Source organism: Heptranchias perlo, chromosome 11 (genome assembly GCF_035084215.1).
Source record: "Heptranchias perlo isolate sHepPer1 chromosome 11, sHepPer1.hap1, whole genome shotgun sequence".
Taxonomy (NCBI): Eukaryota; Metazoa; Chordata; class Chondrichthyes; order Hexanchiformes; family Hexanchidae; genus Heptranchias; species Heptranchias perlo.
The window spans coordinates 10,435,094-10,507,182 of record NC_090335.1 but is presented as its reverse complement, the minus strand read 5'-3'; the positions used below and the strand labels follow the sequence as shown (position 1 = coordinate 10,507,182).

Below are 72,089 nucleotides of genomic sequence, written 5' to 3'. Positions count from 1 at the left end.
GGCATAGGTGGGCATGGGGGTTAGTCATGGGGGGTGGGATCGGGGGTCATCGCGGGGGTCCGCGATTGTTGAGGGGGAGGGTCGGGGTTGGGGTCAGAGGATCGGGGTCGGGGTCAGAGGGGGAGGATCGGGGTTGGGGGTTCGGAGTCAAAGGATTGGGGTTGGAGGGGAGGATCGGGGTTGGAGGATCGGGGGTCGGAGGGAGAGGATCGGGGTTGGGGGGTCGGGGGTCGGTGTCGGGTCCGTGATCGGGGGGGGGGGTCCACGATCGGGGTGGGGTCCACGATCGGGGTGGGGTCCGCGATCGGGGGTTCTGTGATCGGGCGGGGAGGGGCTGCGATCGGAGGTTGGGTGAGGGGGTTCGGTGCAGGTAGGCTTGTTGGACCTGGGGGAAGCACTCCTGCTCTTCCGGGCCCACAAGCTGTGCCTTTCAAGGCACCTCCCTACAGTCTCGGGCCTTCTCTCCTCTTTTCACGAGGCATAAAACAGAAGGCCCGGGAATCCCGGCCCCCCGGGGTTGAAATCGGGAATTGGTTAAAAATGGAGGCCTGAAGCCTCCTTGAAAGTTTTTAAGGCCCGACCCGCCTCCTGGGAGCGGGTTGGCCGCCCGTTCCTCATCCCGCCCCAGTGAAAACTGGAAATGGGTTGGTTGGAGGCGGGTTGGGGGCATGTCTGAAATGGTGGCAAATTTCAATGCCCCCCTGCCCACAACCCACCTGTTTTTTACTTTTAAAATCAAGCCCATTGACTTTGTGGCACTGGCTGTTTGACTTTGTCTCGGATACTCTGCTTCACCATGGGATGCCTAAGGCAAGTCGCCATTTGCCATTGTTGTCTTCTTTCTTCGGTCTTCTTCTCACCCTGGCTTAGTTAACCTTGTACCTGCACGTTCCTCCTTATTGCTATACTGCCTATATGGTCTAATACTGTGACATGGGCTGTTTAATACAATAATGATGGACTTTACAACTTTACTCAGCTGGGTTAAACCTTTAATGTTTATTATTCATAAAACCTCATTCTGAGGACTGCCTTAGAACCTTCACACTTCCCTCATCGCCCTGCCTTTGTGCTTTAGGTATGGGGAATAGCATGGCTTTATACCGTAAACTCTGCTGGCATAAAACTCTAGTCGATAGGTTAAAAATGATTATCTCTGTATCATGGATCCTTTTCAATCTGTTAAACAACTGAACAGGGATATATCAGAAACTATGGCCTCGATATTAACCCCCCTACGATGGGTGGGAGGAGGTCGGGGAGGGGGGGTTTAAATCCTTAAAAAGGCAAAACGCGACCCCAATCCAACGCATACGCGCCTGCCACCATTTTTACAGCGGCGGGTAGTGTGACGTCCAAGTGTCCTGTCTTGGAGAGGCGGGGCACTGCATTAACATATTTAAATTAGGCTCCCACAGTGCAATTGGGAGCCTGATTTAAATTTAACAGTTGCCGTGCGGGTTTCCCAGGGTTCGGGAAACTCGGCAGTTAAAGGGAGGCGGGAGCCACCAGCTCAAGAAGATAAGTGCCTTTTACAGCAATCCTCGTTGACCAGGAGGAGCAGGAGTGCTCCCCACCGGACCCTTCAACCTCATCTCTGCCGTAATCGGCAACCTCCCACCCCCCGCAACCCCCAATCTGTAGCCTGCCCCACGATCGATGATCCCCACCCCCCCAACCCCCAATCTGCAGCCTGCTCCCCTCCCGATTGCCTGCTACCACCCCCAAGGGTCCCCAACTGTGGCCTCCAGCTGCTGCTTTTCCCACCCGGCAGTGGGCCAGCCTGTCAATTTGATCGGCTGCCAGGTGGGAAACGGAAGAAAAAATTTATAATTATGTCCTGCCATTAAATTTGAGAGGACCTCCGCGTCCCCGGTCTTGCCGGGTTTTACCACAAGCTCCCCTGTACCCTCCCCGCCTCCCCGCCTCCCCATAAATATCGGGGCCTATGATTTCAGACCTCTTGACAAAGACCAGGCTTTTTGGTCAGTTTACTCCTCTAACTTTCCCAGCAATTAGAGTACAGCCAGCAGGTCATCATCCTGACTTTAATGTCTTCTTAAAAGCTTCTCTATTCATTCCATACCTGTTTATACGAACACATTGACCCATCAATTAGTCTCTTAGGTTGTCATTTTGACAGGTGTATCACACTCCAGCTCACAGGCCAGGCTCGAGAACCAATTAGACATCTGCTTCCCGTTTGGGTGTGTGAATCCCTTTTTCCTGAGCCTTCCTGGAGACTTTGCTCTCCCAGCATTCCAGTATTGACCCTTCAGTCTTTCCCAGAGCTCAGTAGGTTGGTTCAGGGAGTACTTTCCCACAGCCTGATCGGAGGCCCCAGACGAATATTGGGGCAAAGACGTCATCATTGAGCTCTCCGTTCTTTATCCAGGACATTGTTCCATGATCTCATGTGATTCTTTGAAGCTGGGTTGAAAAAGTACACTTGATTATGCCAATTGGCACATGAATATTCAGCTCCATGAACCTAATTATATAACCACAAATTTAAACTGTTTTTAAATACTCTCTATCAGAATATTCAGAATCCTGTACTCACAGCTTAAATTAGTGCACAATATAGAGTCAAATGGAAAAGAAATGCCAGTTGGATAGAAATTTATATAAATTGGCACTTGTTTAAAAGTAACTGGATTCAACTTGAGGAATTTATTTAAATGGAGTTTAGATCATTCATTTCATCAGAAAGTTTTTCTGAGTGTTCAATCTCCGAATCAGAGGTCTGGCTAAATTTAACTACCATCAGCATTTTTGAAGCCATAGAAAGAAATAACCATCTATTTTTATGCTGCTCTGTTTGTGTTCCAAATCTCAGTTATATAATGGGGCCGATTATAAAATGGAATTGCGGGTGTGTTGGGGGCAGGGAGGGGCTGCGAAAATCGGGAAACAACTCCCGAGCGGGTTCGGAAGCCGGCTCCAACCCGCAGACTTCCGGGGTTGCCACAGACGCACCTGTGTGTGCGCATCACGAATCCGGAATTCCCACGGCAATTAAAACCGGCGGGACGATAGTTAAACCACTCATTGACATCATTGATGTTGTTTAAATTGATAATTCTGTGCAGATTGAGGCGGGGTGTGATTTTAATTCAGCCTCAACGTGTTTCCCGTGTTGTGGGAAACACTCCATGTTCAAGGAGACGGGTTTCAGGCAGCAGCCAGTTGGACATTGAAATACCTGTTTCACAGACGGGGATAAAAGGTGAGTTATTGCAGCAGGGCACGCAGGTGTCTCAGACAAACTTTTGGCTGGGAGATCTTTGTGTTTAGACTGAAAATTCTTGGTTTACTCTCAGAATTCTTGGTTTACTCTCAGAATTCTTCTGTTTACACATATTTACAAACTTTACAGACCCCCTCAAACTGACGCCATTAGGATGGGGGGGGGAAACGCATGGCTGCATTCACCAGTGCATCCGAGGATGGGGAACATCACCAGGCACGGCGTGCACCTCCGCCATGTGTAGCTCCACAACACAGTGCTGCGCCACAGGGACCTGCACAATATCACAGAGGGCAACAACAGAGTGAGCATCGTCACAGGAGACACTACGCTCGCCACAGGGTCAAAAGACCAAGGCTCTGCTTCCTGGACCTCTCTGAGGAGCAGTGCATACGGAGGCTCAGAGTGAGTTGCCAGGTGGACGCAGACATCTGCAGCCTCCTTCATGCCGAGCTGCTCCCGGCTGGGCCTGGCGGCATCTCATTACCCGTCACAGTTAAAGTCACCACTGCCCTCAACTTCTTTGCCTCTGGATCATTCCAAGGTGGCACCGATCACATCGCTGGGGTCTCTCAGTCATCTGCACACAAGTGCATAAGGCAGGTCACCGACGGCTTGTTTCACAGGGCCTCGCACTACATTAACTTCCCCATGGACGACCTCAGTCAGACGGAGAGGGCAGTGGGATTCCACTCTGGCTGGCTTCCCATGGGTTCAGGGTGTAATCGATTGCACCCATATAGCAATCTGAGCACCTCCACACAAGTCAGGACTGTTCATCAACAGGAAGGGTTATCACTCCATCAACATTCAGCTCGTTTGTGACCACCGCAAAAGATTCCTTCACATGTGCGCCAGATTCCCTGGCAGCTGCCATGATTCCTTCATTCTGAGGGAATCCAAACTAGAGTCAAAGAAAATGTACGGCACAGAAGGAGGCCTTTCAGCCCATCGTGTCCGCGCCGGCCACCCAGCCTAATCCCACTTTCCCGAATTTGGTCCGTAGCCCTGCAGGTCACGGCTCTTCAGGTGCACATCCAGGTACTTTTTAAATGAGTTGAGGGTTTCTGCCTCTACCACCCTCTCAGGCAGTAAGTTCCAGACCCCCACCACCCTCTGGGTGAAAACATTTTCCTCATTTCCGCTCTAATCCTTCTACCAATCACTTTAAATCTATGCCCCCTGGTTATTAACCCATCTGTTAAGGGAAATAGGTCCTCCCTATCCACTCTATCCAGGCCCCTCATTATTTTGTACACCTCAATCAAATCACCCCACAGCCTCCTCTGTTCCAAGGAAAACAACCCCAGCCTATCCAATTTTTCCTCATAGCTAAAATTCTCCAGTCCTGGCAACATCCTCGTAAATCTCCTCTGCACCCTCTCTAGTGCAATCACATATTTCCTGTAATGTGGTGACCAGAACTGTACACAGTAGTCAAAGCTGTGGCCTAACTAGTGTTTTATACAGTTCCAGCATAACATCCCTGCTTTTATATTTATGCCTCGGCTAATAAAGGAAAGCATTCCATATGCCTTCTTAACCACCTTATCTACCTTATCCCCTTCATGCTCACAACACGTTTGCCTTACGCTGCCCACTGCACATATGTGATGCATGCCCTGTGGCTGCAGCACAGGTAGTGGCAGGTTGAGTGAGGCTGACCGTGAAAGAGATGCACGAGAGAGTGAGTATGAGATAGAGCCATGAGATTGTATGAGGATTGGGTTGAGTGGTAGTGGCGGGATGAGTACTGGCGAGGTGAGTAGGTGCAGGTAAGATGAGGATGAGGTTTGAGTGGGTGTGAGGGGTGATGTGACAGAGTAGTGTTGGCTGTGCAGAAGGAGATGTGGGGTGGGGGCAGTGATGTGGCAGACGGAGTGTAGGGGAATGAGTAAGTGTACTCACTTTGTCTGACCTACTGAGGTCATTGGAGCGCCTCCTGCACTGTATGCAGGTGGGCGATATGTTGGTGGTGCAGGTGACCTCCTCTGCCACCTCGAGCCAGGCCTTCCTGGTGGCAGAGGCAGGCCGCGTCCTCCCGCCCGCCCGCCGGGGGGAAGATCTCTGTCCTTCCCCTCCTCCTCACCCCATCTAATGATACCTGGAGTGAGGCATCATTAAACCTGGGAGCAGCCTTCCCCCTGGGCTGCTCCATGCTGTATTTTTTCCTATTTGTTGCAGCATCTGTCAGTGGAGAACTGCCCCTTTAAAAAGAGCTCCTCCAGCTGACAGATCTTACTGCGCATGCGCAGTCTGCCCGATGCGCAGATCAGCAGTGGGGAACCCGGAGGAGCAGGTAAGTGGATCCAATTAGGCTGCGATCGCGCGGGGGGGAGACTGATTTCACCGGGCGCGTTACCCACGTGCCCAATAGCCCCCCCGCCGAGAACCCGCAGCCCTCCTAATATTGAGCCCATTGAGTTCCCAGTGCCTATCATAGGCTTTCTTTTTCTGCCTGATCTTACCCTGACTGCTTCTTGACATCCAGGGGGCTCTAGATTTGGCAGCCCCTCCCTTTTTCTTTGTGGGAACATGTTCACTCTGAACCCCTTGAATCACCCCTTTGAATGTCTCCCACTGCCCTGACACTGATTTACCTTCAAGTAGCTGTTTCCAGTTTACTTTTGCTAAATCACTTCTCAGTTTAGTAAAATTGGCTTTTCACCAATTGAAAGCATTAACTCCTGATCTGTCATTATCCTTTTCCATAACCATGCTAAAACCAACTGTATTATGATCACTACCTCCAAAATGCTCTCCCACTGCTACTTCTACCACCTGCCCCTCTTCATTTCCTAGAACTATATATTGGTTAAATAAATTCTCCTGTATGCAATTTAAGAACTCTGCGCTCTCTGTACCATTCACACTGTTTGTGTCCAGTTAATATTCAGGTAGTTGAAATCCCCTACTATTACTGCCCTATTGTTTTTGCTTTTCTCAGAAATTTGCCTACATGTTTGCTCTTCTATCTCCCTCTGACTCTTTGGGGGTCTATAGTACGCTCCCAGTAGTGTGACTGCCCCTTTTTGTTCTTTAGCTCAACCCATAAGGCCTCATTTGATGATCCTTCTAAAATATCATCCCTCCTCACAACTGTAATTGTTTCTTTAACCAAAATTGTCACCCACCCTCCTTTTTTATCCCTCTCTCTATCGAGTTTAAAAACCCTGTAACCAGGAACGTTGAGCTGCCAGTCCTGCCCCTCTTCAAGCCATGTTTCTGTAATAGTTAAGATATCGTACTGCCGCTTTTCTATCTGTGCCCTCAGCTCATCCCCCTTATTTCCTATACTCCTTGCATTGAGGTAAATACATTTAAGGACTGCCAAACTCCTCTGTTGTTTATTTTCTAAGTTCATTCCCTCTGCCTTCCAGACTCACTCACTAATTTTCGGCCTTCCATTTCCAGTTCTGACTTCTGGATCCACACTCAGGTTCCCTTGCCCCTGCCAAGCTAATTTACACCCTTCCCGACAGCACTAGCAAACCTCCCCGCAAGGATATTGGTCCCGGCCCTGTTGAGGTGCAACCCATCCGGCTTGTACAGGTCCCACCTCCCCCAGAACCGGTCCCAATGCCCCAGGAATCTAAAGCCCTCCCCCTTGCACTATCTTTGCAGCCACGCATTCATCCACTCTATCCTCCTATTTCTATTCTCACTAACGCATGGCACTGGGAGTAATCCGGAGATTACTACCTTTGAGGTCCTGCTTTTTAATCTCTTTCCTAACTCCTTAAACTCTGCCTGCAGGACTTCATCCCTCTTTCTACCTATGTCATTGGTACCAATATGAACCATGACCTCTGGCTGTTCACCCTTCCCCCCCAGAATGTTCTGCAGCCGCTCAGTGACATCCATGACCCTCGCACCAGGGAGGCAACATACCATCCTGGAATCACGCCTGCGGCCAAAGAAACGCCTATCTGCTCCCCTAACTATGGAATCTCCTACCACTATTGGTCTCCTGACCAGTCTCCTCTCCCCCATACAGCTGAGCCACCCATGGTGCACTGGTCTTGGCTGTGGCTGCACTCCCCAGGGGAACCCTCTCCCCCACCAGTATCCCGGGGCTCTTTCACGCATTGAACACCCTGAAGAGCTGGCTCCTCGGGGACAAGGGATACCCCCTGCACACATGGCTGATGACACCTCTGAGGAACCCCATCGCCGAGCAACAGCTTCGATGCAACGACAGCCACATCGCTACCAGGTCTACAATTGAGCATGCTACAGGGCTGCTCAAGATGCGATTTAGGTGCCTTGATCATTCTGGGGGAGTGCTTCAGTACGCACCAGACAGAGTGGGACGCATTATAGTCATGTGTTGTGTCCTGCACAACAAGGCACAACAGAGAGGGGTGCCAGTGGAGGAGCCACCATCCACATCTGCCAACCACATCTGCCAACCACATTGAGAAGGAAGAGGAGGAGGACAAACGCATGGGAAGAGCAGTGGCTCACCTGTCTGCTTGTGAGGCCAGGGAGTCACTGATATGTGAATGGTTCTCCTAACATACGACAGTATGAAGAGTCCAGTCCTCAGACCACCTGGAAAGACCAGTGCCAACACCAGCCCCGCCACCCCCCCCACCCCTCCCTGTACAAAACAGTCCTACAACTACATATTCACCCATTGTAAAGTGACCCAACGGGTGGCATCAAGTGTTGCCGTTCATGGTGAAGCTCATGAAAGGGCCCTGTCACAAAAAACAGTCAAGAATGGGCAAGACGTGGCAGTAGTGGTGAGAATGATAACATTTAATGTCACTTTAACAAAAACTAAATATAAATGAAAAACATGAGTCTGTCAGACACCCTTGTGCATATCCTTCATGCTCACAAAACCGTAGGCTTTCTCTTCCTACAGCTTCTATGTGGTGCATCCCCTGTGGCTGCAGCAGAGGTAGTAGCAGGTTGCTCACGTTCATGCCCTGACTGCTTAGATGCTTTCGGCCTACGCCCTCTGGGTTTTGGTGGCCGTGAGGGCCCCTCCAAAGACTGCTCCACCTGCACCTGTGCAGGGGCAGACTCGGCCACCTGGAGAGGAGGCAGCATTGCGGGTACTGGTTGAGAGGGGGGCAACGGGTGAGACGTGGGATCGCTTTGAGTGGCGTCCCCACTTCCATGTCCCCTTTCGCTATCATCCCTCTCCTGGGCCAGGCCCACGTGACTCCTACCACCCTGATGGAGAACAATTTGGAGGACATGTATGATGCCTTGGAAGGCCACTTCTAAAGTATCTGTCAGCCTGATTAAGGCAGCAGAATGTTGTTCACCCTGAGTCTGAATGGCCATTGTCAGGGCCCAAATGGACTCATTTATGAGCCGTGCTTGAAGCTCAATGGAGTCTAGCCTTCTCTCCATTACAGATATTCCTACACTTACCTGTGACAGTATCTCAGAGATTCCCTCACGTCCATGTGATAGTGTCTCAGAGATTCCCTCCCGTACCTGTGCCACCATTTGAATCATGCAGGAGTTGGACTCCTCCATCCTCTGCGCTATTGTGGAGAGTGTGCGTGGCACCTGTTCCACCATCTCGCAAATGTGCTGCTGTCCCTCGATCATTATCCTTTTAAAGGATGGCCCCCTGGGGTTCAGCATCTGTGTCCAGCTAAGCCAAGCCTGGAGAGGAGTGCTCCTACCAAAGTGGACTCTCCAGAGCTGCCCCTGCCACCAGTGTCTGCTCGTGCTCACATGTGTGTGGTGACTCATCATGTGCGACCCCAACTAACTGAGGACTAGGACGTATCTGCACTGGTGGATGGCTCGCTAAGATGTGATGGTGCGCCCTCAGAGGCCGGGGGCGCCTCTGAGGAATCGCCCTCCACCGTCACTGCGGTTGTTAAAGGGCCCATAAGAGAACAGAAGACAATATTAAGCATCATCACAGATGTGTCATGTTGCAATGAGCATACTGAAATGTTCAACATGCCAATCATTGTTAACATCAATTCATGTTGTGTGTGATGAATGTTAAAGTTGTGTCACCAGACGTTTGTGGGGTGCCAGTCTCAGCATGCCCGACGGAGAGGCACTCGAGGGTGCGGCTCAGCTCCAGCGCCTCCTCCTCCTACTTGCTGTGGCCCCCCTCCAGTCCTCGCCCTCTCCCATGCATTTTGCGCTGTCTTCTCCTAGAAATGGAGAAAGTACAGACCTTAGAGTGAGTGATGGTGAAGTGGCCAACCGATGAATGCATTGATTTGGGTGAGGCTGACCGTGAAAGAGATGCATCAGAGGGTGAGTCTGAGACAGAGCCATGACATTGTATGAGGATTGGGTTGAGTGGTAGTGGTGGGATGAGTACTGGGGAGGTGAGGAAGTGCAGGTAAGTTGAGGATGAGGTTTGAGTGGGTGTGAGGAGTGATGTGATAGAGTAGTGTTGGCAGTGCAGAATGAGTAGGGGGGTGGGGGCGGTGATGTGGAAGACGGAATGTAGGAGAATCAGTAAGTGTACTCACTTTGGCTGACCTGGTTAGGTCATTGAAGCGTTTCCTGCACTGGATCCAGGTGCGGGAGATGTTGCTGCTGCTGGTGACCTCCTCTGCCACCTCGAGCCAGGCCTCCTTGGTGGCAGAGGCAGGGCACTTTCTTCCGTCCGCGGGGTAAAACATTTCCCTCCTCCTCCTCACCCCGGCCAGTAGCTGCTGCAGTGAGGCATCGTTAAATCTTGGAGCAGCCTTGTCTCTGAGCTGCTCCATGGTGCCTTTTGAGTTTGCTGCAGCAAAAGCCTTTGGAGCAATGGCCCTTTAAATAGGGCTCCTCCAGCTGACAGCCTGTGATGCGGGTGCACATTAATGAATGGCAGAGCAGGCTCGAGGGGCCATGTGGCCGACTTCTGCTCCTATTTCTTATGTTCTTATGTTTGCCGTGTCTCTCAGGAAATCAATAAGCCCAATGGTCACAGAGTTCTGAACAGCCTCCAGAAAACCAAGAGGAGCTAAAAAAAAAAAGACCAATTCACTTCTCTTATATCCCTAATTCCTTTGAAGAGAAAATTGTCAAAGAGTCATAGTCAATGCAACAATGCTACTTAGATGAGTGACAAAGACATTATTGGGATCAAGCTACAGTATCATGATGAAGATCTCACAGAATCCTAATGACAAGCGACCTTAGCTGGCTCTACCTTCAGTGTTTGCAGCCACAGGATTGGTACATCTGCTGACAAAAAAACCTCTCCGGCTCACAATAATCCAAAATGAGCAATTTAATTCCCATCTAAGCCCCTGTAAGGCAGATAAATCATCTCTGAGCAGTCATTTAATTTTAGGAAAGAAAGTGGAATCCATTTTAGATCTGAATTATCACAGTTTTAATTCCTGTGTTTGTCAGGAATTAAACCACTTCAGACCATTTGGTTCATTCGAAAGCTATGGGCAGAATTTTGACTTTGAGCCGGGAAGGGAGCGGGGCGGGAAGCTTCTCCCGTGCGAAACCCGGAAGGTAAGTTGATCGCGACCTTAATCAGGCTGGCTGGCTGTCAGATAGGAAGGCCTATGGTGGCAGGCCGCATCCAGGGATCGGAGGGAGGGAGGGAGGGATCATAGGCCGGGGAAGAGATCAGAGGTCCAGGGAGGAGATCAGAGGGCGAGGGAGGAGACCAGGGGGCCAGGGAGGAGATTGGAGGGCCGGGGAGGAGATCAGAGGGCGAGGGAGGAGATCGGAGGGCCGGGGAAGAGATCGGAGGGCGGGGAGGAGATCGGAGGGCCGGGGAGGAGATTGGAGGGCGGGGGAGGAGATTGGAGGGCGGGGGAGGAGATTGGAGGGCCGGGGAGGAGATCGGAGGGCCGGGGAGGAGATCGGAGGGCCGGGGAGAAGGTAGCAGGGCCGGGGAGAAGATCGCAGGGCCGGGGAGGAGTTTGGAGGGCCGGGGAGAAGGTAGCAGGGCCGGGGAGGAGATCGGAGGGCCGGGGAGAAGGTAGCAGGGCCGGGGAGAAGATCGCAGGGCCGGGGAGGAGTTTGGAGGGCCGGGGAGAAGGTAGCAGGGCCGGGGAGGAGATCGGAGGGCCGGGGAGAAGGTAGCAGGGCCGGGGAGAAGATCGCAGGGCCGGGGAGGAGTTTGGAGGGCCGGGGAGGAGAACACAGGGCCGGGGAGAAGATCGCAGGGCCGGGGAGGAGTTTGGAGGGCCGGGGAGGAGAACACAGGGCCGGGGAGAAGATCGCAGGGCCGGGGAGGAGTTTGGAGGGCCGGGGAGGAGAACACAGGGCCGGGGAGAAGGTCGCAGGGCTGGGGAGGAGAACACAGGGCCGGGGAGAAGGTCGCAGGGCTGGGGAGGAGAACACAGGGCCGGGGAGAAGGTCGCAGGGCTGGGGAGGAGATTGGAGGGCCGGGGAGGAGAACACAGGGCCGGGGAGAAGGTCGCAGGGCCAGGGAGGAGATCAGAGGACTGGGGAGGAAATCGGAGGGCTGGGGAGAGGTTCGCAGGGTTTGGGAGAAGATTGCAGGGCCGGGGAGAAGGTCGCAGGGCCGGGGAGAAGGTCGCAGGGCCGGGGAGAAGGTCGCAGGGCCGGGGAGAAGGTCGCAGGGCCGGGGAGAAGGTCGCAGGGCCGGGGAGGAGATCGGAGAGCTGGGGAGGAGATAGGAGGGCGGGGAGGAGATTGGAGGGCCGGGGAGGAGATCGGAGGGCGGGGAGGAGATCGGAGGGCCGGGGAGGAGATCGGAGGGCGGGGAGGAGATCGGAGGGCCGGGGAGGAGATCGGAGGCCGGGGAGGAGATCGGAGGGCCGGGGAGGAGATCGGAGGCCGGGGAGGAGATCGGAGGGCCGGGGAGGAGATCGGAGGGCCGGGGAGGAGATCGGAGGGCGGGGAGGAGATCGGAGGGCGGGGAGGAGATCGGAGGACCGGGGAGGAGATCGGAGGGCGGGGAGGAGATCGGAGGGCGGGGAGGAGATCGGAGGCCGGGGAGGAGATCGGAGGGCAGGGAGGAGATCGGAGGGCGGGGAGGAGATCGGAGGGCGGGGAGGAGATCGGAGGCCGGGGAGGAGATCGGAGGGCGGGGAGGAGATCGGAGGGCGGGGAGGAGATCGGAGGGCGGGGAGGAGATCGGAGGGCGGGGAGGAGATCGGGGGGCGGGGAGGAGATCGGAGGGCGGGGAGGAGATCGGAGGGCGGGGAGGAGATCGGAGGGCCGGGGAGGAGATCGGAGGGCGGGGAGGAGATCGGAGGGCGGGGAGGAGATCGGAGGGCGGGGAGGAGATCGGAGGGCCGGGGAGGAGATCGGAGGGCGGGGAGGAGATCGGGGGGCCTGGGAGGAGATCGGAGGGCCAGGGAGGAGATCGGAGGGCCGGGGAGGAGATCGGAGGGCCGGGGAGGAGATCGGAGGACCAGGGAGGAGATCGGAGGGCCGGGGAGGAGATCGGAGGCCGGGGAGGAGATTGGAGGGCCGGGGAGGAGATCGGAGGGCCGGGGAGGAGATCGGAGGGCCGGGGAGGAGATCGGAGGACCGGGGAGGAGATCGGAGGGCCGGGGAGGAGATCGGAGGACCGGGGAGGAGATCGGAGGACCGGGGAGGAGATCGGAGGGCCAATACTTGGAGATCGGAGGTCACTGGTGGTGGGGTGAAGAGTCAGAGATAGGTGGGGGTTCACCATGGTAGGGGGTCCATTACTGGTGACGGGGGCGGCGATGACGAGGTTCCCATTGGCCAGGTGAGCTTGTTGGGCCTGGATGAAGCACTCCTGCTCCTCCGGGCCCACAAGCAGTGCAATAAAGGCCCTCACCTCATGGATCCAGCCCTTCCCGCCTGCTTTCACCGGACGTGAATGGGAAGCGCTAGGAAACCCAAACAGGTAAGGTTAAATTTGTTTTAACTTTCCAATACACAAAACACTAAGTACCTCAAGTATTTCAGGAGGTTCATTGCCCTTTTAAGAATCGGCCCCGCTGTCTTTAATTGGGTGCAGCATTCCCTGGTGTCTGCTGTGCACACACAGACAAACCTGCCTGGGTTAAACCCAGAAGTGGAGCCGGGATGTGGCCCTGCTCCAAAAACCTGTTATTTTAGCCTCCCACCAGCCCCCAACCCATCAGTTCTTGGGGGTTAAAATTACCCCCATACTGGGGATGAAATTGTTTTTTACTCCGGTTTCCGACGCCAGATGTGCATAAGGTACGATCCCCATACCCGAAGATGTTGGCCTGAGGCCCGATCGAAATTGGGCCTCCGGCCTCATCTAAACAATTGGGGCGAGCTGCCGGCGCCTGTCACGCCTCGAGAGAGAGTTCGCCCCAATTGGGGCACCTTTCTTGCCGGCGGCGGCCATCGGGTAAGTCTCCGCTGGGGGAAGGCGAACGGGAGGTGGGGGGGGGTAAATGGTCCTCAGAAGAGCTGTGGGCCCTTTTGTTAGGCTGTATCCGCGGCAGGGAATCCTGAGCAGGGCAGGCCTGGACAGCCCAATTTCAGGAAGGGGGCCCTACAACAGGTGCGAGGCCCCTCGTCTACAATGCCTGTTAGAGATAGCCTGAAAAATGCCTGACTCAATATGAGGTCGGACATATTTCAGGCATCTTTGGAGAGCAGAACATAGCCCCACGAAAGTGGTCCTCATTGCCCCTGTTTTCTCCCTAAAATGGGCTCAACAAGGTTCATTTTCTACCCCACTGTGTTTAGTCGCTGTATAAAAGGTTTAGCTAACTTTACCTAACATCAACAGTTTTGAAGCCAGGGAATTAAATAGCCATCTATTTTTATACTGCTGGATTGTGTCCCAAATCCCAGTTGTGTGTTCGATTCATAAGCAGGCACAAGACTAGCATGGATAATGACTTATACTAGGTCTGGAAGAGTAACTGCAGTGCAAGTGATAAAAACACATGGGCAAAGATCCAAAACGATTTGTCTTAATTAAACAAAATCCTTTCCAGGACATGTTTCTTTACATGTTTTGATCAGGTCCCACAGAATAATGTGTTACATGCAGAAAGGACAGACTAACAAGCATTTGACCGTGTAGTATATTTTACTTTTGAAGCTTTGTATAACGTGGATGTTGTATTGTTCAGCTTCATAGTGGGATTGTTTCTCCTTACATTTAAAATGACCAAGATCACGTATTTTTTTAAGAGAAAATACGTGATTCATTAAGGAATGAAAAATAAGGCAGAATTGATATCCTTGCAGAAATGGTAATATGTGTGTCAGACAATGCAGGAGCAAAATGTTGACATTTCTATGATTTTCTCATATAGCTTTGGGACATTCTAGTGAGTCTTCATTTCCTGACAGAAATCACAGAGACTTTGGAAATATTTCAACATAAAAATAACATTTCACAAGCAGTAAATAGCAATAAGATAGGCAGTGCTATAAAGGAAAAATATTTTCTCCATGTGATAGGTGTAGAGAAATTATGAAGAATGGGTTTACATTTCCATTACATAAAATGTACAAAGGAAGTTCTCCCCACTGTCTCTAAAACATTATGTAGAAGTATTGAATTTTATGAGAGAGAAATAATTAATTGATTTACAAATCTCTCTACGACTTACCCCCTCCCTGCCTTTAGAACCTCATCCAACCTTGCATCCCTTCCCATGTTCTCTGGTCCACTGGCCCTGGTCTTTTATGGAACCCCCCCACCCCATCCCACCTCGCCCGCTTCACAAATTATTATAACCAGGAAAATGTAGGGAAATGTACTCCATTATTTGTACAACCTCTAAACCTGAAGAGAATCTTTCTCACTTTACAGGAATGTTTCTTTTATCATTCATTTTCCTTCTTATTTCAGGACTCCTCTTGTATCAGAGAGCTGCTCCAATGTTATAGGTTCTGGAGACATCTCAGAGTGGCTCTATGAACTAAGATGTGACTAGCTTGGATGGACCTGGGCTGGGAAAAGTTGGTGCTGTTTGTGTGCACAACAAGACACAGCCAGTCTTTACTTTTTCCAGCTTGAACGTTTCTGGTTCAGATTACAAGCACCAACATCCAGATTGGTCTAAGGAGCTGATATAAAATGCACCCATATCCCATATTCTCAGAGTGGCTTAATGGCGCAACCTGCTGTGAGAGGACAGTTGGAATGTTACTTATCCATGGGCTGGGAGAAACATTATAGAATCAAGATTGAATCCTACAAGATAGGGTACATTACATTTATAAGGAGCTAGTAATACTAAAAGGCGGCATGAGACTGGCATACCCGAGTTACACAGCTGGCTCTCACTATGTTAATGGGGTGAGTCAGTAAACACTGCCACGCTTGAGATACTATTCCAAGTGATCACGAAGGCCGGGCCCCAGGACGAGTAGAAACAGTTATAACTTGTTTGTAGCTTTACTGATGTAGAGGTGGATCTCAGTGCTGGCCAGGGACCGGTCTAACACCTTTTACCAGTAAGGTGAAGACGGTTTCTTTTTCGCAGCGGACATGGCGACCAGAGGTTCCAGAGCACTGGGGCACGGGGTGTGCAACACCATCAGGCTGACCACAAAGACGGGTGAAGGACCCACATCATGGCAACGGGATGTCTTTGTGAGGAAGGTTCTATTGGGAGCCTGTGGATTTGGACATCTCCTGCCTGCAAGACTTCCCGAGGAGTGGCTGTTTCGACGTGACCTTCAAGACTGTTGAAGGATGCCTGAAGATGTTCCAGGCCTTCAAGGACAAGGGGAAGGAAGCATCGTTGTCGCTCCTCACCGCGTACTGCCCTTCGCGCTCCCGCAGGAGAAGGAATAGGTGCTGATGGTTCACACGTTCAACCCGCTTGTGCCCGTCGTGGATGTGCTGATGCTCCCCAAGCGATACGTAGACAGAGCAGAGCGGAGCATCGACAACGCGGACATGCAAGGGATCTGGAACATCCAGGCGAAGCTGAGAGCCGACGCCAATGGAAACATCATCCACCTACCATCAAGCTTCGCGATTGGGATGAGTCGAGGGTATGTGGTGTACCCGGGGCAGCCCAGAGTGTGCCGATCCTGCGGCAAACCCGGGCGCGAGGCGGCCTCCTGCAAGGCGGTGATCTGCAAGAACTGAAGGAAGGAGGGCCACAAGACACTGAACGGTCAGGAGGCCAAGTGCTGCAAATTGTGTGGAGAGGCTGGCCACCTGTACAAGGCCTGGCCAAACCGCAGACACAGCTACACATGGGCAGCAAGAGGTGAGGTGACGCAGGAGAAGAGAGCAGCAGTCGCGGCTGCCCCAAAGGAGGCCAGACCCCTCTCCCCCACCCCGGCCGTGGACCCCCGTGAAAGAGCCAATGACCAGGAGCAGGACAACGAGCAGGAAGGGAGAGTCAAGGAAAGAAACCAAACCCCAACACCCAGCCCTGCGACCTCCCCTGAGAACGCAGAGTCAATGGAAGGCGAACCAGGGACAGATGAAGGATGAATGACACGAGGAAAGAAAAAGAGAAAGTCCTGTAGGACCAGAGGCACGAACACCAAAGGTCCGGCCAGAAGCAAGAGGGGCTTAGAGTCCCCAACAGACAACAATGACCACTCCGTGGCTGATGAACAAGAAAAAGGGGGGAGTCCCACCTTCATCAAAGGAAAAGGCAAAATGCGACGGTGACCAGTGACACCGACAATGTGCTCTAGCTCCAAGAAGCTGGGAGCAGCAACACTCAGCTCCAGGGCACCGGGAGCAGCGACGTGCCCAGCACACCCCAACTCCAGGACGCCAGGAGCTGCAATGTGAAGAGCAAAGTTCCCCAACTCCAGGCAAACGGGAGTAGCAACGCGGAGAGCGAGGTCCCCCAACTCTGGGCAACCGGGAGTAGCATCACGGAGAGCGAGGTCCCCCAACTCCAGGCAAATGGGAGTAGCAACGCGGAGAGTAAGGTCCCCCAACTCTGGGCAAACGGGAGTAGCAACGCGGAGAGCGAGGTCCCCCAACTCTGGGCAACCGGGAGTAGCAACGCGGAGAGCGAGGTCCCCCAACTCTCGGCAAACGGGAGCAGCACAACGGTCGCAGAGAGCAAAGCACCAGCAACAGCTGAGGAGCTGGACCTGGCCGAGGATCTCACGGACACACACCCCCACGAGACCTCGCCGTTGACCCCCGAGCCCAGATCCTTCCTCAACGGAGATCCTTCCTCAGCCCAAGGACCTTCCAGAAGTTCCTGCACACCTGTGCAGGACCTGGACCGAGGGTCCCAAATGGACGGTAACATAGAACTCGGATTAATACATTTGCAAGAAGTTAATGGTTTGTCCTTTGTATTTTTAAAATGGATTTAAAAATTGCACCCATAAACGTGCGTGATATTAAATCGACTACACGATGTGATGCGACCTTGAACTACCTGTAAAGGGTCAAGATGGACCTGCTGTTCTTGCAGGAGTGCGGGATCCGGCACGTCAGCAACTACCGGCAGTGGTCATGTATGTGGACCCAGGGGCTATCGATCAGGAGGCAATGATAGTTGTTCCTCGAGACTGGGGATCTTGCTGCGAGGAGGCCAATTCACCATCACCGAGGTCAAGGAGGTGGTGGGGGGCCACCTGCTCGTAACAGACGTTCTGTACAAGAACACCCCACTCTGAGTGATCAATGTGTATGTCCCAACCCTCAGGAGCTAGTGGATGGAGGTTTTCCAGCATCTCCCGATGCTGCTGGCAATCTCCAGGCTAGTCGTTCTTGCCAGAGACGTCAACTGCATCATCGATGCGGCTGGACAATCCAGCAGGGGTGAGGGAATACTGGACTCGTCGTCCAAATTCTTCATAGAGGCGGTGAAAGATGCAAAGCTTTGTGACGTCTTCAGCAACCCTGAGATACACCTGGTCCAGGCGGGTCCGTCCGTTTCAGGATAGACTTCCTTTTTGTGTACCCAACGCTCAAGGTCAGATCCACCGATGTTCAGCCAGTGTTCGTCTCTGACCACTGCCTCCTACTGGCCATCTGCCAATTGCTGGAGGACCACAGGGCGGGCAGGGGGATATGGAAGCTGAAAGTGAGACTGTTGACCTTGGGGAACATCGAGGAACTAAAGAGGGATTACACAGGTTGGAGAACCGTGAAACCCCTCTTCGACTCCACGGTGCACTGGTGGGAAGCGATCAAGGCCAACGTCAAGAGGTTCTTCATCCTCGAAGGTGTTCAGAAGGCGAGAGAGAGACAAAGGGAAATGTCAGCTCTCCAGAAAAGCATGCAGGATCTGCTCCAGCTGCAGTCGATGGGGGTCGATGTCAGGGAGGAACTCAAAGAGGTGAAAGGCCAGCGAGCCTCGCTCTTCACCTCCGAGGCCTCAAAGATCATCTTCTGGTCCAGAATCCACCCCGTGGAGCAGGGTGAGAAGTGCTCGTGCTTCTTCCAGAAGCTGCACAAAGACCTCTGTAATCAGCAGCCTGAAAGAGGAAGACAGCTCGCTGACGTCTTCGCAGACCGACATACTGAGGATCAGCAAATCCTTTTATGCTGGGCTGTACGACGCAAAGCCCACAGACAGTATAGAAACATCGAAAATAGGAGCAGGAGTAGGCCATTCGGCCCTTCGAGCCTGCTCTGCCATTCAATATGATCATGGCTGATCCTCTATCTCAATACCATATTCCTGCTCTCTCCCCATACCCCTTGATGCCTTCTGTGTCTGGAAATCTATCTCGCTCCTTCTTAAATATATTCAGTGACTTGGCCTCCACAGCCTTCTGTGGTAGAGAATTCCACAGGTTCACCACCCTCTGAGTAAAGAAATTTCTCCTCATCTCAGTCCTAAATCTCCTACCCCATATCCTGATAGTGTGACCCCTCGTTCTGGAACCCCCCAGCCAGGGGAAACATCCTCCCTGCATCCAGTCTATCTAGCCCTGTCAGAATTTTATATGTTTCAATGAGATCCCCTCTCGTTCTTCTAAACTCGAGTGAATACAGGCCGAGTCGACCCAATCTCTCCTCATGCGACAGTCCTGCCATCCCAGGAATCAGTCTGGTGAACCTTTGCTGCATTCCCTCCATGGCAAGTATATCCTTTCTTAGGTAAGGAGACCAAAACTGCACACAATACTCCAGGTGTGGTCTCACCAAGGCCCTGTATAACTGCAGTAAGACATCCTTGCTCCTGTACTCAAATCCTCTTGCAATGAAGGTCAACATACCATTTGCCTTCCTAACTGCTTGCTGCATCTGCATGTTTGCTTTCAGTGACTGGTGTACAAGAACACCCAGGTCCCTTTGTACATCAACATTTCCCAATCTATCACCATTTAAATAATACTCTGCCTTTCTGTTTTTCCTTCCAAAGTGGATAACTTCACATTTATCCACATTATACTGCATCTGCCATGTATTTGCCCACTCACTCAACTTGTCTAAATCACCTTGAAGCCTCTTTGCAACCTCCTCACAACTCACAATCCCACCTAGGTTTGTGTCATCAGCAAACTTGGAAATATTACATTTGGTTCCCTCACCCAAATCATTGATATATATTGTGAATAGCTGGGGCCCAAGCACTGATCCCTGCGGTACCCCACTAGTCACTGCCTGCCACCCCGAAAAAGACCCATTTATTCCTACTCTCTGTTTCCTGTCTGTTAACCAATTCTCAATCCATGCTAGTATATTACCCCAATCCCATGTGCTTTAATTTTGCACATTAACCTCTTATGTGGGACTTTATTAAAGGCCTTCTGAAAATCCAAATAAACCACATCCACTGGTTCTCCCTTATCTATTCTACCAGTTACATCCTCAAAAAACTTCAGTAGGTTTGTCAAACACGATTTCCCTTTCAAAAATCCATGTTGACTTTGTCTAATCCCATTGATATTTTCTAAGTGTCCTGTTATCACATCCTTTATAATAGACTCTAGCATTTTCCCTACTACTGATATTAGGCTAACCGGTCTGTAATTCCCTGTATTCTCTCTCCCTCCTTTTTAAAATAGTGGGGTTACATTTTCCACCCTCCAATCTGCAGGAACTGTTCTATAATCTATAGAATTTTGGAAGATGACAACCAATGCATCCACTATTTCCATGGCTACCTCTTTTAGTACTCTGGGATGCAGATTATCAGGCCCTGGGAATTTATCGGCTTTCAGTCCCATTAATTTCTCCAGCACTATTTTTTTACTAATACTAATTTCCTTTATTTCCTCTTTCTCACTAGTCCCTTGGTTCCCTAGCATTTCTGGGAAGTTATTTGTGTCCTCTTCCGTGAAGACAGATCCAAAGTATTTGTTAATTGCTCTGCCATTTCCTTGTTCCCCATTATAAATTCTTCTGTTTCTGACTGTAAGGGATCTACATTTGTCTTCACTAATCTTTTTCTTTTTACATACTTGTAGAAGCTTTTACAGTCCACTTTTATGTTCCTTGCAAGTTTACTCTCATATTTTATTTTTCCCCTCTTAATCAATCTCTTGGTCTTTTTTTGCTGAATTCTGAACTGCTCCCAATCCTCAGGCTTGCTACTTTTTCTGGCAACTTTATATGACTCCTCTTTTGATCTAATACTATCCTTAATTTCTTTTGTGAACCATGGTTGGGCTGTTTTTCCTTTTGTATTTTTGTGCCAGAAAGGAATGTATAATTGTTGCAATTCATGCATTCGTTCCTTAAATGTTAGGAATCTTACAACACCAGGTTATAGTCCAACAAATTTATTTTAAAATCACAAGCTTTCGGAGATTATCCCCTTCGTCAGATAAATTTGTTGGACTATAACCTGGTGTTGTAAGATTCTTACATTTGTCCACCCAAGTCCATCACCGGCATCTCCACATTATGGCCTTAAATGTTAGCCATTGCCTATCCACCGTCATGCCTTTTAATGAAGCTTCCCAATCTATCATAACCAACTCACTCCTCATATCTTCATAGTTTCCTTTGTTTAGATTTAGAACCCTTGTTTCGGATTGGACTATTTTACTTTCCATCTTAATGAAGAATTCTCTCATGTTATGGTCACTCTTCCCTAAAGGAGCCCGCACAACAAGATTATTAATTCACCCCTTCTCATTGCACAATACCCAATCTAGTATAGCCTGTTCCGTGGTTGGCTCCTCAATGTACTGGTCTAAAAAACCAACTCGTACACACTCCAGGAATTTATCCTCCACAGTATTATTGCTAATTTGGTTTGGCCAGTCTATATGTAGATTAAAGTCACCCACAATTACTGTAGTACCCTAGTTCCATGGATCTCTAATTTCCTGTTTGATCCCATCCCCTACATTATCACTACTGTTTGGAGGCCTATAGAAACTCCCACCAGTGTTTTCTGCCCCTTGGTGCTTCTTAACTCCACCCAGGCTGATTCTACATCTTGATTTTCTGAGTCAATATCCTTTCTCACTATTGCTCTGATTTCATCCTTTACTAACAACGCCACTCCACCTCCTTTTCCTTTTTGCCTGTCCTTCCTAAATATCGAATACCCTTGGATATTCAGCTCCCAGTTTTGGTCACCCAGCAGCCATGTCTCTGTAATTGCAATTATATCATATCCGTTTACATCTATTTGCGCTGTTAATTCGTCTACCTTATTACGAATGCTTCGTGCATTCAGATACAGTGCGTTTAGATTTGTCTGTTCATCATTTTTAGACATCTTAACATTTTTTTGTACTATGGCCCTATTTGTCTTATTACCATTTTTTCTTACGGACCCTATTTGTTGTCTTTTGTTTGTGCGCTCTGTCCCTTCCTGACACAATCTGGTTATCCTTACCCCAATCACTTTCCTGCACTGCTTCTTTGTCTTTTCTCTTTAGCATTCTAGATTTATCTCCAACGGGACCCTTCCCCCCCCCCTCTTTATTTAGTTTAAAGCCCTATCTACCTCCCTAGTTATTCGATTCACTAGAACTCTAGTCCCAGCATGGTTCAGGTGTAGTCTGTCCCAACGGAACAGCTCTCTCTTTCCCCAGTACTGGTGCCAGTGCCCCACGAATCAAAACCCCCTTCTCCCACACCAATCTTTGAGCCACGCATTCATCTCCCTGATCCTATTGACCCTATGCCAATTTGCTTGTGGCTCAGGTAATAATCCAAAGATTATTACCTTTGTGGTTCTGCTTTTTAATTTAGTCCCTAGCTGCTCAAACTCTCTCAGCAGAACCTTTTTCTTAGTCCTACCTATGTCGTTGGTACCTACATGGACCATGACAACTGGATCCTCCCCCTCCCACTCCAAGTTCTTCTCCAGCCCGGAGGAGATGTCCTTAACCCTGGCACCAGATAGACAACATAGCCTTCGGGACTCATGCTCCTGGCTGCAGAGAACAATATCTGTCCCCCTAACTATACTGTCGCCCACTACAACCACCTTCCCTTTCACTCCCCCCACTTGAACGGCTTCTTGTACCACGATGCCGTGGTCAGTTTGCTTGTCCTCCCCGCAGTCCCCGCACTTGTCCACAAGGGTTGCAAGAACCTCAAATCTCTGGATGGCCTCCCAGTCCTTCCTGTCTCTGTCACAGAAGTCTCGGAGGACAGCGAGCGGGAGAGCGTGGATCGGCCACTGACCTTGGACGAGCTGACAAAGGCCATCCGGTCCTTCGAGAAGAGTAGAACTCCCGGAAGCGACGGTTTACTGATCGAGTTGTACTCGGCTCTGTGGGATTGGATAGGCCCAGGCCTACTGAAGTGTACGGGGGTATGATTCTGGCAGGCAGCATGTCAGAGTCCATGAGGAAAGGCATCATCGCCCTCATCTACAAGCAGAAGGGGGAGAGGGAAGAAATCAGAAATTGGCAACCCATTTCCTTGCTAAATGTCAACCACAAGATTCTGTCCAAGGCTCAAGTCTGCTCTGGAGCGGGTGATTCACCCTGATCAGACCTGTACTCTGTCCGGCAGGAAGATCTCTGATAGCCTTGTGCTGCTCAGGGATACGATCACCTACGTGCAGGACAGGGGGGGGTGAACACCTGTCCCATCAGCCTGGACCAGGAGAAGGCCTTTGACAGAATATCTCACATGTACATGATGGACGTGCTCTCCAAAATGGGTTTTTGAGAGGGAATCCGCGATTGGATCCGACTGCTCTATGCGGACATCTGTAGTGCAGTCCTAATCAACAGGTGGGAATCGCAGAGCTTTCCGATCAGATCTGGAGTCAGGCAGGGCTGTCCTGTCTCTGTGGTCTTGTTCGTATGTTGTATCGAGCCGTTTGCCGCGTCCATCAGGAAAGTTGCAGATATCGGCAGGGGTGATGATCCCAGGCAATGGAGGATCTCAGGTTAAGACCTCCCTGTACATGGACGATGTCACCATCTTCTGCTCTGATCAGCAGTTGGTCCACACACTGATGGGCATCTGTGACCGTTTCAAGCTGGCCTCGAGGCCAGAGTGAACCGAAATAAGAGCGAGGCCATGTTCTTTGGCAGGTGGGAGACCCGATCCTTCGTCCCCTTCACCGTCAGGTCCGACTTCCTGAAGGTGCTGGAGGTCTGGTTCGTGGGGTCCCGGCCTGCACAACAACTGGGAGAAGCGGATCACCAAGGCCAAACAGAAGCTTAGTATGTGGATGGTGCGATCCCTCTCCATAACCAGCAAGAGCCTGGTGATAAGGTGTGAAGTACTCGCAGTGTTGCTCTACACGGCCAGGGTCTGGCCCATTCCGCACAATTCCGCCATCACAGTTACTCGAGCTACCTTCCACTTTGTCTGGAGGTGCAAAGTAGAACGCATCCGCAGGGTCACTGTGTACAAGCCCCCAGATAAAGAGGGAGGGGGGGGAGTGTCCCCAATGCCGCTCTGATCCTGATGGCCACCTTTGTGTGTGGCTGCCTCAGGATGTGTGTAGAGCCTCAGTATGCAAACACCAAGGGCTCGATTTTGAAAGGGTGGTGGGATGGCAGCGATGGTGGGGGGGGGGGGGGGGGTCAATGGGCACGCGGGTAACCCGACTAATAAAATCCTACCATTTCCCACGCGATCGCAAGTTAATTGGTGGCCCTTAACGTGGCTTCCGGGTTTGCCATCCAAAAGCTGCGCAGTGGGCGGACTGCACACCCGCATGACAGACTGTCAACTGGAGCGGTTCTAGTTAAAGGGCCATTGATCCATAGGCTTTTGCTGCAGCAACACCAAAAAGGCACCATGGAGCAGCTCAGAGACAAGGCTGCTCCAAGATTTAATGATGCCTCACTGCAGCAGCTACTGGACGGGGTGAGGAGGAGGAGGGAAGAGCTTTACCCCGCGGACGGGAGGAAGTGCCCTGCCTCTGCCACCAAGAAGACCTGGCTCGGGGTGGCAGACGAGGTCACCAGCAGCAGCAACATCTCCCGCACCTGGATCCAGTGCTCAATATTGCCTTCTGTTCTCTTACAGGCCCTTCAACGACCGTAGTGACGTCCGAGGGCGATTCCTCAGAGGAGCTCCCGGCCTCTGAGGGGACACCATCACATCTTAGTGAGCCATCCACCAGCGCAGATACTCACACCTCGGTGGGTCCTAGTCCTCAGTTAGTTGGGTTGGCACCTGGTGAGTCACCACACACATGAGCACGAGCAGACATTGGTGGCAGGGGCAGCTGCTGAGAGTCTGCGTCGGTGGGAGCACTCCTCTCCAGGCTCTGCTCAGCTGGACGCAGACCCTGGGGGCCGTCCTTTAAAAGGAGAATGATCGAGGGACAGCAGCACATTTGCGACGAACTGGAACAGGTGCCAAGCGCACTCTCCACGATCGCGCAGAGGATGGAGGAGTCCAACTCCTGCACGAGTGGAATGGTGGCACAGGTACAGGAGGGAATCTCTGAGATACTGTCATGGGGACGTAAGCAACTGTCTGAGATAGTGTCGCAGGTAAGTGCAGGAATGTCTGCAGTGGAGGGAAGGCTAGTCTCCATCAAGCTTCAAGCACGGCTCAACAATGAGTCCATTCAGACTCTGACAACAGCCGTTCGGACACAGGGTGAAAAACATTCTGCTGCCTTAAACAGCTGACAGATACTTTAGAAGTGGCCTTCCAAGGCATCACACAAGTCCTCCAAACAGTTGTCTATCAGGGTGGTAGGAGTGATGTGGGCCTGGCCCAGGAGAGGGATGATGGTGAAAAGGGACACGGAAGTGGGGACGCCACTCAAAATGCTCCCATGTCTCACCCGTTGCTCCCCCCCAACCAGTACCCGCAATGCTGACTCCGCTCCAGGTGGCCGAGTCTGCCCCTGCACAGGTACAGGTGGAGCAGTCTTTGGAGGGGCCCTCACGGGCTACAAAACCCAAAGGAAGTAGGCCCAAAGCATCTAAGCAGTCAGGGCATGAACATACGAACATACGAATTAAGAGCAGGAGTAGGCCATTCGGCCCCTCGAGCCTGCTCTGCCATTTGATAAGATCATGGTTGATCTGATTGTGACCTCAACACTACTTTCCGGTCTACTGACTATAACCTTTGACTCCCTTGTTAATCAGGAATCTATCTAACATGAGCAACTTGCTACTACCTCTGCTGCAGCCACAGGGGATGCACCACGTAGGAGTAGTAGGAAGGGAAAGGCTAAGCATTTGTGATCATGAAGGGTATGCACAAGGGTGTCTGACAGACTGTCATGTTTTTCATTTATATTTGGTTTTTGTTATATTCACATTAAATGTTATCATTCTCACCACTACTGCCACGTCTTGCCCATTCTTGACTGGCTTTTGTGATTGGGTCCTTTCATGAGCTTCACCATGAATGGTGACACTTGATGCCACCCATTGGGTCACTTTATAGTGGGTGTATGTGTAGTTGTAGGACTGTTTTGTGCATGGTTTTGGGGGGAGGGGGTGGGGGCTGGTGTGGGCACTGCTCTTTCCAGGTGGTCTGAGGACTGGACTCTTCACACTTTCTGATGTTAGGAGAACCGTTCACATATCAGTGACTCCCTGGTCTCACGAGCAGACAGGTGAGCCGCTGCTCTAGCCATGGGTTCGTACTCCTCCTCCTCCTCCTCCTCCTCCTCCGCCTCAATGTGGATGGCAGATGTGGACAGGGCCTCTTCAAGCAACACCCCTCTCTGTTGTATCATGTTGTGCAGCGCACAACACATGACTATAATGCGTCCCCCAGAACGATCGAGGCACCAGAAGCGCATCTTGAGCAGCCCTATAGCCTGCTCAATTATAGACCTGGTAACGATGTGGCTGTCGTCATATCGACGCTGTTGCTCGGTGATGGGGTTCTTCAGAGGTGTCATCGGCCACATGTGCGGGGGGTATCCCTTGTCCCCGAGGAGCCAGCCCTTAAGGGTGTTTGGTGCGTGGAAGAGCCCCAGGATGTTGGATTCCCTCAGAATGAAGGAATCGTGGCAGCTGCCAGGGAATCTCACGCACATATGAAGGAATCTTTTGCGGTGGTCACAAACGAGCTGAGTGTTGATGGAGTGATAGCCCTTTCTGTTGATGAACAGTCCTGGCTCCTGTGGAGATGCTCGTATTGCTATATGGGTGCAATCGATTGCACCCTGCACCCGTGGGAAGCCAGCCACAGAGTGGAATCCCACTGCCCTCTCCGTCTGTCTGAGGTCGTCCATGGGGAAGTTAAGGCCCTGCAAAACAAGCCGTCGGTGACCTGCCTTATGCACTTGTGTACAGACGACTGAGAGACCCCGGCAATGTCCCCGGTGGCACCCTGGAATGATCGGAGGTGAAGAAGTTGAGGGCAGTGGTGACTTTAACAGCGACGGGTAATGAGATGCCGCCAGGCCCAGCCAGGAGTAGCTCGGCATGAAGGAGTCTGCAGATGCCTGCGTCCACCTGCGACTGACTCTGAGCCTTCGTATGCACTGCTCCTCAGAGAGGTCCAGGAAGCTGAGCCTCGGTCTGTAGACCCTGTGGCGAGGGTAGTGCCTCCTGCGACAGCACTCCCTCTGTTGTTGCCCTCTGTGCTCTTGTGCAGGTGCCTGTGGCACAGCACTGTGTTGTGGAGCTCCAATTGGCGGAAGTGCACACCATGCCTGGTGAGGATGGTGATGTTCCCCGTCCTCGGATGTTCTGGTGAATGCAGCCATCACACCCCCCATCCTGATGGTGTCAGTTTGAGGGGGTCTGTAAAGTTTGTAAATATGTGTAAACAGAACAGTTCTGAGAGTAAACCAAGAATTTTCAGTCTAAACACAAAGATCTTCCAGGCAAAAGTTTGTCTGAGACACCTGAGTATCCTGCTGCAATAACTCACCTTTTATCCCCATCTGTCAAACAGGGATTTAATGCCCAAATGGCTGCTGCCTGAAACCCGTCTCCTTGAACATGGAGTGTTTCCCACAGCACAGGAAACACGTTGAGGCTGAATTAAAATCACACCCCGCCTCAATCTCCACAAAATTATCGACTTAAACAACATCAATGATGTCAATAAGTGGTTTAACTATCGTCCCGCCAGCTTTAATTGCCGCGGGAATTCCGGATCCGTAAAGAACACACAGGTGCGTCTGTGGCAACCCCGGAAGTCTGCGGGTTGGAGCCGGCTTCCGAACCCGCTCAGGATTTTCCCGATTTTCGCAGCCCGGATCGCAACCGCAATTCCATTTTATAATCGGCCACCAAGTGTCACTACGTGCTGAGCTTCTACCTGTCTAACACACTAAGGCGGCTGAGTCTGGCCACGCTGGCCGAACAGGCGCAGGGTGTCTCATTGAGCTGGACCATCCCCCCCCCCCCCCGCCACCTGTCCCAGGTAGAGAAGTTCCTGGGAAGCCCCTTCGACCACAAGGCCGATAGTGGTCGACACAAAACATTCTGAGAATCCTGCAAGGAAAGGAGAGGGTGGACTCGATCTGACTTTTCCCCGACCAGACGGTCGATGCCATTTGGCAGAATGATTCGTCCCCAGAGCTGACAAACAGGCACCAGGCTGTAGCCTGGGTAGTGGTGAGAAAGGCACTCCCAATGCGGTCCTTCCAACATGCACGGAATCTCAGCGTCACTGCGAAGCCCTCGAAGCTGCAGCAGGGAGGAGACCATTGTCCACCTCCTGAGGGGCTGCCCCTTTGTGCAGAGGGTGTGGAGAGAGAGGTGTTAGTATCGGTCCCAGTTCATCCCCAATAGCTTGGTAACACAGGACGCTGAGCTCTACGGGCTGTTCCCCAGGATGCACACCGAGAAGACCATCCACTCAGGGAGGGTTAGTGACCCTGTCTGTTTATTGCGAACAGTTTGCAGCACATCGAACACCAGAAAGCACCACTGGAGCAGCGAGCAGTGAGTGTACTCGGTTAGTGCAAGAACGCAAACGTGCCTGGTAGCCCGGTGAAGGAGACCCTTTGGTCCACCCGAAACCTGCTGGTCTTCCATTTGAAGGAGCTGTTCACGACTGAGTGCTGCCAACTGGCACAGTCCATGGTCCAGGAGAACGTGCTACAGGGCACACTGAAGTGAGGTGCAACCTATGCAAAGGCCCTATGGGGAAAGGCCACTGTATAAAGCCACCCCACCTTGTATTGTACAGAATGTATTAGAAAATATGTATTGTGTTTTTAAAATTGTAATAACGAGATCATAGTGTTTACGATCTGTATTTTGTTGCTTTGAACTGTTGTGCTGCATTTTGTGCCCTCTATTTGAACTGTGTATAAACTGTGCGTATCTTTAAATTTTATGAAATAAAGTATATATTCACACAACCCACTTTGGGTGCACTGCAGCTGTCCAATGCTGGGACAGAAGGGAACCAGGAAAATCAGCTCCTATATTTGCTGAGAAGTCAACTGGAATACAAGCCTGGGTACTAGAAGTTCTGTTTAAATGTGGCTCCCCCAAATATCCATGTTAATGCTCATGGAAACAATAGTGACTGATATCTGTGGTCACCTCTCATAAAAACTGCTGTCTCATCACCAAATTGGCCTCAGAGGAAACGATCATGTGTCATGGCCTCATTCTGCTGTATGATGTGCAGTATTCTAAGAACATAAGACCATAAGAAATAGGAGCAGGAGTTGGCCATACGGCCCCTCAAGCCTGCTCCGCCATTCAATAAGATCATAGCTGATCTTCTACCTCAACTCCATTTTCCAACCCGATCCTCGTATCCCTTGATTCCCTTTGTGTCTAAAAATTTATTTATCTCAGTCTTGAATAGTCTCAACAACTGAGCATCCACAGCCCTCTGGGGCAGAGAATTCCAAAGATTCACAACCCTCTGAGTGAAGAAATTCCTCCTCATCTCAGTCCTAAATGTCTGACGCCTTATCCTGTGACTATGCCCCCTAGTTCCAGCCAGAGGAAACAGCCTCTCAGCATCTACCCTGTCAAGCCCTCTCAGAATCTTATATGTTTCAATGAGATCACCTCTCATTCTTCTAAACTCCGGAGAGTATAGGCCCATTCTACTCAATCTCTCATCATAGGACAACCCTCTCATCCCAGGAATCAATCTAGTGAACCTTTGTTGCACCACCTCTGAGGCAAGTATATCCTTCCTTAGGTAAGGAGACCAAAACTGTACACAGTACTCCAAGTGAGGTTTCACCAAAGCCCGGTACAATTGTAGTAAGACTTCCTTACTCTTGTACTCCAACCCCCTTGCAATAAAGGCCAACATACCATTTGCCTTCCTAATTGCTTGCTGCACCTGCATGTTAACTTTCTGTGTTTTGTGTACAAGGACACCCAAATTCCTCTGAACACCAACATTTAATAGTTTCTCACCATCTGAAAAATATTCTGTTTTTCTATTTTTCCTACCAAAGTGACTCCCCACATTTTACTCCATCTGCCACCTTCTTGCCCACTCACTTAATCTGTTGCTATCCCTTTGCAGACTCTGTGTCCTCCTCACAGCCTACTTTCCCACCTAGCTTTATATCGTCTGAAAACTTGGATACATTACACTCAGTCCCTTCATCTAAGTCATTAATATAGATTGTAAATAGCTGAGGCCCAAGCACTGATCCTTGCGGCACCCCACTAGCTACAACATGCCAACCCGAAAGTGACCCGTTTATTCCTGCTCTCTATTTTCTCTCCATTAACCAATCCCCAATTCCATGAGCCCTAATCTTGTGTAACAACCCCTAATGTGGCACCTTATGCCTTTTGAAAATCTAAATATATGACATCCACTGGTTTTCCCTGATTTACCCTGCGAGTTACACCCTCAAAAAACTTGAATAGATTTGTCAGCACGATTACCCTTTCATAAAACCGTGTTCCCTCTGCCTGATCATATTATGATTTTCTAAGTGCCCTGTTACTACGTCCTTAATAATAGATTCTAGCATTTTCCCTACTCCTGTTGTTAGGCTAACTGGCCTGTAGTTCCCTGTTTTCTCTCTCTTCCTTGAATAGCGCTACCAAGGGTTGTTAATCTTTCTTAATAATAACTTGCACAATGATTCGGGCCCGATTGTGACCGAACACCCAAGCTTTGTTACAGACACAAGAACAATGTTCTAATACAGTTATATCGAATAAACAAAGATGGTACAACCTGTCCCTAGGAAGTTTCAAGCTGATCAGTCCTGGTATTGTAGGGTGTGTGGGCCTCTGTCGCCCCAGAAGCTGTTTCTGACTTTATTGGGACAGTGTCTCAGTTTATATATCTTTCTGAAGCATATTTGCTTCCGGTAGGTTAACGACATTAGTCTCATGATGTCATCTGTCCCGGACATCTCCCCCCACCCCAGGGTTCCAGACATCTTTATCCATTCTATGGTGTTAACTGTTGTCCGTTCTATCTCTAATGGGGGAGGGACATATCCTTATCTTTCTGTGTATTTTGATAGTTCGGATGCAATTAACATAATAGGATTAGTCTGTGTCCAGGTCCTGTGTCTTTAATTATGCCTTGGGACATTTTGTTATCTGTTTCTGACAATTGGTCTTCAATGTGTCTGTTTCACCGTTTAATTGTGTCTGCAATATTCTCAATCACTTTGCCTGATGTCAGGCATATCATTTCCTGTGGGAAATGTAAGGAATCTTACAACATCAGGTTATAGTCCAACAGTTTTATTTGAAAATCACAAGCTTTCGGAGCTTATCTCCTTCGTCAGGTGAGTGAGTGAATGAGAGGTTCTCAAATCGCATATCTTATATAAGGATGGGAATCAAAGGTGTCGTTGGTGTTCAGACAGGTTAGCCATGGAAAACAGTATGCCCCAGTATACTGAATACACAAGGGTCAAATTACACAGACAAGGAGAGAAAGAGACCCGAAAGGCAGAGAGAGAGAGAGAATGTCCCGTTGTATTAAAAACAGATAACTTTTTTTTTCTTTTTTTCCAGCTGGTGGGGTTACGTGTAGCGTGACATGAACCCAAGATCCCGGTTGAGGCCGTCCTCATGGGTGTGGAACTTGGCTATCAATTTCTGCTCGACGATTTTGCGTTGTCGTGTGTCTCGAAGGCCGCCTTTGAGAACGCTGACCCGAAGATCGGTGGCTGAATGTCCTTGACTGCTAAAGTGTTCCCCGACTGGGAGGGAACCCTCCTGTTTGGCGATTGTTGCGCGGTATCCGTTCATCCGTTATCGCAGTGTCTGCATGGTCTCGCCAATGTACCATGCTCCGGGGCATCCTTTCCTGCAACGTATGAGGTAGACAACGTTGGCCGAGTCACAGGAGTATGAACCATGTACCTGGTGGGTGGTGTCCTCTCGTGTGATGGTGGTATCTGTGTCGATGATCTGGCATGTCTTGCAGAGGTTGCCGTGGCAGGGTTGTGTGGTGTCGTGGACGCTGTTCTCCTGAAAGCTGGGTAATTTGCTGCGAACGATGGTCTGTTTGAGGTTGGGTGGCTGTTTGAAGGCGAGTAGTGGAGGCGTGGGGATGGCCTTAGCGAGATGTTCGTCATCATCGATGACATGTTGAAGGCTGCGGAGAACATGGCGCAGTTTCTCCACTCCGGGAAAGTACTGGACGACGAAGGGTACTCTGTTGGTTGCGTCCCGTGTTTGTTTTCTGAGGAGGTCTATGCGATTCTTCGCTGTGGCCCGTCGGAACTGTCGATCGACAAGTCGAGCGTCATATCCCATTCTTACGAGGGCGTCTTTCAGCGTCTGTAGGTGTCCATCGCGTTCCTCCTCGTCTGAGCAGATCCTGTGTATTCACAGGGCCTGTCCATAGGGGATGGCCTCTTTGACGTGGTTAGGGTGGAAGCTGGAAAAGTGGAGCATCGTGAGGTTGTCCGTGGGCTTGCGGTAGAGTGAGGTGCTGAGGTGCCCGTCTTTGATGGAGATTTGTGTGTCCAAGAAAGAAACCGATTCTGAGGAGTAGTCCATGGTGAGTTTGATGGTGGGATGGAACTTGTTGATGTTATCGTGTAGTCTCTTCAGTGATTCTTCGCCGTGGGTCCATAGGATGAAATCCTATGGGATGCTGGCTCCCTTTGTATTCTCACAGACACAAGGTCTGCCCACAGCCTCGCTTTTTGGTCAACGCTTAAAGCTTTGCAGGATGGGATACATGACTATGATTTGGTCTAGAAATCGTATTTCTTGCAGCGGGGTTACATTTGCTACCTTCCAATCCATGGGCACTGTGCTAGAATCTAGGGAATTCTCTTGATGCCCAGCATGAATTTATAACAGCACCCATTCCCAGGACCTATATTAGAGTTTCGCATTCTGGCGTCTTTAAGAAGCTGGAATCCTTTGATACAATAACTGAGAGTTTTGTTTTATTTCTTCTCAGGTTGAGGGCAATGCAAGGCTCATTTATTCCCATCCCTAGTTGTCCTGAGAAGGTGGTGCTGGCCCTTATTGAACCATTGCAGTCCTTGTCAATTTTTATCTGATTACGCTCCTGTGAAGCATCTTGGGACATTTTTCTACGTTAAAGGCGCTAAATAAATGAAGTTGTTGTTGTTGTTGTTGTTCTGATGATGTTAGGTAATGAATTCCAATGTTTTGATGCAGTGACAGTGAAGGAATAGCAATATATGTCCAAGGCAGAATAGTCTGTCACTTGGACAGGAACATGGAGGTGATAGTATTCCCAGGAAATTGCTGCTCTTGTTCTTTTGATGGCAGAGATCACAGGTTGGGAGTTGCTTTCAAAGTAGGTCTCGTGAGTTGCTGCAGTGCGTTGTGTGGATAGTACATACTGCAACCACAGTGCACTGGCGATGGCAGGGATGAATATAGAGTCCAGTAGCAGAAGTGCCAGTCACACAGACTGCTCTGCCCTAGATAGTGCCAAGCTTCTTGAGGATTGCCATCGCTGCACTCTTTCAGGCAAGAGCCTTGTAGATGATAGAGAGGTTTGAGAAGTCAGGATGTGAGACACTCGCCATAGAATGCCAAACCTATGCCCTGCTTTTGAAGCCACAGTGTTGATATTGCTGGTCCAGTTAAACTTCTGGTCGCGGTGACCCTCAATATGTTGATGATTGGAGATTCAGAAATAGGGGTGCCATTGAAGGTCAGGTAGAGGTGGTTGGGTTTTTATTTGTTGGAGATGGCTATTGCCCTGGACTCACATGTCATGAATGTTATTTGCCACTTGTCAGCCCAAGCCTGAATGTTGTCTACACAATGCTGTAGACTGGCACTGGCTGCTTCACTATCGAAGGAGTTGTGAATGGAGCTGAAAACTGTGACATTGCTAGTGAATAGCTCCACTCTTGATCTTATGACAGAGAGAAGGTCATTGGTGAAGCAGCTGAAGATGGTTGGCCTGAGGACGTTGCTCCAGCAGTAATGTCCTGAGGCTGCGATGATTGGCCTCTGACAGCAAAGACCATCATCTTTTTTGTCAGGTATGCCTCCAGTCATAGGAACAGGAATAGGCCATTTAGCCCCTAGAGCCTGTTCTGCCAATCAATGAGATCATGGTTGATCTGTGACCTAACTCCATAGACCCGTCTTAGCCCCATATCCCTTAATACCTTTGGTTAACAAAAACCTATCAATCGCAGATTTAAAATTAACAATTGAGCTAGCTTCAACTGCTGTTTCATAGAATCATAGAATGGTTACAGCACGGAAGGAGGTCATTCGGCCCATCGAGTCCGTGCCGGCTCTCTGCAAGAGCAATCCAGCGAGTCCCACTCCCCCGCCCTTTCCCCGTAGCCCTGCAGATTTTTCCCCTTCGAGTATTTATCCAATTCCCTTTTGAAAGCCACGATTGAATCTGCCTCCACCACCCCCTCAGGCAGTGCGTTCCAGATCTTAGCCACTCGCTGTGTAAAAAAGTATTTCCTCATGTCGCCTTTGGTTCTTTTGCCAATCACTTTAAACCTTTGTCCTCTGGTTCTTGACCCTTCCGCCAATGGAAACAATTTCTCTCTATCTATTCTGTCTAGACCCCTCATAATTTTAAATACCGCTATCAAATCTCCTCTCAACCTTCTCTGCTCTAAGGAGAACAACCCCAGCTTCTCCAGTCTATCCATGTAACTGAAGTCCTTCATCCCTGGAACCATTCTAGTGAATCTCTTCTGCACCCTCTCAGTTTGCGGAAGAGAGTTCCAAACTACCACCACTCTTTGCATGTAGAAGTGTTTCCTAACTCCATTGGAGGGTTTTCCCCTTGTCCCACATTGCTCTGAATTTTTCTAGGGATTCTTGGTGTTGTACTCGGGCTAAAGTTGCCTTGGTGTCGAGGGTAATTACTCGCACCTCTCCTCTGGTATTCAGTTCTTGTGTCCATGTCTGGATCAAGGCTGTAATGAAGTCTGAAGCTAAGTGGCTCTGGCAGAACCCAAAGTGAGCATCAGTGAGCAGGTTATTGGTGAGTAGATACCATCTGGTGGCACTATTGATGATTCTGTTCATCACTGCACTGATGATTGGGAAGAGGCGGACAGGGCAGTAATCTGCCCTGGTGAGATATGTCCTGATTTTGTGGATAGAACATACCTGAGTAATTTTCCACATTAAAGCAAAAAACTACTGCAGATGCTGAAAATCTGAAGTAAAACAAAATGCTGGAAACACTGAACAGGTCAGGCAGCATCAGTGGAGAGAGAAACAGAGTTAAAGGGCTCGATTTTCGGGTGAAGGAGCAGTGCGCTGAGGGTGGGGGGCGGCGGGGGGGGCTCCGAAAATCGCTGAAATCCCAAGTGGATTTGGAGCCCGGCTCCAACCCGCTGACTTCCAGGATCCCCAGTGACGTGTCTGGGTGTGCGCTCATCGCCCGAATGCGGAAGTCCCACCGGCAATTAAAGCCGGCGCGATGATACTTTGCACAGTTTGTCAGGTAGTTGAGGTACTTGAAGTACTTAATCGTCTCGACATTTTGGCAGGGGTGCAATTTTGAAGGATCCTCAGCGTGTTTCCCGTGCTGTGGGAAACACTCCCTGTTGCAACAGACGTGTTTCAGCCAGCAGCCAGTGGGAGATGCAAAGGATTATTTGACAGGTGGGGGGAAAATGTCATTTATTGCACCAGGGCACTCTGTCACTTCAGACAAAGTTTTGGCTGCAAGATCTTTGTGTTTTCACTCAAAGTTCTTACTTTTCACCCAAAACTCTGCTGTGCAAACGTACTTAACTACTTTGCGGACCCCTTCAAACTCACACTGTCAGGATGGGGGGGCGCATGGTTGCATTCATCACTTCATCCGAGCAACATCACCAGCCTTGCCAGGCACGGCGTCCACCTCCGCCACGTGGAGCTCCACCACACAGTGCTGCACCACAGGCACCTGCACAAGAGCACGGAGGGCAACAGCAGAGAGAGCGACGTCGCAGAAGGCACTACCCTCGCCACAGGGTCTACAGACTGAGGCTCAGCTTCCTGGACCTCTCTGAGGAGCAGTGCATAGGGAGGATCAGAGTCAGTTGCTAGATAGTCGCAGATATCTGCAGCCTCCTTCATGCCGAGCTGCTCCCGGCTGGGTCGAGCATCATCTCCTTACCTGTTACTGTCAAAGTCACCACTGCCATCAACTTCTTCACCTCCGGATCATTCCAGGGTGCCACCAGGGACATCGCAGGGGCCTCTCAGTCGTCAGCACACAAGTGCATAAGGCAGGTCACTGACGCCAACTTCCCCATGGACGGCCTCAGCCAGATGGAGAGGGCAGTCGGATTCCACACTGTGGCTGGCTTCCCACGGGTGCAGGGTGTAATCAATTGCACCCATATAACAATACGAGCACCTCCACACGAGCCAGGACTGTTCATCAACAGGAAGCGCTATCATTCCATCAACATTCAGCTCATCTGTGACCACCGCAAAAGATTCCTTCACGTGTGCGCCAGATTCCCTGGCAGCTGCCACGATTCCTTCATCATCCGGGAATCCAACATCCCGCCCATCTTCCACGCACCGAATACCCTTAAGGGCTGGCTCCTCGGGGACAAGGGATACTCCCTGCACACGTGGCTTACGACACCTCTGAGCAACCCCATTACCGAGCAACAGCGTCGATATAACGACAGTCACATCACTACCAGGTCTATAATTGAGCATGCTATAGGGCTGCTCAAGATGCGCTTCAGGTGCCTTGATCGTTCTGGGGGAGCGCTTCAATACGCACCAGACAGAGTCGGTCGCATTATAGTCGTGTGTTGTGCCTGCACAACACGGCACAACAGAGAGGGGTGCAGCTTGAGGAGGCCCCATCCACATCTGCTACCCACATTGAGGCGGAGGAGGAGGAGGAGGCGCAACCCATGGGAAGAACAGCAGCTCACCTGGCTGCTCGTGAGGCCAGAGAGTCACTGATATGTAAACAGTTCTCCTAACATCAGACAGTGTGAAGAGTCCAGTCCTCACACCACCTGGATAGAGCAGCAGCCACACCACCATCCCCCCCACCCCTCCCTGCACAAAACAGCCCTGCAACTACACATACGCCCACTGTAGAGTGACCCAATGGGTGGCATCAAGTGTGGGCGTTCATGGTGAACGTCATGAAAGGGCCCTATTACAGAAGCCAGTCAAGAATGGCCAAGACGTGGCAGTAGTGGTGACAATAATAATATTTAATGTGAGTTTAACAAAAATCAAATATAAATAAAAAATATGACCGACCGTCGAACACCCTTGTGCATCCCCTTCGTGTTTACAAAACCTTCACCTTTCGCTTCCAACTACTCCTACGTGGTGAATCCCCTGTGACTGGAGCAGAGGTAGTGGCAGGTTGCTCTTGTTCATGCCCTGACCGATTAGATGCTTTGGACCTACGCCGTCTGGGTTTCGGTGCCCGTGAGAACCCTCCAAAGACTGCTCCACCTGCACTTGTGCAGGGGCAGACTCGGCCACCTGGAGAGGAGGCAGCATTGTGGGTACTGGTTGAGGGGGGGGGCAACGGGTGAGATGTGGGAGCTCTTTGAGTGGCGTCCCCACTTCCATGTCCCCTTTCACCATCGTCCCTCCCCTGGGCCAAGTCCACACCACTCCTACCACTCTGCTGGACAACAGTTTGGAGGACATGTGTGAAGCCTTGTAAGGCCAGTGCTAGTGTATCTGTCTGCCTGTTTAAGGCGGCAGAATGTTGTTCACTGTGAGTCCAAAGGGCTGTTGTCAGGGCCTGAATGGACTCATTTGTGAGCCATGCTTGAAGCTCAATGGAGGCTAGCCTTCACTCCTTCACAGACATTCCCGCGTCAGTATCTCTGCGATGCCCTCATGTCCCTGTGACAGTATCTCAGAGATTCCCTCCTGTACCTGTGCCACCATTCCTCTCGTGCAGGAGTTGGACTCCTCCATCCTCTGCACGATTGTGGAGAGTGCGCGTGGCACCTGTTCCAGCACCTCACAAATGTGCTGCTGTCTCTCGATCATTCTCCTTTTAAAGGATGGCCCCCAGGGTTCAGCATTTGCATCCAGCTGAGCAGAGCCTGGAGAAGAGTACTCCCACCGACGTGGACTCTCCACAGCTGCCCCTGCCACCAGTGTCTGCTTGTGCTCATGTGTGTGGTGACTCTCCATGTGCGACCCCAACTAACTGAGGACGGGGACCCACCGAGGTGTGTGTATCTGCACTGGTGAATGGCTCGCTCAGATGTAACGGTGCACCTCAGAGGCTGGCAGGTCCTCTGAGGAATTGCTCTCTGCCTCATAGCAGTTGCTAATGGCCCTGTAAGAGAACAGAAGGCAATGTTAAGCATGATCGCAGATGTGTCATGTTGCGATGAGCATACTTAGGTGCTGAAGATGGCAAGGCATTTTAACATCAATTCATATTGTGTGTGCTGAATGTTAAAGTTGTGTTACCCGACCAGTCTCAGCGTTCCCGACGGACAGGCACTCGAGGGTGCGGCTCAGTTCCAGCGCCGCCTGCTCCGCGTCCGTGAGGACGACGATTTGTTGAGGCCCCCCCTCCGGTCCTCGGCCTCTCCCGTGCATTCTGAGCTCTCTTCTCCTATAAGGGGAGAAAGTACAGACGGTGAGTGAGTGATGGTGACGTGGCCAACCGATGAATGCATTGGTTTGGGTGAGGCTGACCGTGAAAGAGACGCATCAGAGGGTGAGTATGAGACAGAGCCATGAGATTAGATGAGGATTGGGGTGAGTGGTAGTGGTGGGGTGAGTAATGGGGAGGTGAGGAAGTGCAGGTAAGTTGAGGATGAGCCTTAAGTGGGGGTGAGGAGTGATGTGATGGAGTAGTGTTGGCCGTGCAGAATGAGTTGTGGGGTGGGAGCGGTGATGTGGAAGACGGAGTGTAGGGGAATGAGTAAGTGTACTCACTTTGGCTGACCTAGTTAGGTCATTGAAGTGCTTCCTGCACTGGATCCATGTGCGGGAGACGTTGCTGCTGCTGGTGACCTCCTCCACCACCTCGAGCCAGGCCTTCTTGGTGGCAGAGGCAGATCACTTCCATCCACCGGGTAGAAGTCATCCCTCCTCATCCTCACCCCATCCAGTTGCACCTGGAGTGAGGCATCACTAAATCTAGGAGCAGCCTTGCCCCTGGGCTGCTCCATTGTGGTGTGTGGGTGTTTGCTCCAGGAGCAGCCATTGGAGGACTGCCCCTTTAAATAGAGCTCCTCCAGCCTGTGATGCGGGTGCGCAGTCCACCGACTTTTTGTTAGAATAATCTGACAAAAGGTCTTTGACCTGAAATGTTAACCCGATGTTTCCCTATCTACAGATGCTGCCTGACCTGCTGAGTGTTCCCAGTTTTTCTAATTTTCCACCTTGTTGGCTAAATGCTGTGTTACAGCTGCACTGCAGCAGCTTGGCTTGCAGTGGTGGTGGGCTGGGGGGGTGGGTGTGGGGGTCGGCCGGCTAGTTCTGTTGTGCAGGTCTTTAGTACTCCAGTCAGAATGTTGATTCGGCCCATAGATTTCATTGTGTCCAGTCCACTCAGGCTCCAATAATCCGATGGGTAAAGACATCTCTCCTAACCTCTCTAGTTGTCTTAGTGACCATTTTAAGTTGATGACCCTTCATTACTGACTCCCCAACCAGGGGAAATACTCTCTCCAATTTCACACTATCAAACCCTTTAAAATGTTAAAAGCTGCTATTGCTCTTGAATCTCCTTTTAGCCTCCCTGCTTCCAAAAAAATAGTCTCAATAGCTCAAGTCTCTCCTCAAAACTATCGTTTCCCAACTCTGCCATCATCTTGGTGAATCTACACTGTTGGTGAATCTCTCTGTGGCTTTAATGATCTTTCTATAATGGGGTGCCCAAAACTACATACAGAACTGTAACTGCCGCCTAACTAATGCTTCGTACAATCCACCATGACCTTTTTGCACTTTTTTACTCTAAGCTCTTATTTATAAAACCACAACGCGATGGTATAAATTGCATTGAAACTCATCATCAGATCACATTTGAGGATATATTTTACAAATGAGCACTCCCAATGCAGAACCTTGCCTGCCAGGAGTTTATATGAAGAAACCATGGACCCGCTCCCCATGATCTTCCATGCAGAATGGATGTGGGCAAGGCTGAGTGCTGGGAGTGCACATTCCTAATCCATTGACATTAATGGACAGAATATCATGCAGCGTGCATCCACCATTTCCTGATATGAACTTCCAGTGGGCCATTCATAACATTTACTCTTGACCTCACTGTCGCAAAATGGCTTGTGGCTCTTCTCAACATCTTTCTTTGCGAAGAAAAATGGTTTGCCAAACACTTTGTCACAAGGAGAGTGACCCTTTTAAAGTTAACATTTCCTCTAACAAATGAAGGATATGTCAGGGACTGTAAAATGGTAACTGTCTCCACAAGTGAGGCTGACTGTGCACTTCCCAGTTACAGAATACTGAATGTGGTCAGCCTCCTGGGCGTGTATATTTATCATGTCTCGCTGCTAACCTTAATTTGTTCTATCACTTGGTGTGGGTTTTGAACTGAGTACCAGAAGAAATTGCCTGGTGAAGTTCTTTTATCATCCATGGTGCTCTTTGATTTCAGGTAATTCAGGCTTGCACACGAGGGATCACAAACACACGCAGACACACTCAAATGAATGTGCACACACATGCATATGAATACTTGTACACACATGCACGCTCACCCACCTTCATGCACAGACACATACACGCACATGCACACCCATCTAAATGCATATACACAAACACGTGCATGGCACACCTACACGTATGAACAGGCACGGACGCACTTCAGTTTGATCTGGTAGGTCACTGTAAGGTTATACCAGCTTTTCTCTTCATTGGTATTTGTCCACACAACTGTTATGAAGCAGATCTTTAGGGCTACATTGTGATTGCTACAAAACCGTGAAGCTATTTCTTTTATTTCATCAATCTTTATTGATTTTGGCACACTGGTACAATAACTGAGAACATTTATTAAATAAAAAAGTTAGAATTGTAATTGTAGTGTTTAAAGCTATTTAATAAATGCTTTCACTGCTCTCTTTTCTGGCAGTGTTACAATGTTACTAATGATTTTCCTGAAGTGTAGCAGCTGAATCACATCATGTGTATGAGATTTTGTCAAAATGTTAAGTATCTGAACCCCTTTAAAATAAATAATTTATATGGTTTTGTATAAATAATTGTGCCAGAAAATGCAACATAGCCATTCCTGAGGTGTTGCATATTATATTTACACACACACACACACACAAATGAGAACACACAGCTTGTATTTTATAGTTGAGTGCGTGCTCCTGATCTTTTTCACAAGTGACTGTATTTATTTTTATGGAATGCATGTTTGGTCTTGCAACTTAATATCACAACCATCACAATATAATACATTGACCCTGTTAAACATAATTGCCAGAAAACTGCACTTCAACAGATCAAGATACACTTTCCATCTAGGGAATCCAAGCCTGTTTTTACGAATTTAGTTCAAAGTTGTGGAAACAAAGCAGTTAACCTATTTTATTACCAATCTGTAGGCAATAGAAACCATGAAGTTTTGACATCGTCTGGCAATAGGAATGGACCTAATAGAAAAAAAAGCCTCGAGTGACCATTGAGAGGAGTTCTAATGGAAGTGAGAGTGTTGATTTTGTCAGCATTGGTGGGATACTGCAGTACCTGCAAACAAGATATAACATTCATTGCAGACGTCTGGGTGAATCATTTAATCAATTCCACTTCATAATACGGTAAAACTGCCGGAGGATATTTGCATTATTGGACGTTAGTCACCACTCGTTTCAAGATTTTCAGGGAGCCGTACAGCGACAGAGTCAGAAGCAAAGGAAATGTTTCAGGCTGTTCTCCGCAGCAATGTACCCTTTTCATTAAACATGCCGTCAGTTGTGGATGAACCCTTATCAAATGCCAGTGTGGCACAGTTACAGTAAGGTACGGGCAGTGGCCTGGCATCAACTGAGGAAAAGTGCCGGAGAAACTTAGCAAGGGGAGAAATTAATTGAAAATATGGGCAGAAATAAAATACTGTAAATCGTTGTAATTTGCAAAGTGCCTGAATAAAAAACATTAACAGATAATACTTCAAGTATTGGGTCAAAAAAATCCACTCTTTAGATCAGAGGTGTCCAAGCTGCTGCCCGTGGCCACTTGCAGCCCCCGAGCCCTGGCAATCTGGTCCTATTTGCACTTAATATATCTTACTTGCTCTTTTTCTTCTGTTTGAATTTTGTGGACTTAGGAGTTTGGAAAGAGCTGATTTTAGAGCTGTTACCTCATTAATAATAAAATAATAAATCCTAAATTAGAACACCAAGATCTGTAAGTAGCAGCAACTTCAGGTAAATGCAAATTAATGGAAACACGGGCCTCGATATTAGCTCCCCCATGATGGGCGGGAGAGAGCTGGTGAGGGTTAAAAATTAAAAATCGGGGAATACGTCCCCACCTGCCATGTATGCTCCTGCCGCCATTTTTACGGTGCAGTTGGGAGCCTGATTTAAATTTAACTGCTAACAGCCAGGTTTCCCAGGGCTCAGGAAACTCGGCAGCAAAATGGAGGTGGGAGCCACTGGGTAGGTCATCTCTGACTAATCCAGTTGAATTTTTTGAGGTGGTCACTAACACGGTGGACAGGGGAGTGTCTATGGATGTCGTCTATATGGACTACCAGAAGGCATTTGACAAGATTCCGCACAAGGGATTATTTGCAAAAACGAAAGCGCGTGGAATTGGACGTAACCTTGTGACATGGTTGGTAATTGGTTGGGAGATAGGAGACTGAGAGTGGGGATAAAGGGAATGCGATCTGATTAGCGGGATATGACAAGTGGTGTTCCCCAGGGATCCATACTGGGGCCTCAGCTTTAAACCATAAAAATTAATGACTTGGATGAAGGAATTAAAGTGTTGTATATCCAAGTTTGCAGATGACACTAAATTAGGAGGCACAGTAAATTGTGCAGATGGGAGCAGGAAGTTCCTAAGGGATATAGACAGATTGGGGTAAGTTTTAACCCTCAGGAATGGGTGGGTTGGGGACGGGTGGGCAGTAAAAATGCTAAGTTTTCAGAGTCTGACCACATCCCGACTCCAACTCGCCCACTTCAGGGTTTAACCCAGGCAGATTTGTCTGCCTGTGGAGATCAGACACCAGGAAGCTCCGCCCCCACTAAAAGTCAGCAGGCCAACACTTAAAAGGGCAATGTACCTCATTGAGATACTTGAGGTACTTAATATTTTGTGTATTGGACAATTAAAACATATTTACCCTTACCTGTTGGGGTTTCCCATCGCTTCCCATTCCCATCCGGTGAAAGCAGGCGGGAAGGGCCGGATCCATGAGGTGAGTGTCTTTATTGCACTGCTTGTGGGGCCCGGAGGAGCAGGCCCCACAATCTCACCTGGCCGCCAGGACTCCCGCAATCGGCCGATCCCCCCACCCCACCCGATGGCAGACCCCTCCCACTGATGGCGGACCACACTCACACCCCCGCACCCCCCGTTGGTGGATCCTCACCTACCTCCAACTCTGCACCGGACCTCCAATGACCTCCGATCATCTTGCTACCCCCCCTGCCACTGATCTTATTGCTGGCCCCCTCCCGATCTCTTGCTGGCCCTCCCATCTCTTGCTGGCCCTCTCCAATCCCTTGCTAGCCCTCTCCAATCCCTTGCTGGCCCTCTCCAATCCCTTGCTGGCCCTCTCCAATCCCTTGCTGGCCCTCTCCAATCCCTTGCTGGCCCTCTCCAATCCCTTGCTGGCCCTCTCCCATCTCTTGCTGGCCCTCTCCCATCTCTTGCTGGCTCTCTCCAATCCCTTGCTGGCCCTCTCCCATCTCTTGCTGGCCCTCTCCAATCCCTTGCTGGCTCTCTCCAATCCCTTGCTGGCCCTCTCCCATCTCTTGCTGGCCCTCTCCAATCCCTTGCTGGCCCTCTCCCATCTCTTGCTGGCCCTCTCCCATCTCTTGCTGCCCCTCCGATCTCTTGCTGGCTCCCCCGATCTCTTGCTAGCCCCCCCCCCGATCTCTCGCTGGCCCCCTCTAATCTCTTGCTGGTCCCCCGATCTCTTGCTGGTCCCCCGATCTCTTGCTGGCCCCCTCCGATCTCTTGCTGGTCCTCTAATCTCTTGCTGGCCCCCCCCCCCCGATCTCTTGCTGGTCCTCCGATCTCTTGCTGGTCCTCTAATCTCTTGCTGCCCCCCCCCGATCTCTTGCTGGTCCCCCGATCTCTTGCTGGTCCTCTGATCTCTTGCTGGCCCCCCGATCTTCATGCTTCTCCCACCGATCTCTTGTTGCCACAACCCCCCGCGCCTCCTGATCTCCTCCCCGGCCCATGATCCCTCCCTCCCTCCGATCCCCGACTGCCAATCAGGCTGGCTGCCAGGCGCGAAACCCGGAAGAGAAATTGATGGGCCTCATTAAGGTCGCAATCTTAGATCGTCACCTGCCCACTTACCTTCTGGGTTTCGCACCCGGAAATCTTCCCCCCTAACCCCGCTCCCTTCCCAGATCTCAGATAAAATTTACCCCATTAAGTGAGTCGGCAAAATTTTGGCAGATGGAGTTCAATGTGGTTAAATGTGAGGATCTGAGAAAGATAAATCAGAACATTTTCAAAATGGGGAGAGGACTAGAAGTTGTGGAGGATCAAAGGGATGTAGGTGTCCAGGTACACAGATCATTAAAAGCCAGTGCACAGTTACAAAAAGTAATGAAAAAGCCTAATGGGATATTGACTTTTATCTCAAGGGAGTTAGAATCCAAAAGTAAGCAAGTGATGCTTCAGCTGTACATAAACTTGGTTTGTATTCCCTTGTGTTTAGAAGATTGAGTGGTGATCTAATCAAGGCCTTTAAATGATAAAGGGATTCAATAGGATTGATACAGAGAAACTATTTCCTCTGGTGGGGGAATCCAGAACGAGTGGGTATAATCTTAAAATTAGAGCGGGGCCATTTAGGAGTGAAATCAGGAAGCACTTTTTTCACATAAAAGGTTACTGGAAATCTGAAACTCTCCCCCTCCAAAGGCGGTGCTGGGACAATTGAATTTTTCAAGACTGAGATCGATAATTTTTTGTTAAGTAAGAGTATTGAGGGATATGGAACAAAGGCAGGTTAATGGAGCTAAGGTACAGATCAGTCATGATCTAACTGAATGGCGGAGCAGGCTCGAGGGGCTGAATGGCCTACTCTATTCCTGTGTTCCTACTGATTTGAGCATGTATGGTTGCTCTGTTTATAAGAGGAAAGAGACATTGAAAAGGGCTCCAAGAACAGCAAGACTGGTAGGTAATGTGTCCGAGAACCAAAAGGTTATGAAGAAATATAGTTCAGCAAATGGATCTGTTCTCACTGGGAAACGGCACTAACAGGGAGCAGCAGCAGGAAGGCATGGACCAAGTTTTAAAATGATGAAGAGAATCAGTGGGATGGTTATGAGAAGCATTTTGTATTGAAGAAACCCACGAGAGTAGTTACGAGATACAGACACTATGAGCTAACCAGAACTAAAAGAATAACAATTTTGTGATTGGCTATTTCACAGGAATCATATTTTAGCAGTGGTAACAAGTCCATCTCAAGAGAGACTGCTGGCACTGGGCATCGGATTCAGTATGGTTGCAGCTAGTGCGTTGTTAGCTTTAAAATTATGTTGTGGGATATTTGTGTACGACAACTCAGCACTCGTCCGGAATTCCTCTGTTGGCTTTTTTAGCAGAGGCACACACCCATTCATTTTATATGTTGGTATGGGACTGTGGAGGTAAATCACCCGTACAATGTTACAGGACCTATCCACAATCCACACTCCCACTGAGCAAGGCTTTGTGTTGGGAACATAGCCTCAAAGTTTTAAAGAGTAGGAGCGATGATGAGTATTTGAAAGCCACTTTTAGATAAACCACCCTCCACTACTGAAGACCAGGCACATTTATGAATGAGAGGTTGGGAAGGTAACCAGTTTTTAGGCCTTCTGAATGTTCTTCTTCCTGGGAGCTGGATGAGAACAGTCCAGGAAAGCCATCCTTCAGAATTCATCACCTTCCTTGTAGGTAAGTATCTGACTTCTGCTCACAACCCAGCTTACAACAGCCCTGTAATTCAGGACGTGGGAGATAGTAGGCATGAGCCAGCATCCAACTCAGGAAATATTCCTCAGCACCGTCTCATTCCTCAATAACAAACCTCCTTCCTCAACTGAGAACATTCTTCCATATATAAAAATCCTGACCTTTGGAGATTTCCATTAAAGTTCTCATAAATCATTAAAATTAGGCCAAGTTCTCCAAAGAGAGCGTGCCTGTATAGCTTAGAGATTGAGCTAAATTTGACTCAGGCCATTACTTTTAGTTGTGCCCCCCTGTCACACCTGCACCTAATTTCCACAGCAGCAGCAGTTCCAATAACTAGGACAGCTGGACTGGTTTGCAAATGCGCTATTATAATATTTAGCCTGAGGAGAAAAAGAGATTGTTTGTGGGACGTGTCAGCTGTCATAATCGCAGTTAGAACATTCCTAAGAGTTGTCCAATATAGAATCATCAGTCACCATTTCTGGAATCTTCTGCTGGAACTGACAGCGGCCATTGAATACGCCAGCCCAAATATGGGCAGGTATATTCAAAAGACACGGATATGACCAGATGATGTCATACGATGTGTTTCCCATCGTTAGCACCATAGCATCGCTGGCTGATAGGAACACCAGCGTGTTACAGGCATCCAGTCTTGCTATGGCGGGTGAGAGGTGATCTAAAGTTTAACTCTCCCTCGGAACTGGAAGTGAATTTTAAAATTTTTCGAAGTGGACTTCCATCTTCACTGCCCAACTCAACTGCAGAAGACATACCCCACCACTCACCCCAGAAGTGGGAATCTCACCGGGCGCCTACCAAGAATATTCTAATGGGGACGACCCTGGAAGATCCTCCGGAATCAGTGCAAGGCCAAACTGGTGGGTGGAAGACCTATCTTGCAGCACTTAGTATCGTAGTATCACAGTAGATACAGCACAGGAGCAGGCCATCGTGCCTGTGCCGATTCTTTGAAAGAGCTGTCCAATTAGTTCCATTCCTCTGCACTTTTCCCGTAGCCTTGTAAATTTTTTCCCTTCAAGTGTTTATCTAATTCGCTTTCACTGCGTAAAAAAGTGATTTCTCATGTCGCCTCTGGCTCTTTTGCCAATCACTTTAAATCTGTGTCCTCTGGTTACTGACCCTTCTGCCACTGGAAACAGTTTCTCCTTATTTACTCTATCAAAACCGTTCACGATTTTGAACACCTCTATCAAATCTCCCCTTAACCTTCTCTGTTCTAAGGAGAACAACCCCAGCTTCTCCAGTCTCTGCACATAACTGAAGTCCCTCATCCCTGGCACCATTCTGATAAATCTCTTCTGCACCCTCTCCAAGGCCTTGACATCCTTCCTAAAGTGCGGTGCCCAGAATTGAACACAATACTCCAGCTGAGGTCTAACCAGTGATTTATAAAGGTTTAGCATAACTTCCTTGCTTTTGTACTCTATGCCTCTATTAATAAAGCCCAGGATCCCATATGCTTTTTTAACAGCCTTCTCAACTTGTCCTGTCACCTTCAAAGATTTGTGTACATACACCCCAGGTCTCTCTGTTCCTGCACTCCCTTTAAAATTGTACCATTTAGTTTATATTGCCTCCTCTCATTCTTCCGATCAAAATGTATCACTTCACACATCTCTGTGTTAAATTTCATCGACCATGTGTCTGCCCATTTCACCAGTCTGTCTGTGTCCTCCTGAAGTCTGTTACTATCCTCCACATTGTTTACGACATTTCCGTATTTTATTTCATCTGCAAACTTTGAAATTATACCCTCTAAACCCAAGTCCAAGTCTTTTTTCTTTATTCGTTCATGGGATGTGGGCGTCGCTGGCGAGTCCGGCATTTATTGCCCATCCCTAATTGCCCTTGAGAAGGTGGTGGTGAGCCGCCTTCTTGAACCGCTGCAGTCCGTGTGGTGAAGGTTCTCCCACAGTGCTGTTAGGAAGGGAGTTCCAGGATTATGACCCAGCGACGATGAAGGAACGGCGATATACTTCCAAGTCGGGATGGTGGGTGACTTGGAGGGGAACGTGCAGGTGGTGTTGTTCCCATGTACCTGCTGCTCTTGTCCTTCTAGGTGGTAGAGGTCGCGGGTTTGGGAGGTGCTGTCGAAGAAGCCTTGGCGAGTTGCTGCAGTGCATCCTGTGGATGGTACACACTGCAGCCACTGTGCGCCGGTGGTGAAGGGAGTGAATGTTTAGGGTGGTGGATGGGGTGCCAATCAAGAGGGCTGCTTTGTCCTGGATGGTGTCGAGCTTCTTGAGTGTTGTTAGAGCTGCACTCATCCAGGCAATTGGAGAGTATTCCATCACACTCCTGACTTGTGCCTTGTACATGGTGGAAAGGCTTTGGGGAGTCAGGAGGTGAGTCACTCGCCACAGAATACCCAGCCTCTGACCTGCTCTTGTAGCCACAGTATTTATATGGCTGGTCCAGTTAAGTTTCTGGTCAATGGTGACCCCCAGGATGTTGATGGTGGGGGATTCGGCGATGGTAATGCCGTTGAATGTCAAGGGGAGGTGGATAGACTCTCTCTTGTTGGAGATGGTCATTGCCTGGCACTTTTCTGGCGCGAATGTTACTTGCCACTTATGAGCCCAAGCCTGGATGTTGTCCAGGTCTTGCTGCATGCGGACTTGGACTGCTTCATTATCTGAGGGGTTGCGAATGGAACTGAACACTGTACAATCATCAGCGAACATCCCCATTTCTGATCTTATGATGGAGGGAAGGTCATTGATGAAGCAGCTGAAGATGATTGGGCCTAGGACACTGCCCTGAGGAACTCCTGCAGCAATGCCCTGGGGCTGAGATGATTGGCCACCAACAACCACTACCATCTTCCTTTGTGCTAGGTATGACTCCAGCCACTGGAGAGTTTTCCCCCTCATTCCCATTGACTTCAATTTTACTAGGGCTCCTTGGTGCCACACTTGGTCAAATGCTGCCTTGATATCAAGGGCAGTCACTCTCACCTCACCTCTGGAATTCAGTTCTTTTGTCCATGTTTGGACCAAGGCTGTAATGAGGTGTGGAGCCGAGTGGTCCTGGCGGAACCCAAACTGAGCATCGGTGAGCAGGTTATTGGTGAGTGAGTGCTGCTTGATAGCACTGTCGACAACACCTTCCATCACTTTGCTGATGATTGAGAGTAGACTGATGGGGCAGTAATTGGCCGGATTGGATTTGTCCTGCTTTTTGTGGACAGGACATACCTGTGCAATTTTCCACATTGTTGGGTAGATGCCAGTGTTGTAACTGTACTGGAACAGCTTGGCTAGACGCGCAGCTAGTTCTGGAGCACAAGTCTTCAGCACTACAGCCGGGATGTGTCAGGGCCCATAGCCTTTACTGTATTCAGTGCACTCAGCCATTTCTTGATATCACATGGACTGAATCGAATTGGCTGAAGACTGGCTTCTGTGATGGTGGGGATATCGGGAGGAGGCCGAGATGGATCATCCACTCCAGGTCCAGGTCATTAATATATGTCAAAAAGAGCAGTGGTCCTAATACTGACCCCTGGGGGACAACACTGTATACTTCCCTCTCGTCTGAAAAACAACCGTTCACCACTACTCTCTGCTTTCTGTCCCTTAGTCAATTTTGTATCCACGCTGCCACTGTCCCTTTAATCCCACGATCTTTAATTTTGCTAACAAGTCTATTATGTGACACTTTATCAATTGACTTTTGAAATTTTATATACACAACATCAACTGCACTAGCCTCATCAACCCTCTTCATCAAAGAACTCAATCAAGTTAGTCAAACACAATTTTCCTTTAACAAATCCGTGCTGACTTTCATTTATTAGCCCATACTTTTCCAAGTGCCAATTAATTTTGTCCAAGATTATTGTCTCTAAAAGTTTCCCCACCACCGACGTTAGGCTGACTGGCCTGTAATTGTCGAGTTTATCACTCCCCCTTTTTTGAACAGGGGTGTAACATTTGCAATCCTCCAGTCCTCTGGCACCGACCCCATATCTAAGGAGGATTGGAAGAATGTGGCCAGAACCTCCGCAATTTCCACCCTTACTTCCCTCAGTAACCTAACATGCATCCCATCTGGACCGGGTGACATTTCTACTTTGAGTAATGCCAATCTATTTTTATCCTATCCAATATCGCCACTACCTCCTCCTTTACTGCTACAATGGCAGCATCCTCTTCTCTAGTGAAGACCGATGCAAAGTATTCATTTAGTGCCTCAGCCATGCCCTCTGCCTCCACAAGATGATCTCCTTTTTAGTCCCTAATTGGTCCCACCCTTCCTTTGATTACCCTGTTACTACTTACATGTTTATAAAAGATTTTTGGGTTCCCTTTTATGTTAGCCACTAATCCATTCTCATACTCTCTCTTTCCCCTCTTATTTCCTTTTTTAGATCTCCTCTCTACTTTCTGTATTCAGCTTGATTCTCTTCTGTATTATGAACCTTACATTCATCACAAGCCTCCCTTTTCTGTTTCATTTTAATCTCTGTATCTTTAGTCATCCAGGGAGCTCTAGCTTTGGATGCCCTTCCTTTCCCCCTCATAGGGGTGTATCTACACTGTACCCGAACTAACTCCCCCCTGAAGGCCTCCTATTATTTATTTACTGTTTTGCCTACCAATTTTTGATTTCAATCCACTTGGGGCAAGATCTCTTTTTAACTCACTGAAATTCCCCTCCTCCAGTTAAGTAATTTCATTTGATTGCTCCTTGTCCTTTTCCATAACTATTCTAAACCTAATGATATTATGATCACTGTTCCCCAAATGCTCCCCCACTGAAACATGCTCCACTTGCCCCACTTTATACTCCAGAATTAGATCCAGTGCTGTTTCCTTCCTCGATGGGCTGGAAACACAAGAAAGTTCTCTTGTACACATTTCAGGAATTCCACCACCACCCTCACTCCCTGCCTCTTTGCCCTTCACACTGTTACTATCCCAGTCTATATTGGGATAATTGAAGTCCCCCATTATCACTACTCTATACTTCTTACATCTTTCTGTGATTTGCCTGCAAATTTGCTCCTCTGTCTCCTTTCCACTATTTTATGGCCTATAGTATATACCCAATAGCGTAAAAGCTCCTCTTCCATCAGGATTCCTGCCAAGAGAAAAATCTGAGCCACTGTTATAACTAAGTTATGACATAGCTGCAGTAAAAAAAGTACTGAGCACAAAAGAGAAATACAAAAGCAGATGAGTTCTCCATGTTTCTGGAAAAAGGGGAAGAAAGAACTCCTTGGTGAGGGAAGAATCTTAGCAAGAAATCTTGAGTTATCTCCTGTAAACAATTAATACTATTACATTTGTGGATTGGTAGGCTTTCATAGCTTCGCTGAGAATCTAATTGCTTCATGTGAGGTCAATGTGTCAAGTAGAAGCAAGCTTAAAGTTTGAAGCAAGTCTCTACATATTGAGTTACTGCATCTGTAGTACGTTATTTACATGAATGACAGAATATGTTTGCTTCATATTAGCCAGACACAGTAAAATCTCACAGTGAAATCTTAGCTTGGAGCTAATGGCTTTAGTGCAATGAGGAGACAGGGATATGAAAGACTCACTGGCATATCCTGTGCATCTGGCTGTGATTTGGGATAACATGCAGTGCAGTTCAGCATGCTGGATGGCATAAAATAATGGAAAATATACACTGAAGACGCTATCTGAATTTAAACAAAGGTATGTAAAATGCTTTGACAATTTATCATTGGGGTTTCCTGCATTGGTTTGTATTATGTTTTTGGGTCTTTACTCCAGATATTTTCCTCAGACTCGCCATTTTGGCATTCCTGTAGGTGGGCCCTTCCTCCCTGCAGAATGGACAGTGCCGTTACCTGCCCAGTATCTGGATAACTTGTAGTGAGCCCAGGGTTTGAACAGAAAACCCTTATCATTGTATTTTGGCTACTGGTTGCATCACATGCCAATGATCTTCCTTGATTTCGGAGGGGGTAGAATAAAAACTGCACGAGGCTATAAACTGCCAACCAGAATTATTAAACATTAAATGGATAAGTGAACAGCTGCAGTGGTGCCCTGTAGATTTATAATAGCTACAATGTTAACTATCCCTCCTCAGGAAATAACAAAAAGTTCCATCTGCTGCACTAAACTGTAGCCTGAACTGGACCAGACACAAGGGCCCTGAAATTCCTGGGGGCCTACACTGCCCGCGTAAATGCAGCGGAGGGGAGCACCCACCCCCCCCGACCCCACCGCACCCCCCCCCCCCTCGTCTGCCGTAGTTGCAGACTACAGTCTCTGACCCAAATCCAGGGCACAGAGTCACTTTCATAGCCCGGGCAAACTGCCAGTGCCTGCAGGGGTGCATCAGCGACGCTCGCTCTGGCCAAACCTGTCCCCCCCTTGTGAGGCAGAACAGAGCCGTGTGCTTTGCCTCAGGTCCTACCTGAGGCCCAAATGGGACAAAGAGGGAGAAAAAGGCCATGCCAGAACTAAACTTCCCTCCTCCCATTGGCAGTAGCCCTACCAGGAGTGGCAATACCATTGCAAGGAGTGGTATTACCATAGCAAGGAGTGGTATTACCATAGCAAGGAGCGGTATTACCATAGCAAGGAGCGGTATTACCACAGCAAGGAGTGGTATTACCATAGCAAGGAGCGGTATTACCATAGCAAGGAGCGGTATTACCATAGCAAGGAGCGGTATTACCATAGCAACGAGCGGTATTACCATAGCAACGAGCGGTATTACCATAGCAAGGAGTGGTATTACCATAGCAAGGAGCGGTATTACCATAGCAAGGAGCGGTATTACCATAGCAAGGAGCGGTATTACCATAGCAAGGAGCGGTATTACCATAGCAAGGAGCGGTATTACCATAGCAAGGAGCGGTATTACCATTGCAAGGAGCGGTATTACCATTGCAAGGAGCGGTATTACCATAGCAAGGAGCGGTATTACCATAGCAAGGAGCGGTATTACCATAGCAAGGAGCGGTATTACCATAGCAAGGAGTGGTATTACCATAGCAAGGAGCGGTATTACCATTGCAAGGAGCGGTATTACCATAGCAAGGAGCGGTATTACCATAGCAAGGAGCGGTATTACCATAGCAAGGAGCGGTATTACCATAGCAAGGAGCGGTATTACCATAGCAAGGAGTGGTATTACCATTGCAAGGAGCGGTATTACCATAGCAAGGAGCGGTATTACCATAGCAAGGAGTGGTATTACCATAGCAAGGAGCGGTATTACCATAGCAAGGAGTGGTATTACCATAGCAAGGAGCGGTATTACCATTGCAAGGAGCGGTATTACCATTGCAAGGAGCGGTATTACCATTGCAAGGAGTGGTATTACCATTGCAAGGAGTGGTATTACCATAGCAAGGAGTGGTATTACCATTGCAAGGAGTGGTATTACCATTGCAAGGAGTGGTATTACCATAGCAAGGAGTGGTATTACCATTGCAAGGAGTGGTATTACCATAGCAAGGAGTGGTATTACCATTGCAAGGAGCGGTATTACCATAGCAAGGAGCGGTATTACCATTGCAAGGAGTGGTATTACCATAGCAAGGAGTGGTATTACCATTGCAAGGAGCGGTATTACCATAGCAAGGAGTGGTATTACCATAGCAAGGAGCGGTATTACCATAGCAAGGAGTGGTATTACCATAGCAAGGAGCGGTATTACCATTGCAAGGAGTGGTATTACCATAGCAAGGAGTGGTATTACCATTGCAAGGAGTGGTATTACCATAGCAAGGAGTGGTATTACCATTGCAAGGAGCGGTATTACCATAGCAAGGAGCGGTATTACCATTGCAAGGAGTGGTATTACCATAGCAAGGAGTGGTATTACCATTGCAAGGAGCGGTATTACCATAGCAAGGAGTGGTATTACCATAGCAAGGAGCAGTATTACCATAGCAAGGAGTGGTATTACCATAGCAAGGAGCGGTATTACCATTGCAAGGAGTGGTATTACCATAGCAAGGAGTGGTATTACCATTGCAAGGAGCGGTATTACCATTGCAAGGAGTGGTATTACCATTGCAAGGAGTGGTATTACCATAGCACGGAGCGGTATTACCATTGCAAGGACTGGTATTACCATAGCAAGGAGTGGTATTACCATTGCAAGGAGCGGTATTACCATTGCAAGGAGTGGTATTACCATAGCAAGGAGCGGTATTACCATAGCAAGGAGCGGTATTACCATAGCAAGGAGCGGTATTACCATAGCAAGGAGTGGTATTACCATTGCAAGGAGCGGTATTACCATAGCAAGGAGTGGTATTACCATAGCAAGGAGTGGTATTACCATTGCAAGGAGTGGTATTACCATAGCAAGGAGTGGTATTACCATTGCAAGGAGTGGTATTACCATAGCAAGGAGTGGTATTACCATTGCAAGGAGCGGTATTACCATAGCAAGGAGCGGTATTACCATTGCAAGGAGTGGTATTACCATTGCAAGGAGCGGTATTACCATAGCAAGGAGTGGTATTACCATAGCAAGGAGCGGTATTACCATTGCAAGGAGTGGTATTACCATTGCAAGGAGTGGTATTACCATAGCAAGGAGCGGTATTACCATTGCAAGGAGTGGTATTACCATAGCAAGGAGTGGTATTACCATTGCAAGGAGCGGTATTACCATTGCAAGGAGTGGTATTACCATAGCAAGGAGCGGTATTACCATAGCAAGGAGCGGTATTACCATAGCAAGGAGCGGTATTACCATAGCAAGGAGTGGTATTACCATTGCAAGGAGCGGTATTACCATAGCAAGGAGTGGTATTACCATAGCAAGGAGTGGTATTACCATAGCAAGGAGCGGTATTACCATAGCAAGGAGTGGTATTACCATTGCAAGGAGCGGTATTACCATAGCAAGGAGTGGTATTACCATAGCAAGGAGTGGTATTACCATTGCAAGGAGCGGTATTACCATAGCAAGGAGCGGTATTACCATAGCAAGGAGCGGTATTACCATAGCAAGGAGTGGTATTACCATTGCAAGGAGCGTTATTACCATAGCAAGGAGTGGTATTACCATTGCAAGGAGCGGTATTACCATAGCAAGGAGCGGTATTACCATAGCAAGGAGCGGTATTACCATTGCAAGGAGTGGTATTACCATAGCAAGGAGCGGTATTACCATAGCAAGGAGCGGTATTACCATAGCAAGGAGTGGTATTACCATAGCAAGGAGCGGTATTACCATTGCAAGGAGCGGTATTACCATAGCAAGGAGCGGTATTACCATAGCAAGGAGCGGTATTACCATAGCAAACCACCCCTGCAGGTATAACTGGGGCCGTCGGAGGATTTGTAGAGGGTTAGCAGCAGTACACCATAGGTTGGCAGTAATCCTGCTCTACAGATAACCCACCAATGGGAAGAGAAGCCAGCTCCTGATGTTCTGTCTGTCTCAGCCTGCCCAAGAGTGAAGGATGTTTCCTGCTAGTTACTCTAACAACTGTTTGTATTGTCAGCACCTGGTCTGTTCACCAGCAATCTCATCCAAATTTAACCCATTTTAAATAGTGTCAGTAATCTGAGTTCTTGCCAACTGTACAGCTCAATATTATAGTATCCAGCTGGAAACCTACTTCAGTGTTAGGTGGCTGAGAGAGGCGGAAGAGGGGCATCTGTTGCTGATTAAAATTGAAGTGTTGGAATGTCGGAAAACCGATTGGGATCGTGAGAAAAGCATCTTCTGCAACTGCCTCAGATTTTAGCCATTTTCCCTGAATTTACCCTAATTCTGGCTGGTCTCCAGTGGCAATTCTCACTCACAAAAGTGAGGAGAAAACCATGTCACTCCCTGTCTCTTTGACTCTGTGTGTGCGTATGTATGTGTGTCTGCCTATTTCTGTCTCCATGGCCTCAATTTTAACACCCGCCCCACCCCCTCCATTCCCAACGGGCAGGAGAAGGTGGGAAGGGAGGGGTTAAAATATCGGGATCAAGCAACTCGACCCCATTCCCTGCTGTTTAAACTTTTCCTGCCCCAAATCAGGTCATCGACGACACTCCCGCAAAAGGCAGGCTGGGGCCCAGTTAACATTCAAAAGTCACGGCCTGCTGACTTCATCAGTGCCGCGAGGTAGAATGAACTGAATGTCAGTGGGAATCCCGTGCTGTGGGAGTCCCGGCATCACATCCAAGGCGGGAGGCGTCGATTGGCCAAGGTAAGTTATAAAGATCTGCTCCTTTTAGAACCCCTTGTGGGCCAGGAGGAACAGGCGGGCAACCGCCCCCCTCACACCCCCACCAAGCCCCACAAGGAGTCCTCGGGCCTCCCCATCCCCTGCCTCCCACCATCTCCGAGAGTCCATCAAGATGCCAGACCTCAAAAGCAAAATACTGCGGATGCTCAAAATCTGAAATAAAAATAGAAAATGCTGGAGAAGCTCAGCAAGTCAGGCAGCATCTGTGGAGAAAGAAACAGAGTTAATGTTTCAGGTCGATGACCTTCCATCAGAACTATTCTGACCTGAAACGTTAACTCTGTTACTTTCTCCACAGAAGATGCCAGACTTGACCTCCCTCCTCCCGATCATTGCCCGGATTCTCCCCTCTCCCGATCACTGCCCGGATTCTCCCCTCTCCCGATCACTGCCCGGATTCTCCCCTCTCCCGATCACTGCCCGGATTCTCCCCTCTCCCGATCATTGCCCGGATTCTCCCCTCTCCCGATCACTGCCCGGATTCTCCCTCCTCCTGATCACTGCCCGGATTCTCCCTCCTCCCGATCACTGCCCAGATTCTCCCCTCTCCCGATCACTGCCCGGATTCTCCCTCCTCCCGATCACTGCCCGGATTCTCCCTCCTCCTGATCACTGCCCGGATTCTCCCTCCTCCTGATCACTGCCCGGATTCTCCCTCCTCCCGATCACTGCCCGGATTCTCCCTCCTCCCGATCACTGCCCGGATTCTCCCTCCTCCCAATCACTGCCCGGATTCTCCCTCCTCCTGATCACTGCCCGGATTCTCCCCTCTCCCGATCACTGCCCGGATTCTCCCTCCTCCCGATCACTGCCCGGATTCTCCCTCCTCCCGATCATTGCCCGGATTCTCCCTCCTCCCGATCACTGCCCGGATTCTCCCCTCTCCCGATCACTGCCCGGATTCTCCCTCCTCCCAATCATTGCCCGGATTCTCCCTCCTCCCGATCATTGCCCGGATTCTCCCCTCTCCCGATCACTGCCCGGATTCTCCCTCCTCCCAATCATTGCCCAGATTCTCCCTCCTCCCGATCACTGCCCGGATACTCCCTCCTCCCGATCACTGCCCGGATTCTCCCCTCTCCCGATCACTGCCCGGATTCTCCCCTCTCCCGATCACTGCCCGGATTCTCCCTCCTCCCGATCATTGCCCGGATTCTCCCCTCTCCCGATCATTGCCCGGATTCTCCCCTCTCCCGATCACTGCCCGGATTCTCCCCTCTCCCGATCACTGCCCGGATTCTCCCCTCTCCCGATCATTGCCCGGATTCTCCCCTCTCCCGATCACTGCCCGGACTCTCCCCTCTCCCGATCACTGCCCGGATTCTCCCTCCTCCCGATCACTGCCCGGATTCTCCTTCCTCCCAATCACTGCCCGGATTCTCCCCTCTCCTGATCACTGCCCGGATTCTCCCTCCTCCCGATCACTGCCCGGATTCTCCCTCCTCCCGATCATTGCCCGGATTCTCCCCTCTCCCGATCATTGCCCGGATTCTCCCTCCTCCCGATCACTGCCCGGATTCACCCTCCTCCCAATCACTGCCCGGATTCTCCCCTCTCCTGATCACTGCCCGGATTCTCCCTCCTCCCGATCACTGCCCGGATTCTCCCTCCTCCCGATCACTGCCCGGATTCTCCCCTCTCCCGATCACTGCCCGGATTCTCCCTCCTCCCGATCACTGCCCGGATTCTCCCTCCTCCCGATCACTGCCCGGATTCTCCCTCCTCCCGATCATTGCCCGGATTCTCCCCTCTCCCGATCACTGCCCGGATTCTCCCTCCTCCCGATCACTGCCCGGATTCTCCCTCCTCCCGATCACTGCCCGGATTCTCCCCTCTCCCGATCACTGCCCGGATTCTCCCTCCTCCCGATCACTGCCCGGATTCTCCCTCCTCCCGATCACTGCCCGGATTCTCCCTCCTCCCGATCACTGCCCGGATTCTCCCCTCTCCCGATCACTGCCCGGATTCTCCCTCCTCCCGATCACTGCCCGGATTCTCCCTCCTCCCGATCACTGCCCGGATTCTCCCTCCTCCCAATCACTGCCCGGATTCTCCCTCCTCCCGATCACTGCCCGGATTCTCCCTCCTCCCGATCATTGCCCGGATTCTCCCCTCTCCCGATCACTGCCCGGATTCTCCCTCCTCCCAATCACTGTCCGGATTCTCCTCACTCCCGATCACTGCCCGGATTCTCCCCTCTCCTGATCACTGCCCGGATTCTCCCTCCTCCCGATCACTGCCCGGATTCTCCCTCCTCCCGATCATTGCCCGGATTCTCCCCTCTCCCGATCATTGCCCGGATTCTCCCTCCTCCCGATCACTGCCCGGATTCTCCCTCCTCCCAATCACTGCCCGGATTCTCCCCTCTCCTGATCACTGCCCGGATTCTCCCTCCTCCCGATCACTGCCCGGATTCTCCCTCCTCCCGATCATTGCCCGGATTCTCCCCTCTCCCGATCACTGCCCGGATTCTCCCTCCTCCCGATCACTGCCCGGATTCTCCCTCCTCCCGATCACTGCCCGGATTCTCCCCTCTCCCGATCACTGCCCGGATTCTCCCTCCTCCCGATCACTGCCCGGATTCTCCCTCCTCCCGATCATTGCCCGGATTCTCCCCTCTCCCGATCACTGCCCGGATTCTCCCTCCTCCCAATCACTGTCCGGATTCTCCTCATTCCCGATCACGGCCCGGATTCTCCCCTCTCCTGATCACTGCCCGGATTCTCCCTCCTCCCGATCACTGCCCGGATTCTCCCTCCTCCCGATCACTGCCCGGATTCTCCCCTCTCCTGATCACTGCCCGGATTCTCCCTCCTCCCGATCACTGCCCGGATTCTCCCTCCTCCCGATCACTGCCCGGATTCTCCCTCCTCCCGATCACTGCCCGGATTCTCCCTCCTCCTGATCACTGCCCGGATTCTCCCCTCTCCCGATCACTGCCCGGATTCTCCCCTCTCCCGATCACTGCCCGGATTCTCCCTCCTCCTGATCACTGCCCGGATTCTCCCCTCTCCCGATCACTGCCCGGATTCTCCCCTCTCCCGATCACTGCCCGGATTCTCCCTCCTCCCGATCACTGCCCGGATTCTCCCTCCTCCCAATCATTGCCCGGATTCTCCCTCCTCCCGATCACTGCCCGGATTCTCCCTCCTCCCGATCACTGCCCGGATTCTCCCCTCTCCCGATCACTGCCCGGATTCTCCCCTCTCCCGATCACTGCCCGGATTCTCCCTCCTCCCGATCACTGCCCGGATTCTCCCTCCTCCCGATCACTGCCCGGATTCTCCCCTCTCCCGATCACTGCCCGGATTCTCCCTCCTCCCGATCACTGCCCGGATTCTCCCTCCTCCCGATCACTGCCCGGATTCTCCCCTCTCCTGATCACTGCCCGGATTCTCCCTCCTCCCGATCACTGCCCGGATTCTCCCCTCTCCCGATCACTGCCCGGATTCTCCCTCCTCCCGATCACTGCCCGGATTCTCCCTCCTCCCGATCACTGCCCGGATTCTCCCTCCTCCCGATCACTGCCCGGATTCTCCCTCCTCCCGATCACTGTCCGGATTTTCCCTCCTCCTGATCATTGCCCGGATTCTCCCTCCTCCTGATCACTGCCCGGATTCTCCCTCCTCCCGATCACTGCCCGGATTCTCCATCCTCCCGATCATTGCCCGGATTCTCCCTCCTCCCGATCACTGCCCGGATTCTCCCCTCTCCCGATCACTGCTCGGATTCTCCCCTCTCCCGATTACTGCCCGGATTCTCCCTCCTCCCAATCACTGCCCGGATTCTCCCTCCTCCCGATCACTGCCCGGATTCTCCCTCCTCCCGATCACTGTCCGGATTTTCCCTCCTCCTGATCATTGCCCGGATTCTCCCTCCTCCTGATCACTGCCCGGATTCTCCCTCCTCCCGATCACTGCCCGGATTCTCCCTCCTCCCGATCAGTGCCCGGATTCTCCCTCCTCCCGATCACTGCCCGGATTCTCCCCTCTCCTGATCACTGCCCGGATTCTCCCTCCTCCCGATCACTGCCCGGATTCTCCCCTCTCCTGATCACTGCCCGGATTCTCCCCTCTACCGATCATTGCCCGGATTCTCCCTCCTCCTGATCTCTCCCCGGATTCTCCCCTCTCCCGATCACTGCCCGGATTCTCCCCTCTCCTGATCACTGCCCGGATTCTCCCTCCTCCCGATCACTGCCCGGATTCTCCCTCCTCCCGATCACTGCCCGGATTCTCCCTCCTCCCAATCATTGCCCGGATTCTCCCTCCTCCCGATCACTGCCCGGATTCTCCCTCCTCCCGATCACTGCCCGGATTCTCCCTCCTCCCGATCATTGCCCGGATTCTCCCTCCTCCCGATCACTGCCCGGATTCTCCCCTCTCCTGATCACTGCCCGGATTCTCCCTCCTCCCGATCACTGCCCGGATTCTCCCTCCTCCCGATCACTGCCCGGATTCTCCCCTCTCCCGATCACTGCCCGGATTCTCCCTCCTCCCGATCACTGCCCGGATTCTCCCTCCTCCCGATCACTGTCCGGATTCTCCCTCCTCCCGATCACTGCCCGGATTCTCCCCTCTCCCGATCACTGCCCGGATTCTCCCTCCTCCCGATCACTGCCTGGATTCTCCCCTCTCCCGATCACTGCCCGGATTCTCCCTCCTCCCGATCACTGCCCGGATTCTCCCCTCTCCCGATCACTGCCCGGATTCTCCCTCCTCCCGATCACTGTCCGGATTTTCCCTCCTCCTGATCATTGCCCGGATTCTCCCTCCTCCTGATCACTGCCCGGATTCTCCCTCCTCCCGATCATTGCCCGGATTCTCCCTCCTCCTGATCATTGCCCGGATTCTCCCTCCTCCTGATCACTGCCCGGATTCTCCCTCCTCCCGATCACTGCCCGGATTCTCCCTCCTCCCGATCTCTCCCCGGATTCTCCCTCCTCCTGATCTCTCCCCGGATTCTCCCTCCTCCCGATCACTGCCCGGATTCTCCCTCCTCCTGATCTCTCCCCGGATTCTCCCTCCTCCCGATCACTGTCCGGATTCTCCCACCTCCCGATCACTGCCCGGATTCTCCCTCCTCCTGATCTCTCCCCGGATTCTCCCCTCTCCTGATCACTGCCCGGATTCTCCCTCCTCCCGATCACTGCCCGGATTCTCCCTCCTCCCGATCACTGCCCGGATTCTCCCCTCTCCCGATCACTGCCCGGATTCTCCCTCCTCCTGATCTCTCCCCGGATTCTCCCCTCTCCTGATCACTGCCCGGATTCTCCCCTCTCCCGATCATTGCCCGGATTCTCCCTCCTCCCGATCACTGCCCGGATTCTCCCTCCTCCCGATCACTGTCCGGATTCTCCCTCCTCCCGATCACTGTCCGGATTCTCCCACCTCCCGATCACTGCCCGGATTCTCCCTCCTCCCGATCACTGCCCGGATTCTCCCTCCTCCCGATCACTGCCCGGATTCTCCCTCCTCCCGATCACTGCCCGGATTCTCCCCTCTCCCGATCACTGCCCGGATTCTCCCCTCTCCCGATCACTGCCCGGATTCTCCCTCCTCCCGATCACTGCCCGGATTCTCCCTCCTCCCGATCACTGCCCGGATTCTCCTCCTCCCGATCACTGCCCGGATTCTCCTCCTCCCGATCACTGCCCGGATTCTCCCTCCTCCCGATCACTGCCCGGATTCTCCCTCCTCCCGATCACTGCCCGGATTCTCCCTCCTCCCGATCACTGCCCGGATTCTCCCCTCTCCCGATCACTGCCCGGATTCTCCCTCCTCCCGATCATTGCCCGGATTCTCCCTCCTCCCGATCACTGTCCGGATTCTCCCACCTCCCGATCACTGCCCGGATTCTCCCTCCTCCTGATCTCTCCCCGGATTCTCCCCTCTCCTGATCACTGCCCGGATTCTCCCTCCTCCCGATCACTGCCCGGATTCTCCCTCCTCCTGATCACTGCCCGGATTCTCCTCCTCCCGATCACTGCCCGGATTCTCCCTCCTCCCGATCACTGCCCGGATTCTCCCTCCTCCCGATCACTGTCCGGATTTTCCCTCCTCCTGATCATTGCCCGGATTCTCCCTCCTCCCGATCACTGCCCGGATTCTCCCCTCTCCCGATCACTGCCCGGATTCTCCCTCCTCCCGATCACTGCCCGGATTCTCCCTCCTCCTGATCTCTCCCCGGATTCTCCCTCCTCCCGATCACTGTCCGGATTCTCCCACCTCCCGATCACTGCCCGGATTCTCCCTCCTCCTGATCTCTCCCCGGATTCTCCCCTCTCCTGATCACTGCCCGGATTCTCCCTCCTCCCGATCACTGCCCGGATTCTCCCTCCTCCCGATCACTGCCCGGATTCTCCCTCCTCCTGATCTCTCCCCGGATTCTCCCCTCTCCTGATCACTGCCCGGATTCTCCCCTCTCCCGATCATTGCCCGGATTCTCCCTCCTCCCGATCACTGCCCGGATTCTCCCTCCTCCTGATCACTGCCCGGATTCTCCCTCCTCCCGATCACTGCCCGGATTCTCCCCTCTCCCGATCACTGCCCGGATTCTCCCTCCTCCCGATCACTGTCCGGATTCTCCCTCCTCCCGATCACTGTCCGGATTCTCCCACCTCCCGATCACTGCCCGGATTCTCCCTCCTCCCGATCACTGCCCGGATTCTCCCTCCTCCCGATCACTGCCCGGATTCTCCCTCCTCCCGATCACTGCCCGGATTCTCCCCTCTCCCGATCACTGCCCGGATTCTCCCCTCTCCCGATCACTGCCCGGATTCTCCCTCCTCCCGATCACTGCCCGGATTCTCCCTCCTCCCGATCACTGCCCGGATTCTCCTCCTCCCGATCACTGCCCGGATTCTCCTCCTCCCGATCACTGCCCGGATTCTCCCTCCTCCCGATCACTGCCCGGATTCTCCCTCCTCCCGATCACTGCCCGGATTCTCCCTCCTCCCGATCAATGCACCGGATTCTCCCCTCTCCCGATCACTGCCCGGATTCTCCCTCCTCCCGATCATTGCCCGGATTCTCCCTCCTCCCGATCACTGTCCGGATTCTCCCACCTCCCGATCACTGCCCGGATTCTCCCTCCTCCTGATCTCTCCCCGGATTCTCCCCTCTCCTGATCACTGCCCGGATTCTCCCTCCTCCCGATCACTGCCCGGATTCTCCCTCCTCCTGATCACTGCCCGGATTCTCCTCCTCCCGATCACTGCCCGGATTCTCCCTCCTCCCGATCACTGCCCGGATTCTCCCTCCTCCCGATCACTGTCCGGATTTTCCCTCCTCCTGATCATTGCCCGGATTCTCCCTCCTCCCGATCACTGCCCGGATTCTCCCCTCTCCCGATCACTGCCCGGATTCTCCCTCCTCCCGATCACTGCCCGGATTCTCCCTCCTCCCGATCACTGCCCGGATTCTCCCTCCTCCCGATCACTGCCCGGATTCTCCCCTCTCCCGATCACTGCCCGGATTCTCCCTCCTCCCGATCACTGCCCGGATTCTCCCTCCTCCCGATCACTGCCCGGATTCTCCCTCCTCCCGATCACTGCCCGGATTCTCCCTCCTCCCAATCATTGCCCGGATTCTCCCTCCTCCAGATCACTGCCCGGATTCTCCCCTCTCCCGATCACTGCCCGGATTCTCCCTCCTCCCGATCACTGCCCGGATTCTCCCTCCTCCCGATCACTGCCCGGATTCTCCGTCCTCCCGATCACTGCCCGGATTCTCCCTCCTCCCGATCACTGCCCGGAATCTCCCTCCTCCCGATCACTGTCCGGATTTTCCCTCCTCCTGATCATTGCCCGAATTCTCCCTCCTCCCGATCACTGCCCGGAATCTCCCTCCTCCCGATCACTGTCCGGATTTTCCCTCCTCCCAATCACTGCCCGGATTCTCCCTCCTCTCCTGATCACTGCCCGGATTCTCCCTCCTCCCGATCACTGCCCGGATTCTCCCTCCTCTCCTGATCACTGCCCGGATTCTCCCTCCTCTCCTGATCACTGCCCGGATTCTCCCTCCTCCCAATCACTGCCCGGATTCTCCCTCCTCCCGATCATTGCCCGGATTCTCCCTCCTCCCGATCATTGCCCGGATTCTCCCTCCTCCCGATCTCTCCCCGGATTCTCCCTCCTCCTGATCTCTCCCCGGATTCTCCCCTCTCCCGATCACTGCCCGGATTCTCCCTCCTCCCGATCACTGTCCGGATTCTCCCTCCTCCCGATCACTGTCCGGATTCTCCCTCCTCCCGATCACTGTCCGGATTCTCCCTCCTCCCGATCACTGCCCGGATTCTCCCCTCTCCCGATCACTGCCCGGATTCTCCCCTCTCCCGATCACTGCCCGGATTCTCCCTCCTCCCGATCATTGCCCGGATTCTCCCTCCTCCCAATCACTGCCCGGATTCTCCCTCCTCCCGATCATTACCCGGATTCTCCCTCCTCCCGATCATTGCCCGGATTCTCTCTCCTCCCGATCATTGCCCGGATTCTCCCTCCTCCCAATCACTGTCCGGATTCTCCCTCCTCCCGATCATTGCCCGGATTCTCCCTCCTCCCGATCATTGCCCGGATTCTCTCTCCTCCCGATCACTGCCCGGATTCTCCCTCCTCCCGATCACTGCCCGGATTCTCCCTCCTCCTGATCACTGCCCGGATTCTCCCTCCTCCCGATCACTGCCCGGATTCTCCTCCTCCTGATCACTGCCCGGATTCTCCCTCCTCCCGATCACTGCCCGGATTCTCCCTCCTCCCGATCACTGCCCGGATTCTCCCCTCTCCCGATCACTGCCCGGATTCTCCCTCCTCCCGATCACTGCCCGGATTCTCCCCTCTCCCGATCACTGCCCGGATTCTCCCTCCTCCCGATCACTGCCCGGATTCTCCCTCCTCCCGATCACTGCCCGGATTCTCCCTCCTCCCGATCACTGCCCGGATTCTCCCTCCTCCCAATCACTGCCCGGATTCTCCCCTCTCCCGATCACTGCCCGGATTCTCCCTCCTCCCGATCACTGCCCGGATTCTCCCTCCTCCCGATCACTGCCCGGATTCTCCTTCCTCCCGATCACTGCCCGGATTCTCCCTCCTCCCGATCACTGCCCGGATTCTCCCCTCTCCCGATCACTGCCCGGATTCTCCCTCCTCCCGATCACTGCCCGGATTCTCCCCTCTCCCGATCACTGCCCGGATTCTCCATCCTCCCGATTTTTGCCCGGATTCTCCATCCTCCCAATCACTGCCCGGATTCTCCCTCCTCCCGATCACTGCCCGGATTCTCCTCCTCTCCCGACCACTGCCCGGATTCTCCCCTCTCCCGATCACTGCCCGGATTCTCCCTCCTCCTGATCATTGCCCGGATTCTCCCTCCTCCTGATCACTGCCCGGATTCTCCCCTCTCCCGTTAATATCGGGTCCCGTCCCCACACGCCTCCAACTTCCCGTTAATATCGGGTCCCGTCCCCACACGCTTCCAACTTCCCGTTAACATCGGGTCCCGTCCCCACACGCCTCCAACTTCCCGTTAATATCGGGTCCCGTCCCCACACGCCTCCAACTTCCCGTTAATATCGGGTCCCGTCCCCACACGCCTCCAACTTCCCGTTAATATCGGGTCCCGTCCCCACACGCCTCCAACTTCCCGTTAATATCGGGTCCCGTCCCCACACGCCTCCAACTTCCCGTTAATATCGGGTCCCGTCCCCACACGCCTCCAACTTGCCGTTAATATCGGGTCCCGTCCCCACACGCCTCCAACTTCCCGTTAATATCGGGTCCCGTCCCCACACGCCTCCAACTTCCCGTTAATATCGGGTCCCGTCCCCACACGCCTCCAACTTCCCGTTAACATCGGGTCCCGTCGCCACACGCCTCCAACTTCCCGTTAATATCGGGTCCCGTCCCCACACGCCTCCAACTTCCCGTTAATATCGGGTCCCGTCCCCACACGCCTCCAACTTCCCGTTAATATCGGGTCCCGTCCCCACACGCCTCCAACTTCCCGTTAACATCGGGTCCCGTCCCCACACGCCTCCAACTTCCCGTTAATATCGGGTCCCGTCCCCACACGCCTCCAACTTCCCGTTAATATCGGGTCCCGTCCCCACACGCCTCCAACTTCCCGTTAATATCGGGTCCCGTCTCCACACGCCTCCAACTTCCCGTTAATATCGGGTCCCGTCCCCACACGCCTCCAACTTCCCGTTAACATCGGGTCCCGTCCCCACACGCCTCCAACTTCCCGTTAATATCGGGTCCCGTCCCCACACGCCTCCAACTTCCCGTTAATATCGGGTCCCGTCCCCACACGCCTCCAACTTCCCGTTAACATCGGGTCCCGTCCCCACACGCCTCCAACTTCCCGTTAATATCGGGTCCCGTCCCCACACGCCTCCAACTTCCCGTTAACATCGGGTCCCGTCCCCACACTCCTCCAACTTCCCGTTAATATCGGGTCCCGTCCCCACACGCCTCCAACTTCCCGTTAATATCGGGTCCCGTCCCCACACGCCTCCAACTTCCCGTTAATATCGGGTCCCGTCCCCACACGCCTCCAACTTCCCGTTAACATCGGGTCCCGTCCCCACACGCCTCCAACTTCCCGTTAATATCGGGTCCCGTCCCCACACGCCTCCAACTTCCCGTTAACATCGGGTCCCGTCCCCACACTCCTCCAACTTCCCGTTAATATCGGGTCCCGTCCCCACACGCCTCCAACTTCCCGTTAATATCGGGTCCCGTCCCCGCACGCCTCCAACTTCCCGTTAACATCGGGTCCCGTCCCCACACGCCTCCAACTTCCCGTTAATATCGGGTCCCGTCCCCACACGCCTCCAACTTCCCGTTAACATCGGGTCCCGTCCCCACACGCCTCCAACTTCCCGTTAATATCGGGTCCCGTCCCCACACGCCTCCAACTTCCCGTTAATATCGGGTCCCGTCCCCACACGCCTCCAACTTCCCGTTAATATCGGGTCCCGTCCCCACACGCCTCCAACTTCCCGTTAACATCGGGTCCCGTCCCCACACGCCTCCAACTTCCCGTTAATATCGGGTCCCGTCCCCACACGCCTCCAACTTCCCGTTAACATCGGGTCCCGTCCCCACACGCCTCCAACTTCCCGTTAATATCGGGTCCCGTCCCCACACGCCTCCAACTTCCCGTTAACATCGGGTCCCGTCCCCCACACGCCTCCAACTTCCCGTTAATATCGGGTCCCGTCCCCACACGCCTCCAACTTCCCGTTAATATCGGGTCCCGTCCCCACACGCCTCCAACTTCCCGTTAACATCGGGTCCCGTCCCCACACGCCTCCAACTTCCCGTTAATATCGGGTCCCGTCCCACACGCCTCCAACTTCCCGTTAATATCGGGTCCCGTCCCCACACGCCTCCAACTTCCCGTTAATATCGGGTCCCGTCCCCACACGCCTCCAACTTCCCGTTAATATCGGGTCCCGTCCCCACACGCCTCCAACTTCCCGTTAATATCGGGTCCCGTCTCCACACGCCTCCAACTTCCCGTTAATATCGGGTCCCGTCCCCGCACGCCTCCAACTTCCGTTAATATCGGGTCCGTCCCCACACGCCTCCAACTTCCCGTTAATATCGGGTCCCGTCCCCACACGCCTCCAACTTCCCGTTAATATCGGGTCCCGTCCCCACACGCCTCCAACTTCCCGTTAATATCGGGTCCCGTCTCCACACGCCTCCAACTTCCCGTTAATATCGGGTCCCGTCCCCACACGCCTCCAACTTCCCATTAACATCGGGTCCCGTCCCCACACGCCTCCAACTTCCGTTAACATCGGGTCCCGTCCCCACACGCCTCCAACTTCCCGTTAATATCGGGTCCCGTCCCCACACGCCTCCAACTTCCCGTTAATATCGGGTCCCGTCCCCACACGCCTCCAACTTCCCGTTAATATCGGGTCCCGTCCCCGCACGCCTCCAACTTCCCGTTAATATCGGGTCCCGTCCCCGCACTCCTCCAACTTCCCGTTAATATCGGGTCCCGTCCCCGCACGCCTCCAACTTCCCGTTAATATCGGGTCCCGTCCCCACACGCCTCCAACTTCCCGTTAATATCGGGTCCCGTCCCCACACGCCTCCAACTTCCCGTTAATATCGGGTCCCGTCCCCACACGCCTCCAACTTCCCGTTAATATCGGGTCCCGTCCCCACACGCCTCCAACTTCCCGTTAATATCGGGTCCCGTCCCCACACGCCTCCAACTTCCGTTAACATCGGGTCCCGTCCCCACACGCCTCCAACTTCCCGTTAATATCGGGTCCCATCCCCGCACGCCTCCAACTTCCCGTTACATCGGGTCCCGTCCCCGCACGCCTCCAACTTCCCGTTAATATCGGGTCCCGTCCCCGCACGCCTCCAACTTCCCGTTAACATCGGGTCCCGTCCCCACACGCCTCCAACTTCCCGTTAATATCGGGTCCCGTCCCCTCACGCCTCCAACTTCCCGTTAATATCGGGTCCCGTCCCCACACGCCTCCAACTTCCCGTTAATATCGGGTCCCGTCCCCTCACGCCTCCAACTTCCCGTTAACATCGGGTCCCGTCCCCACACGCCTCCAACTTCCCGTTAATATCGGGTCCCGTCCCCACACGCCTCCAACTTCCCGTTAATATCGGGTCCCGTCCCCACACGCCTCCAACTTCCCGTTAACATCGGGTCCCGTCCCCACACGCCTCCAACTTCCTGTTAACATCGGGTCCCGTCCCCACACGCCTCCAACTTCCTGTTAATATCGGGTCCCGTCCCCGCACGCCTCCAACTTCCTGTTAACATCGGGTCCCGTCCCCACACGCCTCCAACTTCCTGTTAATATCGGGTCCCGTCCCCACACCGCCTCCAACTTCCCGTTAATATCGGGTCCCGTCCCCTCACGCCTCCAACTTCCCGTTAATATCGGGTCCCGTCCCCTCACGCCTCCAACTTCCCGTTAACATCGGGTCCCGTCCCCACACGCCTCCAACTTCCCGGTAATATCGGGTCCCGTCCCACACGCCTCCAACTTCCCGTTAACATCGGGTCCCGTCCCCACACGCCTCCAACTTCCCGTTAACATCGGGTCCCGTCCCCACACGCCTCCAACTTCCTGTTAACATCGGGTCCCGTCCCCTCACCGCCTCCAACTTCCCGTTAACATCGGGTCCCGTCCCCACACGCCTCCAACTTCCTGTTAACATCGGGTCCCGTCCCCTCACGCCTCCAACTTCCCGTTAACATCGGGTCCCGTCCCCACACGCCTCCAACTTCCCGTTAACATCGGGTCCCGTCCCCACACGCCTCCAACTTCCCGTTAATATCGGGTCCCGTCCCCACACGCCTCCAACTTCCCGTTAACATCGGGTCCCGTCCCCGCACGCCTCCAACTTCCCGTTAACATCGGGTCCCGTCCCCACACGCCTCCAACTTCCCGTTAATATCGGGTCCCGTCCCCCGCACGCCTCCAACTTCCCGTTAACATCGGGTCCCGTCCCCACACGCCTCCAACTTCCCGTTAATATCGGGTCCCGTCCCCACACGCCTCCAACTTCCCGTTAATATCGGGTCCCGTCCCCACACGCCTCCAACTTCCCGTTAATATCGGGTCCCGTCCCCACACGCCTCCAACTTCCCGTTAATATCGGGTCCCGTCCCCGCACGCCTCCAACTTCCCGTTAATATCGGGTCCCGTCCCCACACGCCTCCAACTTCCCGTTAATATCGGGTCCCGTCCCCGCACGCCTCCAACTTCCCGTTAATATCGGGTCCCGTCCCCACACGCCTCCAACTTCCCGTTAATATCGGGTCCCGTCCCCACACGCCTCCAACTTCCCGTTAATATCGGGTCCCGTCCCCACACGCCTCCAACTTCCCGTTAACATCGGGTCCCGTCCCCACACGCCTCCAACTTCCCGTTAATATCGGGTCCCGTCCCCACACGCCTCCAACTTCCCGTTAATATCGGGTCCCGTCCCCGCACGCCTCCAACTTCCCGTTAATATCGGGTCCCGTCCCCACACGCCTCCAACTTCCCGTTAATATCGGGTCCCGTCCCCACACGCCTCCAACTTCCCGTTAATATCGGGTCCCGTCCCCACACGCCTCCAACTTCCCGTTAATATCGGGTCCCGTCCCCACACGCCTCCAACTTCCCGTTAATATCGGGTCCCGTCCCCACACGCCTCCAACTTCCCGTTAATATCGGGTCCCGTCCCCACACGCCTCCAACTTCCCGTTAATATCGGGTCCCGTCCCCACACGCCTCCAACTTCCCGTTAACATCGGGTCCCGTCCCCACACTCCTCCAACTTCCCGTTAATATCGGGTCCCGTCCCCACACGCCTCCAACTTCCCGTTAATATCGGGTCCCGTCCCCACACGCCTCCAACTTCCCGTTAACATCGGGTCCCGTCCCCACACGCCTCCAACTTCCCGTTAATATCGGGTCCCGTCCCCACACGCCTCCAACTTCCCGTTAATATCGGGTCCCGTCCCCACACGCCTCCAACTTCCCGTTAATATCGGGTCCCGTCCCCACACGCCTCCAACTTCCCGTTAATATCGGGTCCCGTCCCCACACGCCTCCAACTTCCCGTTAATATCGGGTCCCGTCCCCACACGCCTCCAACTTCCCGTTAATATCGGGTCCCGTCCCCACACGCCTCCAACTTCCCGTTAATATCGGGTCCCGTCCCCACACGCCTCCAACTTCCCGTTAATATCGGGTCCCGTCCCCGCACGCCTCCAACTTCCCGTTAATATCGGGTCCCGTCCCCACACGCCTCCAACTTCCCGTTAACATCGGGTCCCGTCCCCACACGCCTCCAACTTCCCGTTAACATCGGGTCCCGTCCCCACACGCCTCCAACTTCCCGTTAACATCGGGTCCCGTCCCCACACGCCTCCAACTTCCGTTAACATCGGGTCCCGTCCCCACACGCCTCCAACTTCCTGTTAACATCGGGTCCCGTCCCCGCACGCCTCCAACTTCCCGTTAACATCGGGTCCCGTCCCCGCACGCCTCCAACTTCCCGTTAACATCGGGTCCCGTCCCCACACGCCTCCAACTTCCCGTTAACATCGGGTCCCGTCCCCACACGCCTCCAACTTCCCGTTAATATCGGGTCCCGTCCCCACACGCCCTCCAACTTCCCGTTAACATCGGGTCCCGTCCCCACACGCCTCCAACTTCCCGTTAATATCGGGTCCCGTCCCCACACGCCTCCAACTTCCCGTTAATATCGGGTCCCGTCCCCACACGCCTCCAACTTCCCGTTAATATCGGGTCCCGTCCCCACACGCCTCCAACTTCCCGTTAACATCGGGTCCCGTCCCCGCACGCCTCCAACTTCCCGTTAATATCGGGTCCCGTCCCCCACACGCCTCCAACTTCCCGTTAACATCGGGTCCCGTCCCCACACGCCTCCAACTTCCCGTTAACATCGGGTCCCGTCCCCACACGCCTCCAACTTCCCGTTAACATCGGGTCCCGTCCCCGCACGCCTCCAACTTCCCGTTAATATCGGGTCCCGTCCCCACACGCCTCCAACTTCCCGTTAATATCGGGTCCCGTCCCCACACGCCTCCAACTTCCCGTTAACATCGGGTCCCGTCCCCACACGCCTCCAACTTCCCGTTAACATCGGGTCCCGTCCCCACACGCCTCCAACTTCCCGTTAACATCGGGTCCCGTCCCCGCACGCCTCCAACTTCCCGTTAATATCGGGTCCGTCCCCACACGCCTCCAACTTCCCGTTAATATCGGGTCCCGTCCCCACACGCCTCCAACTTCCCGTTAATATCGGGTCCCGTCCCACACGCCTCCAACTTCCCGTTAATATCGGGTCCCGTCCCCGCACGCCTCCAACTTCCCGTTAACATCGGGTCCCGTCCCCGCACGCCTCCAACTTCCCGTTAACATCGGGTCCCGTCCCCACACGCCTCCAAC

At 52.0% G+C, this 72,089-nt stretch overlaps 1 protein-coding gene across 1 annotated transcript; it reads left to right on the top strand.

Moving 5' to 3' along the window:
* The first annotated feature begins 44,404 nt into the window (after positions 1-44,404).
* On the top strand, positions 44,405-55,216 carry LOC137327537 (zinc finger protein 850-like). The gene is made up of 2 exons (XM_067993438.1): positions 44,405-44,515; positions 52,418-55,216. The coding sequence occupies exons 1-2, from the start codon at positions 44,405-44,407 to the stop codon at positions 55,214-55,216; spliced, it is 2,910 nt and encodes a 969-aa protein (XP_067849539.1).
* The last annotated feature ends 16,873 nt before the right edge of the window (positions 55,217-72,089 follow it).

Excerpts from the sequence above, each read along its gene's own strand:
- LOC137327537 (XM_067993438.1), top strand. The coding sequence starts at position 44,405 with ATGGAGTTCAATGTGGTTAAATGTGAGGATCTGAGAAAGATAAATCAG. Across the intron at positions 44,516-52,417 it reads AAAGGGATGTAGGTGTCCAG|CCCTACCAGGAGTGGCAATA; the intron begins GTACACAGATCA and ends CATTGGCAGTAG.